This window comes from Thalia democratica, chromosome 2 (genome assembly GCF_965202585.1).
Source record: "Thalia democratica chromosome 2, ktThaDemo2.hap1.1, whole genome shotgun sequence".
NCBI lineage: Eukaryota > Metazoa > Chordata > Thaliacea > Salpida > Salpidae > Thalia > Thalia democratica.
In genome coordinates this window covers 43,781,212-43,853,300 of record NC_139166.1, presented here as the reverse complement: position 1 = coordinate 43,853,300, position 72,089 = coordinate 43,781,212, and the positions used below count along the sequence as shown (strand labels likewise).

At 24.9% G+C, this 72,089-nt stretch overlaps 4 protein-coding genes across 4 annotated transcripts in view; 1 reads left to right on the top strand and 3 right to left on the bottom strand.

Moving 5' to 3' along the window:
- LOC145849784 (activating signal cointegrator 1-like) overlaps window positions 1-12,043 on the bottom strand; it is a 14,144-nt gene extending 2,101 nt beyond the window's left edge. The window contains exons 1-6 of the mRNA XM_082954837.1: window positions 11,842-12,043; window positions 9,528-9,791; window positions 8,573-8,739; window positions 6,870-7,099; window positions 4,285-4,506; window positions 546-688 (exon numbers count right to left, since the gene is read on the bottom strand). Coding sequence (XP_082810963.1) covers window positions 546-688; window positions 4,285-4,506; window positions 6,870-7,099; window positions 8,573-8,739; window positions 9,528-9,791; window positions 11,842-12,035 — 1,220 coding nt within the window. The 5' untranslated portion in view covers window positions 12,036-12,043. The remainder of the gene's footprint in view (window positions 1-545; window positions 689-4,284; window positions 4,507-6,869; window positions 7,100-8,572; window positions 8,740-9,527; window positions 9,792-11,841) is intronic.
- A 17,525-nt stretch (window positions 12,044-29,568) lies between these two features.
- On the bottom strand, window positions 29,569-33,617 carry LOC145828600 (germ cell nuclear acidic protein-like). The gene is made up of 3 exons (XM_082936356.1): window positions 32,879-33,617; window positions 30,933-31,146; window positions 29,569-29,833 (listed from the first exon to the last, which is right to left on the bottom strand). The coding sequence occupies exons 1-3, from the start codon at window positions 33,615-33,617 to the stop codon at window positions 29,569-29,571; spliced, it is 1,218 nt and encodes a 405-aa protein (XP_082792482.1).
- Window positions 33,618-46,327: 12,710 nt separating this feature from the next.
- On the top strand, window positions 46,328-62,172 carry LOC145828599 (putative fatty acyl-CoA reductase CG5065). Its single transcript, XM_082936355.1, has 12 exons — window positions 46,328-46,455; window positions 47,154-47,312; window positions 47,667-47,761; window positions 49,257-49,395; window positions 49,767-49,890; window positions 51,438-51,651; window positions 51,734-51,853; window positions 53,790-53,868; window positions 55,259-55,348; window positions 57,043-57,172; window positions 59,897-60,024; window positions 62,058-62,172. Exons 1-12 carry the CDS (start codon window positions 46,328-46,330, stop codon window positions 62,170-62,172), a joined length of 1,521 nt encoding a protein of 506 aa, XP_082792481.1.
- Window positions 62,173-64,675: 2,503 nt separating this feature from the next.
- LOC145829590 (uncharacterized) lies at window positions 64,676-68,724 on the bottom strand. Its single transcript, XM_082937429.1, has 5 exons — window positions 68,575-68,724; window positions 67,196-67,285; window positions 65,687-65,773; window positions 65,331-65,426; window positions 64,676-65,187 (listed from the first exon to the last, which is right to left on the bottom strand). The coding sequence occupies exons 1-5, from the start codon at window positions 68,609-68,611 to the stop codon at window positions 65,057-65,059; spliced, it is 441 nt and encodes a 146-aa protein (XP_082793555.1). The 5' UTR covers window positions 68,612-68,724; the 3' UTR covers window positions 64,676-65,056.
- Window positions 68,725-72,089: the final 3,365 nt, after the last annotated feature.

The following is a 72,089-nucleotide window of genomic DNA, read 5'->3' as shown; positions in this document are numbered from 1 at the left end:
CTAATTTTAAAAAAGTGATACATTAAAAGTTAATCGTTATTACAACTAAAATTTAATAAATCTTTAATCTTTAATTTTTTTTTTCTTAAACTGACGTTAAATACTATTGGTCGCACAAAGTAAAAACTTTATTGAAAATACTTCATACACTTGGCAAAAAAAGTTTTTTAATATAGTAAATTTCAGTAGTCTTTCAAGTTATATTTAATAAAATAAATTTGCCAAATGTTTGTACTAGCATAATCTTATTGATTACACCTACTGTCGCTTTTATTTCATATTACCATCTAAAATATGGCCTCTTAAACATAAAAAAAAAATTAGTCTCTCAACATATTTAAAAAGTGTGTAAAAAAATATCGTAATCCTTTTTGGGACATTAGTTGATGTTCAAAGTAGGCAAAAAATGACAGAAGCTTTTAATTGAATTTTAATTGACACATTGTTACATAAAAGGTTCTTTTTAAAAAGACAAAATTACTTTAAATTAAGATGATTATTACACAAAATATTTTTCTAATTTAATTTAACAAAAGCTTTCAAACCAGCTCCTTCCTTCATGAATTTTTATTCCAGCAACAAGCAAGGTAGCCCATGGTTGATGCATGCTTAGACACAAACCGTGATCAGATAACAACATGAGATCATCGTCTTGAAGTCTATTGCTAGTCTGCTTCGATGATTTTATCTGAAATATTGAATTAATGCGTTTAAAATTTGAAAGGTAACTATAATTTTGAAATAAAACACTTTTTGATTTAAGTTTCAACGGTCAACATTTGTATAATAGGATTTATATTATAACTTTATTAAATAAATACATAAACACATTAAATGAATATTTAATTAATCCTATAATTTTTTTTTCTAGCAATTAACATATATTTTCTGCTACTCTTTCTCAAATACTGTAGATTTCAGTTACATACAAAACAATTTAATAAATAGCTTACAATTACTGTCTGTTTTTAAGCATAAAGTTTAGAATTGTAAACGATCTATTAAAAAAAAAATTTCTTTATCAGCTTAATAGTCTAGCAGAACAATAGCTTCAAAAAGTTTTAACAAGAAAGTTATAAAATAATTTTAGCTTTGAAACTAATTATTCTATTCGTATCACGTTAAAACTGAACAATTTAATTACATTTTGATGACTTTTTGTACAAGTATATAAAGTTTCAATATATTAATATTTCCAAATAAAGTAAATCAAAACTAGCGATCTACTAGATCCAAGACCCGGCCGGATCCAGCTGTTGTTAGCTTGGATCAGAATCCGGCTAGATCTTTTAAAGATCCGGATCCCGTCAGATCTTAGCTGAGAATTGGCCGGATCCGGATTCAGTTTATTTATCTTTCCGCGATCAGCTTCTGTCAGTTTTACACTTATTATTGTATTTTTGCTTAAAAACTTTTGGTTATGCTTAACTTTAGGTGGCACCAATATCAAGCTGATATTATAATACATTCGATGACTTATTTAACCATTATTTTCGGCTAAAATACCGATACTTTGTTTCAAACAAGTTAAATAAATACACAGTAAGAACTAAATTAATTTATTAAAAAATCAAATATCTAATCAATTATATTTTAAAATATCATAAACAATATTAATTATTGAATTGATAAAATCCCTTTATAATGTAAAATAAAAGGGATTAAATATTTAAGTTTTATTAGTTTATGATTAATTAGCTAAAATTTATTCATGTATTTATAGAAGATAAATTTTTAGCCTAAAACTATGGTTAAATAAAACATCATATGTATTATAATTTCAGCTTAATATTGGTGCTCACCTAAAGTTAAGCATAACCAAACTTTAATTCAATAGAAATCTTTACTGCTCTTTAGCGCCTTTTAAATTTCGAAGAAATCAATTAATATTGTTGTTGCACAGTTTCAGAATTATTTATTTATAAGCATTTATTTTGCAATTATTTTAAAGAAGAATAAATATATTTCAAAGATTTGTGTAAATAAAAAAAGGACTTATAACATTAAGAATACTTTTGAAATTAAGGACTGTGAAATTTGTACAAGTTTTTTAATTACTGATTTTATTAAGAAAACAAAAGAAAGATTTTTAACATTTAAATGTATAATTTCTAATTTTAACTTGACCTTAAAATTTTGGCTTTGAAAAGACTACAAAAATTAAAAAGAAGTTTCCAGTACTACGTGGTTTATAATAAATTTGATTTAATTATAATGCAATAGCTGTAAAATAGCAAATTTTTAGCCACATAATTGAACTACTTAAACCTTTTTACATTGTAAAGCAGCAGTGTACTAGAATTAACACATTGCTGTCAAGTGTATTTTCGCATGCAGAAGTACTATTCTTTTAGGTTTAAAGCGTATAATCCACCAGATCTAAGTGGTTCTACAACCTTAGCAATGTGGTAGAAAATATAAATTTTGAAAGAGGTTGTATTTAACAAAGAAAAGCTCAGACTGAAACCTTCATGGTAACAGCTTGTTGTTAGTCACAACAGCTGTTGATCCACGGTATCGACTTTACTTTTTCCAACAGGAGATTGAAAGGCTGTTGAAATTAGAAGTAAAACAGCATAATTGTTGTGAGACTGGTCAAAGTAGTCACATTCCTCTCGTACCGCCTAATAACCTTAAACTCAATTATCTACAAATGGTGTTCCCAATGATTTTTTATCGTTCTACTCCATGTTTGAAACATAAACAAGTACAGCAACTCACAAAAGCGAGCAACAAGATTCATTTGATCAACATATTATGACAGAAATTATGGTTTTTTTTGCTGAAGAGACTTACTTAGATAATTTAAGAAGCTGAAGTCTTATGTTTGTGGAAGAGAAACAAGAAAATATACACATCTTGCCAGGTTTGCAAGAAGGTATCTTTCGGCACCACTATATTCTGTTTATTTTGAAAGGTTATTTTCAGAAGCTGGTAATTTGTACGAAAAAAAGCGAAATCGATTGCCTCCGAAAACAGGCAAAAAAATTTATTTCTTCATCACAACTTGAAAATAAAAAGGATAGGTTTCTTTGTAGCTTAATGGCGTTGATATAAGTAAATGTTATTTACTAAATTACTTATTTTTATATATCTAAATAGTTATTAAAGAAGTTAATCTCCATCCTTTAATTCGAAATTTTGTATATAAATATTTAATTTAAGTTCATCACAAATAAAAAATTAGAGTTAAATTCAAGGTACAAAATTCAAGTTTAATTGTATAAGTAACTTGAAATCATGTCTTAAAATTTAAACCTTCGGATAGATAGAATATCTTTGTCTTGTTTGTACGATGTTTCTTTGTAAGTATTCAAAATAAAACTGTTTAATAGTAACAGTGTGTTTCTTCTTTAAAAATATATATGATTAAACATTTTTACTGAACTGGTGATATTATAAAAACTAATTTTTCTAAGTTTGTTCTCTATTATCTTAAAATAAAGCTTGAAATATTTAGGATCCAGATCCTAATTATTAAAAAAAGAGTCGGACCCAACTAGATCTTAAACTTAAAAATAGATCCGGACCAGGGAGATCACTAATTAAAGTTATACTCGTTTTATAACCATTATCAAGCATTATACAATTTCAAATTTATGTTTGAATTTTAAGTAGAGCTTATAAAAAAATTATAACGCTATAATCAAAACTTATATTTTTATACAGTTAAATTACAATACAGTTAAATATTTAGTTTAACAAATAAACTTCAAAAACATTTATAGTTTTTGTAACCTTACATATAAGTATAAATTATTTTTAAGTTTATAGTTTATCAGTATCTCCACTAATGAAAATAAAAATTAAGAGATAATTCAATTTGATAATATCTTGAAAATAATTTATTTTTACAATTTAACAATTAAGAAAATTGTTTATATCTTCTCTGTAACATTTTTTAAGGATTTAATTAAAATTCAGTGATAAGCTTTTAAGTTAAAGGTTTAAGTTTAAAAATAAACTATTTTAAGTAAGTGTTTACTTCAGAAAATAAACGGTGTAGAAGTTAGTGTTATTAAACATCTAAAAAATATTTCACTTTTTTAAAAGAGCTGAAGTAAACACTTGCCAAAAATTTTATTGCATTAATTTGAAACAGATAGTACATGAAAAGCTTTTTTTCATGACATGTAAATATCAGTTTTATCAGGAGTTTCAATAGAAAAAATCTTGAGACTAGTGCATATTTTATTAAAATATTACCATAAGGTTGGCTTTCTTTTAGTTTTACAATAGAGTACTTAACACTTCTATTAAAAAATTAATATTTAAAAAAACTACCGTTTTAATCTTCACTGTGGAAATTTCAGTCGGTTCAGTTTGAACATACTGAACGCTCATACCATCATATCGAGGTCTAACAAGATCCGGCAAGTCGCGCAATGCCGAGTCGTCTATTTTGATCGATCCAAAATTAGCCTCCATTATCTCTGTGTCTAACGTTGCATCTACTTCTTCTTCTTTTGTTTCAATGATTTGCCTTCCAGCAAAGTCCAGAGTGAACTGTAAACGCATGAAATGTTTAAAAAGTTTAATCTATAAGGCAGTAGGATTTATAGTTATTAAAAACAAATGGTTTTTTTTACATCAATAAAACAAACTTACAAAGTATTTTAATGCAAATAATCTCGAACAGGAAACATAAAGAAAATTATTTTTGTTTTGACTATTTATTCTTAAGTCCTTCAAAAGTTATCTAAAATTAAGTACTAAAAGATTAGTTTTTATATTTTTATGTATAACAAATTTAGTGAAATCAAGAACGAATTACTAAGGCTAGAATTTTTTTTAAATATACAGGTTTAAGTTGGTATTTATGTGTTTTAGAATTTTTAAAGTATATCATTGAAGGGTAAGTTTAAACATTTATCAAGTACTGTAATATTTAAAATTTTATCATCTCAATATTTGATTAACAGGGTTGGTGTGCAAATTTAAAAAAAATTTAGCCAGATATTTCACAATTTTGACCGATTTAGCCTGATGTTCACCTTCCTCTTATGTATTTGTTTTGAGTACGCACTTCTCATTAAATACGCATTTTGAGTGCACATTTCTAGTATGCATGTTTTGAAAAGTACGCATTCATGTTACGAACTTTCATTAAGTAAACATTTTAGTACGCATCTTTTATTATTTACAAATTTTTGACCCAAGATAAAAAATTTCTGTCAGTATTCTTTTTTATTAAGACTAAAAATTCTTAGTTACAAACTCTCTATTAAGTAGCTGCTGTGTTCAGAATGAGTTAGTCTTGTTAATAAGATCAATAACTTTCAATAAACAACAGTAAAACATATTATTAATTGGCTGCTATGAGTTTTAGTCTAAAATGTATTTGGTATTGAGTTTCTAATTTAGGAATATTACAGTTAAACTATCTAAGCTTTAAAAACACTACTTATGTAAACAAATTCAAACCTACAGCTAAGTTGTTTTAATTTAACTGTTAGGTTACATTTTTATGTAAATTAGGTCAATTCAAATTCCTACAATTCAAACTCTTAAATTTTGTTTAAATAAGCTATATCTCTAAATATAAACTAAAGTTGAGAAAGATAAAAATAAGTACCTAGATCTGACTAAAAAGAATATGATTATGAAAAAAAAAACATGAAACAATTTAAAATAAAAATTTTATTTGGAGAATACTAAAAATATTTTTTTGTTTTTAAGTTTTCAAATTTTATCTTAACAAATAGTTTGAATTTAAAAAACATAAAAAATTCACACATAGGTCTGATTATTATAATCATGATGGTAAAAAAAATCTAAAAATAATAATATTAGAATAAGTAAATGAGTTTTGCTTTAAAAACAGACTTTAAATAGTCGGAATTTGAATTGTCTGAATATGACGACGTGCACCCCAACTGTAATGTTTTTCTTAGTAATAATTCTTATAATTCTTAATAAACTTACAAAATTATGACGTATATAATCTACTCAAAACAAGATAAAAAAGATACCTTAATTTCTATTAGAAATTCATAAAGTTTCAAGCATTTGTTTTAACAAATACTGACTGACTTTGTCTTTAACAACTAAATTTATATTTAGAAATAAATTCACATCTCAATTTGATCTTAAAAAAAAAATTCTCAATTTTTCTTAATCAAGAATTTTCAAGCATTTGAACTAAGAAAAACTTCGATTCACACATTTTTAAATTAAAAAAAATGATTTAGCCTGATGTGTTTCAACTTTTTCCAAAAAAACTTATTTAGCTTGTTTTAGCCTGATGCGCACGAACCCTGAATTAACTTAATCTTTTAGTTTTATAAGAGCTTTTTATTTTTTGTTAGTTAATAAGTTACTTCAGAACTGATAGTTTAAGAAAAAACTCACATTAACACTCAACAGAGATAAAAATATACTAAACAAAACAAACTTGAAGATCAAGTAAGATCGTCATATGAAGTTAATTATTAATAGCAACTTTTTTTTTCAAGTTTTCCTTGTTTGGATTTTTAAGATTTACCGCTCAATTACGTTATCTCTGGTACGGCGTAATTAGTAGTAAATTTTGTAAACTAAAATTATGAAAAAATTCGAGGCAATGGTATAGAATACAAAAAAGTTTTCTCAAAAGTCGAAAACACTCAAGGACTTTTCAATTATTTCCTTCAAGTTTAAGTGATATTCCATGAATTTTGTTGAAGTTTCAAGGATACTCTATAAAATATCCAGTATGATCTTCCACGCTTTTTTGCAGCATTTATAAACATTAAAATCTTAAATATATTTTTTACAAATAAGGTAGACATTTACAAATGATTTCTTTTTTAGTTTTTTCTTAGATATATACAAGTTAACCACGAACGAATGATAAAAGCAATATTTTGAACAAAAGCAATATATCCTACTTTTTTGTTTCTTCTTGACCCATACTTGCTTTCAAATATATCTTTTTGCTTCTTAGTAAGCAGTTTTTTTTCTTTCTCAGATAACCACACGTTAGAATCAACATTGTAGTAGTCTGATTCGTCATCAATGACTTTCGTGTGTCTTTTGTGCATTCTGTCATAATCAAGCAGTCTTTGTTTATACTGCTGTGCTTTTTCAAGTGCCTGGGCTGGTTTGTGATCACTGATGTCTGCAAAATCAGTTTTTATAATTTTTAAATATTAACAAACTTTAGCAAATTAAAATGCTATAATAAATGTAACAAGTTATACGTTGGACAAACAGTGTATAGTTTTTCAAAAACTTGGAACACCCTTACCCATAGAAATATTTAAGAAAACTGTATAATTTAGACAAGTTATGAATTAAAGGACTAATATGCAATAATTGTTAAATATAAAAAGTTTCATAAATAAAACAAGCCAAAAATAATAGAAGATGCATTCAAAGTGCAGTTTTAAGAAACACCTGTATAAACTATTCAGATTATAATGCCTAATGGTGGTTTAAAAAATGAACCAAAAATAAGTTAAATCAAGGTAATCAAAAAAAATTACTAAAATACAATAGTTTAAACAAAAATTCAAAAATGACATACAAAATTTGTATCAAGTTCTAGTTAATGGAATTTTTACTGTGTTAATAACTGTTATTTATAGTTGCTCTTAGTTACATTTCACTACAAGAAAACTGTTGGTGTTTTTCTAAATTAAATTTTCAATATCAATAAGATTTGAATTACAGTCTTTTATTAAATTTATTTACAAATTAAAGTTAGAACTTTTTTAAGTCCTATTTAAATAAAGATGCGCAAATTAAATATTCTATTTACAACTAGGTTTCGGTGACAAAAAAATTGCGACCTTTTCAAGTAAAATAAAATAGTTAACTGTAAATTAAATCCTATTTAAAAATAATTTAATAAAAATATTTTTAAATAAACATTATATAAACATGTATTTTTTCAGTAGAATTGATTATGTTGTAATAGACTAAATATTTTTTAAATATTTAGTTTTTTAAATTGAGACAGTTTTTTAAATCGCTTTGTAATCAGAACTATTATCATATACATAAACTTAAAATAGAAGAAAATAGCTATTTGTAAATAACAAAAAAATGAAACTTTCTGCTTAATTGAAATACGTTTATTTATTTATTTTAATTAATTAATTAATAATTAATTAATTTTAATTATGTAGCTTTTAACTACAAGTTTTATGAACCATTTATGTAAAAAGAAACATACACTGATTATACAAACATTACAGTAACTTATATAAGCAGATATTCTTTTTTAATTAATAAAAACGAAATGTATTCGAACTTTCTTTTGTTATCTTACAACTTACACATATATTTGAAATTAACTTAAACTGAAACTATTAATGATTTGGAAAGGTCTAGTTTAGTTTTTTTTTTTATTAAAAGCTATTTTTTTAATTTTCTAGTTTTAAATAATAAGTATACTGCAGCAAATACATAGAAGGAGTATATGGAACATTTAAAAATATAAATTAAACTGTATTATTGGAGATTTTCGTAATAGATTTACAAAAGTTTATACAATGTTAAAAAATATATAAAACAGTAAAAACTTAAATACAGATTCATATACTAAATAATAACATAAAATAAGATTGATCTCTGATTGAAAACTTACTAGGAATACTCATCAGCTTTTGTTCTAGTTTTTCGCTTTTGCGAGAATTTCTAGAAAGTATTTCTTTTTCTTCTTTTGAGCAAACCAATTTACCACAAAACAGACATGGTCCAGACCCTTCCTGAGCACAAACAACTCTTCCACAACTTAAACAGTTGTTTACTAATCTGTAAAAGTAATTCAATTTTTTGTATCACTACATACACACGCAACACATTTTTAATGGACATTGTAAAAAATAATGACATTTTAATAACTTATTTGTATTTTACAATAAGAATTGTTACTAACTAAATGGGTATTTAAATTTAAATCAAAATTTAAGTAAAAACCATTAGTGCTTAAAACAAAACTTTATAAATATAAAAAATAAGGTTTTAAAGACAGTGTTGTATTAATTACCTAATATAAGGTTGCCATTCTCAATCATCAATATTAAAAATAAAAATTGGCGCAACTATCTTTAAGCCAGTATACGTTGTGCAAAGTAGTGTGCATATAATAGTTTTAAGTTTGTATATTAATATTTTTGAGGTAAAAAATATGTATAAACTTATGCATACTCAGTCTGTTTTATTTTTTAAACTATCTTTCAAAACTATTAAAAGCTTTAATATGTCATGCAACAAAAAAAATTTAAAAATAATATGTGGTAATAATAAAATTTCAATTATTTACTATGGAGTATGCCTATGAAACTTATCAGTTATTTACTCTGCTTAACATTTTAATTATTCACTGTGAAGTGTGCACAGCTTTTTTAAGATGTTATGAACTATCTTTTGGTTTTTGGATACTTGTAACTTTTTAAACACTAAGAGCAGGACTGTAAATATATACAGTATAAATATAAATATACAAATATAGAATATATAGTATTTAGCTATTTGTATTAGCACAAGCAATACAAGCTGTTCAATTGTATAACAATAAGTAGTAAAAATTAATTTCAAACTTGTGCTTTTGAGCTTGACATTCACACATATGTCTGCCAGGTAAAAGAACTGCTTTAGAATGAAGTTCTCCATCTTTTCCATATAATGAAACATAACTTTGCTTTTTCTTAGCTTTTTTTTGAGTAGTTGTTTGAGTTTTATTTTTATTTTCGAGGTTCTGTGACTGATTAGAACTTTTTGATTTAACTTGTGATAAAGAATTAGACTGATCTGCCAAGGTTCTTCCAAATCGTACAAACTGGTCTTTTAGCTCCTTAAAAAACCTAGAAAGTTTTATATTTAACTTTTTAATACCAACTATATAAAATGTTCTTAAGTTTCTAGTCAGCTTTATAAAAATTGTTTGACAAAAAACTAACAAAAAAAAGAAGCTCTGAAATATAATTTTAAAATAAAACTCAGATTTCTAAATTTAATCATCAATTAAATGAAATGTGTCATTTACGTTTATTGTTATTTAAAAACATCATTACAATTTAAAACTTTATTATCAATCAATGAGAAAAAAACAAGTTGTTATAGTTCAAGTTGCTTTTTCTATTTCGGATTTTCATATATCAACTAATTATTTCACTTGTTTTTTTATACAACTCATTTTTGCTCAAATTTTACATTTGTGCTATGTTTGGGTAATGATTTAAACAAATTTACAAATATTCTTTTTTTTAAATCTTTTTTTGCCAGAATTATCAAATTAGTTTTTTTTTAGAAAGATTCGTTTGAAAGGGTTGCATTGAAAAGTTAAAAACAATTTTTTAAAAGTAAAAAAAAAGTTAAATATAATTTTATTTCAAAACTGCTGGCCAGACTCAAATTTCCATTTATCAAACACCTAAACATTAAAAACTTGTTTTGAACTTTTCAATGAATCCTTTTTAAAATAACTTTTCCAAATGAAGACTTTATAAAGCTTTATACTAAATTCATGAAAAAAAAACTTTTATACAGTTTCAAAAGGGCAGATATATAAAAAGAGATCTTATTTTAAGACAATTAAAAATCTAAAAAATAATCAGTTAAAATTATTGAGTTCTGTTGTACTTGACACAAACTTAGTACAACAACATGTTATAATACAAAGTTAAAAAGTACTATAAATTTTTTCAACTCTAAAAAAAAAATTATTTACATGAAAATTATAAATTTTTAATCAAATTTGAATTTTTAAAACTGATAATCTATTTATTTTAGTAAAACTTAATACTGTATTAAACTCTGGTAAAATTAACCTTATACACTATCTTCTTAATTTTATTTAAGTTTGGAACTCTTGTTGTTTGATTTAGTTAAATGCAAAATCTTTAAGATTTATGTACAGTAACATGTCACTTAGGTACGCATTTCTTAGGTATGCACTTTTTAGCCAAAAAATGGTATTTCTAAAGTGCATCTTAGTTATTTACTTAGAAATTTATAAACTCTAAATATAGTTTTACAAAACTATTATATTTAAGAATAAATTAGACAGTATTAAATCTAAAATAATTAAATTAAAAGGAACAAGAAAAAATTATTAAGTTAGAAATTGTATATTGTACCCTATACTTGAAACAAACATACTACAGTTTAATTATTAGACAAAAATAACAAACAGTGCTATTTAAATTTACATACCTCATGATTACAACATAAATGAAAAAACTATATGAAAATCTAAATTAAAATTTATATAAATGAAAATAGTGAACAGTGCAATTGACATTTATTTACCCCATGACTTAAAGATAAATGTAGAAAGCATATAATAAAGTGATACTAATGAAAATGAACATGTAATAGGCTAAATGTATGTTGACTAACATTTTTTTGGCACACACTGCCAAATGGGTAAGCAGTTTTGCTTTGTGTTCAAAGTGTGTACCTAAATAAAAGATTACTGTACTTCATTATAAAATAAATAAATATTATCAAAGAAAACCTTGTGTTTTTTTTTGTAAATTGTAAAAATCAAGGGAACTCAATTAAAGTCAAAGCAAGTGGGATCTCTGATAATGCGTGATAACTCTGGTCAAAAATATGTTTTTAAAGAAAACTTAACAAAATTCTTCAAAGTTCTTTAAACATTTTCTCATCCCTAATGTGAACCTCAACCTCTTAACCAAGTTATTGAACTATGGGTGATGTTGTTTTTGAATATTATATGTTTAGTAAGTTTATATAGAGCAAGGGATACAAATTTCATAAACATGGTCTGTACTTGTAATAAAAAGTTAACTTTTTTAAGTTAGTTTTAAAAGTTATTGTGTATAATGTTAGAACTATTGTTTTTTTTTTACCAAGCACAAAATATACTTAACTTGAACAAATCTAAACCTTTCTTTAGTAGTTTTTAACTTTTTAAACTGAGAATCAGAACATCCATACAAAATATCTTCAACAAAGCTGCTAACTTCCTCTACATCTTCAAGTGATGCAATATATTCAACAATATTTGAAAGCTCTTCTTTATCAATTTGTAACAAAGTTTTTAACTTTTCATTAATCCAACGAGTGAATGCAGTTTCCATGTTTAATTAATTAAGTAATTCTTTAAGTAATAATTGTTATTAATTGAAACATAAATAGCTAAGTCTTAATCTTGCAAGAATATATATCTGATAAATATTTTCTTAATCATTAGCAGTTTTAGTTTTTTTAGATCGGTGTAACAAACAAGCCAAAAAGGTCAAATTAACTTTTAATTTAAATAATTATTAGCTCTTATATGGAATTTTTAATTATGAACTATAAGCTTTTTTTTTATAATTTTTAAAGTTAAAGTCAATTTCGTAAAAAGTTTTCGATACAGATGTTTTTTTGAAAAATAAAATTACAAATTTAGCTAACTTTTTATTGTGAAAGCTAGTTTTCAGAAATTTTCCTTACTAATTAAAAGTATTTCACTTATTGGAATTAAAAAAACTCTTTAAAATAAGATCTAGGTGAGCCTTTAATAGACAACTGCTTCAATTTGAGATCTTTAAACAGATCCCTATTAAACAGTTTTTAAAGAGCTTTGTAAACAAAAGATTTAATTTAAACTAACTCTTGAGAAAAAAAATTGTGTAGTTGTACTTTTTTTTTTATACTTAGCTGTAAGTTATGTTTTTAGAAGTTACTTAATATTTAATAAAACTAAACTTAATATGTTTGTGTTGTTTTAATGTTTAAATGACCTTTAAGACATTAGTCATAAAAAGATATCATAGTAAATCAAAAGGCCACACTATAGCTGATTCCCATTTTCAAGCTTCATATTTTGATTTTTAATTTGTTTTTAGGTCAATATTTTATTTCCATGGTTTAATTTTTTTTTTTAATTATGGAAATTTTTGATAGAAAGTTTATTAGTTGAAAGCCTTAATTTTTTCTCAGACAAACGTATATTTCTTATTTGCTTTATATAATCATATTTATATAATCCTCAATTTAATAAAAAGAATTCTCATAAAAGGTATAAAAAAATAGATTGAGTTTCAAAAAACTGTTTGCTCATTCATGGTTGCCAAATGTTTTTTGAATTTTTCTCAAGGTTTTCTGATATTATTCCAGGTTTTTTAAAGTGTAAGTTTTATTATCAATTTTTAGTATAAAATAAAATCTAAGGTTATAAATGGAAATATTCAGTTAACATTGAAAAGTTACTGTAATGTGTTTTTATAATGAAAATTATAATAAAACAAATATTTATGTACATCTTTGTTTAATTACCAGGTTTTGGAGAGTGTGAGCTGACCTTGTGAAATGAGAACAAAACAGTAAATAACATTTAGAAAATGGCAGTAAAGTATAGAGAAATTTATAAACTAAAAAAAAATTATAACTTAGATTTTTCATACCTAGTCTAACTTTTGTCATTTTACATGTAAAAAATGTTTAAAATCACAATTTTTTAGTAACTTTGTTCAAAATTCCCTGTTTTTCATTTTTATTTCAAAATTTTTCAAATTGCAGTTATACTTTTTTTGATAAAATTGTCAAACTCAAGATATTTCTAATATTTTTGACAACAAAATTCAATTTTTAACTTTTAAGTTCTATTTAAATCTAAATTTAACAACTGATGAGCTTCTCTTTAATGAAACTTAGATTTATACTAAACTGTTAAAATAAAAAACATTGAATTTCTTTTTTCAAGTTTAAAACTTCAACTGTTTAAGTTTCAAACTTAAAATTTTATGTTTTTACACTCTTTTAATTTTTATCATAAACAATTGTTAAGGTAATTAAATATTGGTTCAGCACTAGGTAACATAAGTTAAATCAAAGGAAATCCACATTTATAATGATTCTATAATTCTATCAAAAAATGCTGTTTTTCAAGTGCTAGCTAGTGGTTTTTTGAAGTTTTGTCCAAGTTGGTTTAATTTCTTTAAGATTATCTAAATTCCATTAAAGTTTTCTGATTTTATGGTAATATAACAATTTTTTGCTGGCTCTTTAAAAAATAAAACTTAACATAACTTTTTTTTATTCAAAATCGACACTCTTTGAGGCAAAAAATGGGTTGAGTGACTATCACATCAACTAACCTGAGGTTATTAAAAACCATAAAAAATAATTTGAGTGTTTATCTCTAAATCAGTGTGCATTATGCGTAAGAAAATATTTATGGCAACAATTCAACGAATGGCTGCATAACAAATACTGTATTTTTTTAAACTTATGTTTCATAGTTTTCACAGGGTTCGAATGTTCAAGGCTTGATCAGGGCACTATGAAAATATACATAATCTAATGTACTTGCATTATTTGCAGTAAAACTTAGCACAATCTGTTTTGTCATCTAGTAATCAAGATTGATAGTGTTGATTTTTAATCCTTATTTGACAGAATCTAAATCCTAATCATATGGAAATTTTACTGTTTAATTTAAAATAGTTTACTTGACTATACAGCTCTAAAAACATATACCTTCATGTATATTTTCATTGAGCCAATGACACACATGTTTTTATAGCATGACATTCCCTTTTCTGAAAACTTTTTTATCTAACATACAATTTTATTTATCGTTGCATGCAGCATTTAATGTAGCAGGGCAGGGACGTAGCTATCTCGAAAAAGTTACAAATCTTGAAAATACAAAAAAAAAAAGCAGGAGGACGCATGATGACGTAATAGAGGGTACAGGGCAATTTACGGTTGGAATTTTTATGGGTATTAAGTTAAGGGCAAAATTTTGTGAGTAGAATTGCTGCAATCAAATCTGCCCATAACTTTGTAACGAACCACTAATTACATTTTACGTTTCGTTTTATTTCAGAAGAGTTAAAGTTTATAGAATTTTAATGTTTTAAGTGACGTCACCATTGGTATAGAGAATGGAAAATGAGAAAAAGAAGCGTGAAGTAAATTTGAAAGAAAGAGTTTAAAACTTAGCTTGCAGACGCGAGTCGGGCGGATTATTGCCGTGGAGAGAGAACGCACACAACGACGTGAAACGGCACAACGACGGAGAGACGAGTGAGCCGGCAAGGCGAATGAAGCTTTTTTAAGACTTTTGGTAACTAAACGAGGATAGGAAACTTTATCGTCGAGTCTATTTTCTGTCCATATCAGGAAAATGTTTAGTAGTTAGTTTATGTGCCTACTGGGCTCTTTAGAAGTCATTGGTATTTTAATTAACTGTACTTTCATTTATTTCACAGTGTGTTTATTAATCTTGTATATTTACATAAATCACGTGCACTAATATTATTATTGTAAGTTTTTTGTCATACGAAGGACCCAGGCATCAAAACCTAGGCCACTTATACAGAAAGACATACAACAAAAAGACAAAAATAAACCAAAAGCGTACATTAAAAAAGAAAAAAAAAAGAGTTTAACTAATTAAAGTTTAAAACTTAACATAAAAACACAATAATTATAACACAAAATTTATAATTCCGGTGCTTCCGAAAAGAGAACAACAATATCCTACTTTAACTTCACCCGAACAAATAGTCTCACTCCAAAACTGGTTTCACTTTCATTCGAAAAACTGGCTTCACATTATTTGAACAACTGGTTCAGCCTTCATTTGAGTAACTGGTTTAACTTTTATCCATACAACTTGTTTCACTTTTATTCGTATAACTAGAACCGCTTTTATCTGAACAACGTTTTTCACTTTTGTTAGGAGAGCCTGCTTCATATTTACTTTTAAATCTTTAATACTCAGATAACTCAGCGTTTGTTGGACTTTCGTAGTAGCTGATAAATGTTGAGAACACTGACTATAAACAAAACTTAAGAACCCAAGGCCCCAAGCACTTTAATAGGCCAATAAACTATGTATTAAGGAACAGGTTTTGTTATACACAGAGGAAAGGCGCCGCTAATAAAATAAAGCTATAGGTTAAACCAAATTAGAAAAATACAACCAGTGGTTAATGAAAAAATAACAACAAAAATAAAATTACTTATGAATTTTGCTGACAAAATATTTATTTAAATCAACCTTTTTTAACCTTAACCGAAAATGCTAAACTTTTTTACAAGAAACTGATTTGTTTGGAAGCTTCTTCCATAATTCAACTGAACGATAAAAAAAAGAATTATGCCAAACATTATTATTGAAATAATGTCTGCATGTAAATTTTCTGTTGTTACCTCTCAGTATATAAGTACATTTATGAGGTTTAAAAATAGACTGTAAATTAATTGTAGTTTCACTATTAATCAGTTTGAAAAAAGTAATTAAGTCAAACTCAATCCTTCTATACTCTAAAGACTTAATACTAAGTTTTGAGAGTCTATCAAAATAAGATGTGTATGAGATGTTGCAACGGTTGAAGACTATTCTTGTATATTTTCTTTGAATGGATTCAAGATGGTTAATATCTTTCTTCAGGTATGGAGACCAAATTGGTGTGTTGTATTCTAACTTAGGACGAATGTAAACGAGATAAAAAAAATTTAGAATGTTTATATCTGTAGATTTAAAACTCTTTAAAACTTGAAAAGAAATAGTTGATGCAATTTGATTAACGTAATTGATATGGTGGTTCCATTTTAGGTTTTCAGCAATAAAAATTCCCAGATCTTTAAACACTTTAGTTGAAGGTAACCTTATGTTGTTTATTCTAAATTCAGAAGTGATACTAGATGTATTTTTTTGAATGTTTAGAACCTGACATTTACTAGGATTTAAAACTAGTTTTCTTTCTTTTAGCCAATGATAAATTTTATCCAAATATTTTTGTAGAATTGTGTTAGAATGGCTAAAAATTTTTGTATCGTCTGCAAAGAGATTTATGTTGCTATCGACATCTACTTCTAAAGCTATATCATTGATATAAATTATAAATAAAAGTGGGCCAATAACCCCTCCTTGAGGCACTCCACTGAAAACAGGTAAAGACTCTGAAAAAGTTTTACCAATTACTACTTTTTGGGTTCTGTTTTCAAGAAACTCTTTGAACCAGCTAACTAAACTTTTATGAATTTTGTATTGAGTTAAAGTCTTTATTAGTTTAAAATGGGATACAGAGTCAAAAGCCTTTTGAATGTCTGTGTAAATAACTTTAGTTGACTTATTGCTTAGAAATGAAACCAACCATGACTGTAAGCAATTCAACAGTTGATAACTAGATGATCGATTAGGTAGAAAACCAAACTGTTTATGTGTAATTAGCTAATTTAAAAAAAAGTGATCAAGTATTTTTAGAGAAATTATATGTTCGAAAATTCTACAAAAACTGCTTGTCAAAGAAATGGGTCTGTAGTTTAAAGGGTTGTACTTACTACCTTTTTTGTGCACTGGTATGTCATATGAGACTTTCCACTGGTTTGGTACAGAGGATGTAGCTAGTGAACAATTAAAAATTAGTGAAATTGGAAGAATTAGGAAATAAATAGTACGTTTAATAAAATATGAAGGAATGTTTTCAGGCGTTCTGATTATTTTATCTTTTAAATGATTAACAGACTTAATTATTTCATCATTACTTATGAAGAAGTTTTTCATTTCCAAACACTTTTTACTAACAAGTTTGAAATTTTTGTCATCACTATCTTTAATAAAAACCTTTTGAAAGGACCTGTTAAAAAAAAAGGCTTTATCAAGTTCTGATATTATTGGAAAATTATTTTCATTAATTTATACAGGTAAAGAAGGTGTTAACTTGAGCTTTGATTTTACATAGCTGTAGAGTTTTTTCGAGTTTGTGTTTTGGCAAAAACGTTTTTCATGTTCTATGTTGAACACTTTCACTGCTTTTTCATATTTTTTTTGATACAGCTTTGTATTTTTGTATCATCTGCTTATCTAACTTACATTGGTGTAGAGTTTTAGTTTTTCTCTTTACAGCTTTTTTATATCAGAAGGATATGTTTTCATTTTTCTGTCTTGTTTAATCAAAGGCACAAATTGTTTGATTGAAAAGTTTATTGTTTTGATAAATTTATCGTAAACATTTGTAGATTTTTTGAGTTGTTAAAAAGAACTTTCCAATTTATTTTTGATAAAAATTTATTAATATTCTCAAAATTTGCTCTACGAAAATCTGGATAGAGTGATTTAGGAGATGGTTTTTTACTTTTGTGAACACTTATCCCAAACAAAATAACATTGTGATCATTTATATTTGTTAAAGGTGAATCAACCAAATGAAACTTAACTCTATCTAATGCCATATAATTACAAAGCAGTAAATCGAGGATATTACCGTTCTTATGGGTAGGTGAGTCAATAAGTTATGTAAGGAGATTATCTGAACAAAGTTTAATAAAACATTTGTGACAGTCATTGTAGGCTGTGCTTGGGATATTCCAGTCTATATTTGGCAAATCAAAGTCACCTAAAATGTAAAAAGGAGACTGTTTTGGAATAAGTTTTTTGATTAAGTCGATCATGTTTGAAACAACAGCTAGAGATTTAGAGGAACTTGGAGGGATGTAGACACATAAAAATCTCAATTTGAGTCCTTTTAGAATCAAATCAAAACATAAAAATTCAAAACCATCAGATAAAACAAAATTAGTTTTTACTTCAATTAATTTTAAAAAGTTTTTAAATATAACAGCAACGCCTCCTCCCCTGCCCATTCTGTCATTACGGATTATAATATACCCTAGAGGACAAATATTTGAATGAATAACATTTGAATTTAACCATGTTTCAGTTAAAAAAAATAAATCTAAATTTTGTGTACACATATGACATTCAATGAAGCTTATCTTGTTTAAAATAGATCTTATATTAGTATATGAAACATTTAAAAACAAATCTCTACTAGAGGTTAAACTATTAGAAAAAACAGTGCCTGAGGCCTTAGTATTAGAACAATTAAAGATTAAACTAGATGATTAAAGGTGCATGTCAGTGTTAAAGCTAGACTTATTAGGCCAGAGGTCCTGGGCGTCAAACCGAAAGGGCAATTGAGTACTTTCAACTATTTTGTTTTGTTTTATAACGCATCTTATGTTCAAATTTTTACTTTCAGCTTCTGCTTGTTTTTGTTTTGATTCAAATCTCAATTTTCTAAAATGTTCCATCTCTGATTTTGTTCGATCAATATTAATGTAGATACTAATTTGTTTTCCCAGATGCTGTATTTTAAGGTTTCTTAGACTCAATAGTCGTTTTCTGCTAGATTGTGTCAGTAGCTTCAAAATTATTGGTCTCGTTTTATTGCAGTTGTATTTACCGACACGGTATAATGTATTTAATTCAGTTTCAGCTATCTTGTTGGAACCTAGAAAACTTTGTATTTTATTCGGGTCATTTTTTGCATTTTCTACCGTATAAACTGATGTATTGCTAATGTTTTCGGGAATATTAAATACTATGACATTTAAAGATTCTTTTTCTTTCAATTTCCTTTCAGTTTCAGCATTTATTTGATGTGTTACTAGTGACAATTTACTGTCAATGTTACTAATAAAGTCTGGTTGTTTTTGAAAGGAGTTTGTTGATGCTTCTACATACATTGAAAGTTTCTTTTCAAAATTATCAAACTTTTTGCAGAACTCTGTTTTAAATTTCATAAAACTTTCATTTAGTGAACTGATTTTGTGATCAAGAGACTTTTCAGTAGTTTGTTTCTTGTAGATTTCCTCATGAGTTTTTTGTGTATTCTGGATACTGATTTCAAGTTCCTTAATTTTAGTTTCATACTGACTTTTCAAGTTATGGATTTCTTTTTCCATTGACTGAAATTTTGCATCATTTTTTCTTCCTAGTTGTAGCAAACTTTCCTTTCTTGCTTTACTAACTTTGCAGTTTTCAATGATACTTTTTATTTCCAATTCAGACATATTAATTTACTTAAATATAACCTTTCTTATTCAATATATTTGAATATATATTGAATAATATAACCAGTTTTATAACATTATTTTTATAGTAAGTAACTAGTATATTAAATTAAGCCAGCGTTCCATCTGAACGTCTATAATACTTTAAATAACCGTTTTTTGTTATCTTATTTAAGAGCAGCTTATCCCTAACACAACCCACCAATCAACATCGTAATTGAGGACGGTTACAACTTAATGTGACGTCATTGAAATTATGGCTAATATTGAGGTGATGTTGCAATTAAATTACTTTTTTGAAATTTAGATTATGTAAACAAGCTAAAATAGTGGATAGGCCTATTGTAAATATTATGGAGATTATTTGTACTTGAGATTTAATTTTCAAAAAAGTAAAAACTTGAATACATATTAACCAATTGTTTGATTGATAAATAGATTTATGTAATTTATATTATATACTTACAGAAATAGTGGCTAGGTCTAATATATATATAATTATATAAAATATATATTAAAGGTTTTATAAAAAGTTCTGGTCGAACAACTACAGTGTATTATTTCAAATTCAGCTAACTGTACAATAAACTGTATCATTACTACGTCACAATTATTATAAAAATTTTCAAAATCTTAATTTCTGTTTATATTGTAATAAACTGTAGCTTACTGAGGAGGACATGAAACTTTATATTTCATATAAAATAAGGTTTTTATTCAAACTTGAACACCTTCTACAGAGCCCACCTGAGAACTTTTAAATAATTTATTAGAAAAGTACGATTTTTAAAATACTGGTACATATTTTTCATAAAGCTTTAATCATCAGCCAGTTTAATTTAAAATAAAAAGCACTTTACTAAACATAGATGCAAAAGTTATGCAAAAAAACAAAAAAAAAGTATGACGTAATATTGTGCATTACAAAAATTCAGTACAAAAATCGATCTTCCATCTAACTAATAAAAAAACTAAAATTTACAAAGACAACAGTTAAATGACTATAAAATACTTCAAAATTTATTGTATTTTAAGAGGAGCTTTTTCATATGTCGACAAGACGATATGAATTCACTTCTCTTATTTAAACAACCTTCCTTTTTTAACGCATACATAACGGCTGTTGATTCTTTTAAGCACAGCCTACAAACATTGATGAAAACCATGCAAACAATAAAATACTAAACCGCAACACAATTAAATCATCATACAGTAGTACAGATCGTTTTAGAAGCAAAATAATAGCATACAACAATAAAATATTAAATAAAAACAATATAAACGATAAAAGCAGCAAAAAAGATAAACTATGTAATTGCTGCAAGGAACCTTACCCTTTAAACAATCAATGTCTGGTCTCAAACACAATATATAGAGCAACAATAACATCAAATTAAACAACCAAACAGTACTTTGGATCTACAGGAAATACTTTCAAACAAATATATAGAAACCACAAGTCATCATTCAACAATACTAACAAAAGACATACAACAGAACTGGCAAACTACATTTGGAATTTAAAAGATAACAATACAGACTACAATATTAAATGGGAAATATTAAACAGTACAAAATCAAAATGTAATACTAAATTTGGCTTCAAACTTTGCAACTTAAAAAATAGAAATTAATAAACTAGACAAGAACATAACACTAAACTAGAAAAGCGAAAGACAAAATATATGCATTATTACCAAAAAAACTTTTTTAGCATAATTAAAACTAACTAAATATTTAATCAAAATAAAACTAAGCCGCGAACACGAATAATTTAAAACATTTTTTATAATACAGTTTAAAACTTTATTCTAATACAACCTTTCCAAACTTATCAAAATGCATAAATTCTTAAACTAACAAGATCAGCGTATATTTTAAAACTTAACTTACTTTACAATAAACTTCAACAATATTATGTCATAATAGTTATAAAACTTTCAAATTCTAAATTTCTGTTTAACATTGTAAATAATTTAGCTTACTGATGAGTATATGAGGTAATAAATCTCATATTCGAAACGCTCGTATAAACCTATTCATACAAACTCGTATAAACCTCGTCTTTATATAATCAAATAAATGTTTAGCTCCAATATATTTGTAAAGCACTATCGACCAGAACTTTTTATAAAATATTTTAGTATATATATTATGGAACCGGTCACATTTGCACGAAGGGTCAAATATGCACGAAAAAACGCTTTTGCACGACGAGACATTTTTGCACGAAGACATTTTTGAACGTAGGTTCACTTTTGCATTTGGGGTCACTTTTGCACAAAAAAACTTTTGTACGAGATTTAAATAAATAAATAAAATTAAAAAAAAACAATTTTAAAGAAAAATAAATAAAAAGCAAAGAGGTAGTTAAGAAAAAAAATAAAATTTATAAGTCACCGATCGAGAGTAAGAGTTAAGGTTAGGGACGTAGATAGCTCGAAAAATTTACGAATCTTCAAAATATAAAAAATAACAGGGACGACGCATGATGACGTTATACTGGGTATAGGGCAATTTATACTATCTCTAAAGTTATTGTGTTTTATATCAAATTGTGCAGTTATCTCAAACTTCAAATATGAATATAATTTTGATAAATAAGAAACAACTGTATACATGGCAGTTTATGTTGCGACGCACCAGTGGCATTGCGTGGTGTTTTTGTTAGGAGTTGAGGAGAATAAAAAATCCCCCAATTTATAAATTTTTTTATGAACTTATTTAAAACTTATATTACAGATACATCAATTTATAAAGGTAACAAAAAAAGATTTTTCTAAAAAAGTCCAAGTAACTATAAGAAAAATCTTAATGCAAAAAAATTACGTTTCCTTAATAGTTATAACTATTTTTTTAATTAAAACTACTCTGGTCCTGCTCAAGTCTTCCCTGCTCAAGTCTCCCTTGCTCGTGTTGCCCCTGCTCGAGTTTCCCCTGCTCGAGTTGCCCCTGCTCGAGTTGTCCCTGCTCGAGTTGTCATTGCTAGAGTTGCTCCTACTTAAGTTGCCTCTGCTCGAGTTGTCTCTGCTTGAGGTGTCTCTCCTAGAGTTGGTCCTGCTCGAGCTCAACATGTCGCTACATGTCTTATTGTTTTCGCGTTGTAATGAATTTTTAACAACACAAGATCATTATTTTTATATCACAGCATTTCACATCTTAAAAATCTATAGCTTTAAAAAAAAATTACAATGCATTGCTTTTTGATAAAGATAATCTGAACTGAGTTAAATGTATATAGTTTAAATGTATTTAATTTGTTCAATTTTTAAGACATTTCAAGTGCTAAAGAGTGTTTGAGTTTAAAATTATCTATCAATAGTGCAAAACTAAGTATATAAAATACTAAAAGCTAAGAAAGCAGGTTCTTTTTAGGCTTAAGAACTATACAAAAGCGTATAGTTCTTAAGCCTAAAAAGAGTTTTTTTTTCAAAGTTGTATACCTTTCTGCAAAAACGTACCAAGCTACGTGCCTATAGTGTAGTATTAGAAAAAAACTGGAAGCTTTTATTAAAAGATAATTTATCTTTTAAAAACAACTTAAATACAAAAAATAAACCTTATTGTGTTAGAACAGTGCTTCTGAAATGGGGTTCCGCGGAACCCTAGGGTTCCGCGACGCCTCCCAGGGGTTCCGCAAAGGCTTTCGAAATTAAAAAAATTATGTAAAAATTATTTACATTTTATGTAAAATTAAAATTAGGGGTTCCGCGGCAAAGTTGAACTTTTGAAAAGGGTTCCGCCACTAAAAAAAGGTTCAGAAGCACTGTGTTAGAATGTCTGTAATTTTTCAAAAAAAAAATTTTTCTGGTGCATAGTTTTTTTATCGTTTTAAATTACGTCACAAAAGTAGTCAATTTTTCCTAAATATGAAATAGAAGAACATTTTTATGGGTAAATTCTCCTATAAGAGTCAAAGTTGGTTTTGGCTAAAGTGTTTTATATACAAATTTTATTTATATACAAATTTTATTTCCTTAAAAGAAACTTCTGCTTATTTATGGTTATGTTTTGTTAGTATACTTAGTCAAATTTAAAAAAAAATTAAACAATAATTGTATAATGTTTTAAAATTGTCTTAGTGAATCGAAAAATTCTTCAAATTGTAAAAAAATAAGAAGAACTAATATAAACTTATATCTAAATACATCATTAAAAAAGTTAGAATATTTGACTACAAACAGAACTTTTAGTATTTCAATAACGCTATACAGCGGTCTTTTAAAATACTCTATATAATAAAAAATATTTTTTTAATGACAACTTTGAAAGTTTTATGCTTTAAAAAATTTCGGTTTACATTGAATTTCAACTAATACAAAACAGTTCTTTAGTTTCCTGTTAAGAAATAATTATCTTCTAAAGTCATAAAAACGATCCAAGATAATCAATATAAAGCTTTTCGGCAAAAAATATTATATAGTTTTTTTTTTTTTTAATATTTTTAAACCTAGTTTTATGAAACTTGTTGAAAATAATCTTTAAAGGTTCTAACATGCTCAAGATGAAATTAAAGAAAAAAACATATAAAAGAATTAATAATTCAGGAAAAGCAAACTGTTGCTCATTAAGCAAACACTTTGGCCGGAGAATTGTTTTGTAGCTAACAAAGCAAAAAGGACAGCAGTAAAAGCAAGTTAAAAGATTTTTTATTATAAATGTTTACAAATAAGCTCATTATTTTCTTTTGAGACTAACTGCTACTTATATTTCATATCTGATCACACATAAATTTCTTACTTATACTATGAGTATAGTTTTTCTAAATAAATGTGGGCTGCAACGGTACTTTTTTTAAATGTTACCCAAAACTTTTTTTTAGTGATCTACCGAATCCAAAAATTCTGAAAAAAAAAATTTAGTCGAATCCGAGTCTTAATTTTAAATTTGGATTTGGCCGAATCCGGATGCGAATCTCAGCTTTGAAATTCGGTACCGGCCGAATCCGAATCGGAATATTTTAATAGTTTGAATCCCAAAGATTTAATCAGCTCGTTATGTAAATATAATATAAGTTTATAAATACTAAATACGTGTTATATTACTATTTATTTCGTAAAAAAAAAATGAAGATTTTTTTAACGTAACAAAAAATAAATACATTTTTTTTAGAATAATTTATTTTGAAAGCGAAAAAAAAAACAAATTTCTTGCTGAAAAAAAATCTGCATACTTAAAACTTAGTTGCAATATTTTTATGTCCATGCAAGCAACATTAACAATTAAGATGTACTTTTGTTATGCAAATTAAATAAATTATAGACTTTAATAAATACTTCAAGCAGAAACCAAATCAGAAAAAAAATAAAACGTTTCACGTTTAACTTTAGCGTTATATCTTATTGTGACCATAAACGAATTAGAACATTAATTTTTGCAAGTGTTCATATTTATAAAACAAAGTGCAATTGAAAAAACATGGAGCCGTAATGTATTGAAATATATTACTAATTTTAGTTAAAGCCTAAAAAAGAATAGAAATTACAATTGTAATAAAAAGTTTATAAGTTCCATTTAGTATTACACCTTTACCATAACAAAAAAGAAATACAGACTATCTTAAGCAACTGTTTAAAATATAAAACGAACTACAATTGCAAAAGATGTCTCTGTTATACTACAAAAGACTTTGTTTTTCTAGTTTTGATGGAGAGATAAAAGTTTTTCGCCGGTCTTTCGAAGCAATCGATTGCGCTTTTCTTTGTACAAATTCCAAGCTTCAGAAAATAATCCTTCAGAATACACAGAAGATGATGGTGCAGCAAGGTATTTCATTGCAAAATTGGCAAGATGTAAGTATTTTGTCTTGTTAAAGTTCCACCAGTTTAAGCTTTCATCCTCTTCAGTCAAATTTTCTGTATAAAAAAACATTTATTTATACTTAAACTTTTTCAACAACAGAATCTTGTTGCTCGTCCTCCTGTTTGGTTCTATTTTAAAGATAAGAATAGTAAGTTGAAAATCTCTTAGGATCAAAATTTACAGAGTGTTATGATTTTGGTTTTTCTAGTGGCAACATAGGAGAATCACGACCTTGATTAGCCTCAAAACAGATATGCTTTTAAACAATTAATTTTAGCTGCTCTTATACATTATTTTTGAGGTAAGAAGGGAAAGCGGAAAGTCAATACCGTGGATCAACAGTTTTTGTGACTAGCAATAATTTGATGTCATTCAGGTTTAAGTTGTTATTATTGGTACAGAACCTTCTTTCGCAAGACTCTCCTACACTTTTGACTAAAGTTTTACAAACATTTGATATTTCTTTTGAATTTTATAAAAGTTAACAAATTTTGACAGTGATTTTGCATGCGGGATCAGGCCTGAGAGCAATGCATTGTTTTTACTACACTTCTTTGTTACAGAAAAAAGTTTCGAGCAGTAGAATAATGTTATTAACCAGTTTCCATTCTTCAGGTGTAATATTCGAATCTTGATCATTTTTATAGTTAGCTTCATAGTACCGGACACCTGATTTTAGAATTATTAGTCTCTCTAGCACAAAATATGTTTAGTTCCACCTTTTATCCACATCTTGAACAAGAAGCAAGACTTTTTGTTTTTTTTTTGTGCGTAGTCAAAATCTACCAGGATTTTTTTTAGCGTTTTGTTCATTTTAGAAGAATGGCTGAATTTGCAAAATAACTTTCGTACCTTTGCTAATAGCAATTTTATACAATCGTCCTCAAACAATGAATAACTAGCTGAAGCGTATGGTTAAAACAGGTTACTGACGGGGTTTCTAACAATGATATTACCTTTATAGCATTTCTTGAAAAAAAAAACATGAACACGATCGAAAGTAACATTCCATTCCAATTATTAAGCATATCCTGAATGTAATTACAAATGTTTTGGCCAGTTTGCTCACCCTTCATTTCCATTTAACTTTTGTTTACTTCCGTTTATGTTTCCATTAACCATTTAAATGTACATGAAATATTTCTAAATTTTACAAACAGATCTCCAACATGGAAAGATCAACTAGATAAACTTTATAAAATTGTGAAAACATAAATAAAATATTTCATAAATAAACCACCGACAACATTTACATTATTCAGAGTTGCCAATCTTTAAATTAAAAAAACCACCCTGAGTGACCTTAAACTGTCCTGTGTCACCCCGTGAATTTTTAAATCCTTGAAAAAAAATTAACATCTTTTCAACATCAATAAAAATCAAGTTCTTAAAAAATTGGTTATAAAAAAAAGTTTGAAATTAATCATATTTAAAATATATGAAAAATAACCTAAAATTTTAAAAGTCTTAAAACCCTAAGATATCTATTAAAAATATTAACTACCCTGACTTTCAAAGAGCTTTTTTTTCAAAACCCTGCGTTTCCCTGAGTGTTTGGCAAACCTTGATTACTATATTAATAAAAGCTAACAAAAAATTATTTTAAAATATTTGGTTTTTTTAAACTATACTTCCGAATTAAAAACAGTATATAATTAGCCAAATAATTTATTTAAAGCTGTTGTCTTTAAAAATATAACAAATAAAGGTCTCTACTTATTGCTAAAGACAGCCTTGCCAAATGTTTTTTAGCAAATTTTCCCCACGAATTTTTAAAAGTACATTTTTTAGTTTAAAGTTTAGTTTTAGGTTAAAAACTGTATTAAATGGTATAAGGAATTTAAAAAAATACTGTTAAGCTACTTAATAAGTGTTTTTCAATAAAAAATTGTGATGATGACAAAAAAAGTACCTATATGATAGTTTTTTGTGTCAAATCAAAGTTTTACTGCTTAACATGTAAATATTGTTTAAAATTCCAGGTTTTTTAGTGATTTTTGTTGAAAGTGTAAGGTTTTTAGTCTAAATTGTCAAGTTTCAGGTTTTTGGGCAGCCCTGTAAAGAGAATGAAACAACTTCAGTTATTTTAAGATTATTTTTTCATAACAATCTTTTACTCCAAAAAATAGAAGACCAAATAAAACTTTATTAAAAATTTGTGAGCTATGGATGTTGGTGGGCTAACATCCAAAGTCTCAGTTTGGTCTGGTTAACTGTCTGTTGGAAAATCGTCAACCTAAGTTTTTTGCCCATACTTTTCCTGCAGACGGGGTGACTTCCTAGCACGTTTGTGCATAGGATCCTATGCGGGCAGCTTGGTATTTTGTTACTTATATTGGACAAAAGTTTTTTGATGAACAGTTGCATCATTGATTTTAAGCCTTGTTTCTCATAACTGCAGCAAGCTCTAAATATTCTCTTAATACTCAGAGATCAACAATAAATAATGTAAGTAGTTGCAGCAGTTCATTACGAACTAAATAAGATTTTATCGTTGAATTTTGTTTTTAGAACATTGTTTTGAAATTAAATATTTAAATTTTGAAGTTATAACATACATGTCATAAATTAAATTTATTGGTTATACAAATAACAAAAAGTATGCAAGCATCTGATTTAAGGTTACATATTAAAGTTGAATTATTTTTCTTTGTATAAATAATTCAGCAGTTCATTGCAACGAGCATATACAATTAACTGAACATACGATGAATAAATAATGCGGTTATAAAAAGCTGAGATTAAACGCCTTAAGTATGTACTTAATTATATTTGAAATCTAAAAAAAAAATTAATATTTTTATACTGTGACATAAATCTAAATCATAATTGACAAGGCTTTTGTAAATGTGAAAAATTATTTCTTTATCCACTCAAGCCTGAAATCACTAACTATTTATACATTTCATGTAACTTTTGAAAAACAAGTTCAGAAGTTTAAAGTGGTCGACCAAATCCAAAATTTCGGATTTTGCCGAATCCAAATCTTGTTTTGAAACTATGATTCGGCCGAATTGGGTCTTATTTTGAAAATTAGGATTCGGTCGGATCCGAATCTCATTTTGAAATTAGAATTCGGCCAGATCCGAGTCCGAATCTTGGATTCGGAGACCATTACTTTTTTCATTAAAACTTTCCTATTCCTCATTAAAGACTGCCACTCCTGGTAAAAAGTAATCAAAAGCTTACCTTGTCTTTACTTTAGCCTTTTTCATTTATAAAAAACCTTAGGTTTTATACCATTTCCAAGTAATATTGTAAAAACTCGTCAAAATAATACAGTTATAACAATTTAAATACATTAGTGTTAAGTGTAAACATAGAAGGACCAATCCTAATATAACTATTATTGATTTCGATTTTATTTAAATCAAATGTAAATAAAATACACATGGTTAATAGTAAGACTTAAAATATGTATATGTAATTAGCTCATTTACAAAAAACAAAAAGCATTCTAAATAATAAAAACTTAAAATTACTAAAATATGTTTAGAACTTTACTTTTATAATAATACAGTTATAATAATACGAGAAGCTGTTATTGACATAGTACTAAATTCCTACAATAGATTTCGAAAACTATATAAACAAAAATATAAAATTAATATGGTTTTAAATATAAAATATAAAAAAATTTAAGTCATAAATACATTAAAAAAAAAACTTAAGTTAATACAAATACTAAAATCAAACAGTAACTGGAATAATAAGTAGTTTTCAAATTAAATTTATTTATCTAATATTCTTTATAAAATTATCTAATAAATGAACAATAATCTAATCTGAATTCATTACTTTTTTTGTACTTAAAAACGACACTTAAAAACTTGAGTGCATCAGAAATACGACGCCATAATTGTATTTCTATTAATAAGTAGTAATACCTTAACGTAAGACAATTTTATCTAACAAAAAGCAAAGTGTAAATTATGACAATAAACATTATCTATGTTAAATAGCATACTTTAAAACATAGCAAGATCTTATTTTAAGGAGGTTCATTATGTCGCATTATTTGTACAGCTTATCTAATTTAACTGCAGCAAACTGTTCACTTAAAGATTTCATTACGTCCTTGTGAGCAACCTTGTTTTCCTTGTTTTCAAACTCAACTTTCCGCTTAGTTGTACTGTAGTTTTCTTTTACGTATTTTGCGAAGGGAGTTAAAGGCCTTTTCACCTTACTTTCTTGCAACTGCAGCCTGCCTCTGCAATTTCCACACACTTTTTTTTCTGTGTTAATAGACTTTGAGTGTCGCCCGTACTTTCTGTTGCACCTAAAACAGCATTACAACAATTAAAAAATTTCAATAACTTTATAAAAGTTATTAAAAGTAACATTTCAAACTTTCAAGCATTTCTAATTAATGAACTTAAAATTTTTGGTTTTGTAAAACTTGAACAAATTAAAACTGTTAATATTTAAAAATATAGATTTTTGAAGTTCAAAGCTTTAGTCAAATTTTCTAGAAGGGGTACATTTAATTGCCAACAATACACAGGTCAACGAAAATATGTAGCTCTGACATTTAAAAAAAAATAAACAATGCATACAAAAATGGCATGGGGAGGATAAATCACTTTATTTTTGCAACTTGATCTTGTTTTCAGAATTGTAATTATGGTATTAGTTAATTTTACAGCTTTATAATATTTAAAGTAGCTTTTGAGATATGGCTGCTTAAAGTCAGAGAGTACAATAGGTTCCTTATAAAAGGAGTAAACTAAAACAGCAAATAAATTAAAATTGCTAAAAATCTTATACCTCTTACACTTTTTGAGATAACTAACTCAAGTTTTCAGTAAATGTTGCTTGCAATATTTAGAGAAATCTAAAAAAAAAGTGTGACCAAAACAAAAAATTAAAGAAAAATAATTAAAAAATTCCTTATCTAAGGTTTTTATAAACATTGTAAGTAATATATCTCTTGTAACTTGTGGTATTAAACTCAAAAAAGCGTAAAAGGTGATGCATTTATAGTAAAATAGTCTATTTTCGTCTTTTTAGATTGCGCTTTCTAAAAAGAACCTATTGAACTCTCTTACTTTGGTCAATTAAATCTCAAAATTTAAACATGTAAACAATGAAACAGTATAAAGTGATTAGTAGCTTCGTTATATACTTAAAAAGTAAAATTAAAAATGTTTCACCTCCTGCCACTATGCATTTAATAAGGTATTGGAATAAAATCTTTATTGAGAAGTATATTGTACATTACATATAATATTAAGTTTTTGTTGCAAAGAAAAAGTTAAAAAATCTTTTAAAATAAATATCAATATTTTATTTACTAATTGTTAATAAGAAGATCATGGTTCTATTGTTTCTAGAAAAATGATTCAGATATGTTCTATAATAAAAAGATAAAAACTAACTTTGTACACTCATATGTATACTTGCATTCTATATCGTAAGAATGACACCTTGTAATCAATGGTAGTTCTGGGTGAGCTTCAACAGACTTTCTACCCCAAGCATAAAATAAAGGGCCATGACCTTCATTAACATTATTTATAAGCCAAACTGCTGCATGACACATTTCATGAACAAGCGTATCTCGTAGCCTTTTTTGGGTAGTCAAAACTTTTTCTATAACAAAAATTTAGATATAAATAGGTTGAAAAGAATATATATTTATCAAATTTAAATTTTAATTTTAATATACGACCAGAGTTGCTACTCTTTTTAGCAAAACAAAAAGTAGCCCCAGTGACTAAAAAGCTAGCCTTCAAAATTTCATAAGTAAACTTAGTGAAAATTTGCATAGTTTCAAGAAAAAATGAAGGTACAAAATTAAGTTTTCATATCCAATATGCAAATTTGGAGGAGAACAATATCAACAATGTTTTAAATAAAGATTCTAAACAAAAACAAACTTTATAAAAGGAAAGATTTGTTTTTTCACTTAAAGTGGAAAGACTAGAAATAGAATTTTCTGATGTTAAAAATCACTCAACTCCAGATCAGAACTAATCAGTAAACGCAGTTATATTCATAATTTACTGCTTTATATTTATACCTTATATAACTTATTCCTTATATTCGGTTAGTTTAAAAACGACAAAATTTACATACTTGTAATCCTCATCCTGTCAGTACAAAAAGTTTTTTTATTACTTTTAGAGAGTTTATTACTTCTGGAGAATGCTTATTGCACAAAGCACTGTATATTTCAATAAAACTTAAAGTATAAATTGTACTTAGTTATATTTTGTAAAAACATATTGAAAAAGAGTATTTAGTTTATCTTTATACCAAAATATAACAATATACAGGGCTTCCAAATATTTGTAAGAAACTTCTTCTAGGTTTTCAAAAGTACAAGTTTTTGCATTTTTTTTTTAGTATAAAATTAAGTTATAGGTAAAAAACTGTCTTAAATAGTATAACAACATTGAAAAGGTACTGAAAAGCTACTTTAAATATGTTTCTTAATTAAAAAAAAATTATATGAAAATATTTTTTTTTTTTTATATGACAGAATTTTAGTGTCAAATTGAAATTTCACAACTTTACATGTAAAAATCCAGTTTTTTTTTAGCCTAAATTGTCAAGTTTCAGATTATTCCGGATTCCTGGTTTTTTGGCAACCCTGGATACAAGCATTAAATTAGCATTACAGTTTACTTTCAATATAATTTAAATCATACTTCTAAATTTGAAAATAATTTTTATTTACTACAAATTTTTATCATTAACAATTTAGTTGCAGGCTAGATTATACTTATAAACTGTATATGTCCACCCCAAAAACATATCTGATTGAACTGAAAACACTAAAAGTTATAAAAATTTCATATAATTTCAGATAACTTTTAGCTGTAACATTTATAAAAATTTCGAATGCACAACAGAGCGGTCTGAAAGCTGGACTAGGTCCGCAACGTATTTTTTAGCTTTAAAATATTTGTATAAACAATACAGTAATGGAATAAATAAAAGAACTTTTTAAAATAAAGAAGTTTTCTCTCTAAAAATAGCCATTTTATTTTTTCTTAGTTTTAAAATAAAAATATACTAAAAACGGTGTAAAAATAAAAAATAAAAACATATTATATTCAAAAATAACTATAGACAAATCTTATTCAATTGATATAAATACATCAATTTTTTAGGAAAAGTTTTTATTAGAACATACTAAACTTTAAAAACTATAATAATAGTTTTTTCTTTAACCTTTATCTATAAGTATTTAAATGTTTATTTTCTGAGTAAATTTAACAACTATTGACCTTTGTAAACCAGAATTAACTTGTACTTGGAAACAACTTTATTACATTTTATTTTATGTAAATGAAACTGTATAAATTTAAAAACTAACCAGATAGACTGATGCTTGCATCATATTCTTTACATTTTATTCCCTTTATTGTTTTTGTTCTACTCAGTTGTCTACAATAGCCAGCTGTTTTGGTCATCTTTTTAGACCATTCTAAGATCATATCACTAGGAAGCTTGTTGTCAAAAACAGATTCATTTAAAAATTTGTACATATCTTTTGTAAATTTATCTCTATTATTTTTATTTATACTAAATTTCTGATCTGATACATTCCTCAAAATACAATCCTTAAATTTACATTTCTTTTTTTCAGATCCTGCTATAGGAGTTCTATTATTGCCTTTAGGTGTTCTTAAACTATCAAGTATAGAAATAAACTCATCTTCACTTTCTACTTCTTTTGATTTTCTGGTTAATGAATCAACAAAAGGTTTTGGAGTTTCATATGATTTTTTTTGAGCTGAGAATTCATCATCAGTTGATGTTACAGAATCATAACTATCTTGATCATACACTGGCCTACCAAATAAAGGAGTGGAATACTTAGGATTTTTGAAAATACTTGGGGTTTTAAATTTTGATTTAGGTAGTCGAATAGGAACTTTTAACTTTGTTTTATTTAGTATATCACTTTCAGCTTCTTTTAACCACTCAGGATCACTGGAAGAACAAGAGGTGTTATGTTTTTCAGACATTTTTATTTCCTTTGCATCATTGAAAACTTCCACGCGCGACTTTTTAGTAGCAATTTTGATTTTTACATTGTTTTTAGTTGACATATTTTCATCATCACTTGAGATATAAACTTGTTGTGAAGACTTAGAATAATGTTTACTTGGTGAAATCACAACAGAATTACCCTTAGTCTTTAAACAGTTAATGGGGTTGGTAGAATTATAATTTTCATTTTTCTCGCCTAAAGCTAGACTATTATCTAGCAAAGCATTAAAACTTGAATTACTTTCTTTTATAGACAAAAAACTGCTTGGCTGGTTCGAGATTGGTTTAGTTTTTATAAAAGAATCATTTGATACCTGTTTTATATTATTTTTGTAGTTATCTGATTTTGACAAGCTACTGTTAGAAAATAAGATAGAATTTGAAGTATTTTTTAATCGGTTATTTTTTGATGTATACTCACTTTCAGTTTCATTTGTTAAAGAAGGTAAAGAACATGTATTAATATTTGTATATACATTATTAATTGTTGTCCTTGATTTCTTTAGCTTACCATTTGTTTGCAACATATTGATGAGGCTTGAATCAAGGTCATATTCTGAGTTATTTGTAGCAGTATTCAAATTGGATGTCTCAGTAATTCTTTTTGAACATTTTTTAGAAATTCTTCCAGATGCTTCAAGCATATTCATTAGACTGGAATCAAGATCATCATTATCACTAAAAGTTATGTCATCTGTTTCTAAACTTGAAATATTATTAGACTTTTCAAATCTACTTAAGTTTAAATCATGGACTAAAGTTGAAATATTTTTTGATACTTCACTTTCCTTATAGCTTTTAGCCTCAGATTTATTTATTTTTGGTGATGTAGTATTTTTAATTAAACTAGATTTAGTACAAGTCTCTGGTGATTTTGTTTTATCTAAGTATAGTTTACAGTTAAACTTTTTACTTTTTAATTTACCAGAATTTTTAAGTAAGTTCAATAAACTTGAATCAAAATCACTTTCAGAATCAGATTCTGACTTAGTCTCATTACAATTTACACTGGAGTCTGACTTATCGACTGATGCTTCAGCAGATTGACACCTTACACTTTTATTTGGCTTATCACATGTTGAATACATATTTGACTGCAAATAATTAGTACCTATAGGTGATAAAAAACTTCTATCCAAATGTTTGCTAGATTTGGTATTTGCTTTAATTTTTTCATTCACATAATTTCCACCCTCATCTGACGAACTTTCAAGGATTGTAACCTCATGACTATCATCTACCAAAAAATCTTGTAAGCTGTCATTTGAGAGACAATATTTTGACTGCTTTTTATCTTTTTTTAAAGAAGAAAAAAAGTTTTCTAGATCTTCATCATTTTCTGATGAACTTAAGTTTGAAGACATTGCTACTTTAAAACGTCTGAAACTAAAAGATGTTTTATAAAAGAAACATTATTTCATTAAAAAAATTAAGGTGTTTATTTAAAACTAATTGTGATCTAACTTTGTATGACTAAAGTATTTAATTCTTTCTATTAAACAAAACATCAGCAAAAACTTTACAAAGCTTAAGCCTAGACTTACATATGCCATGAGACAAGCTCAAATTAACACAAAGGTTTGATTATATAACTTTGATCATCAGGCTATAAGCTTTTAGTATACTCAAACCCAGGTTTTGTTTTTATTGAAAGTTGCATGCTACTGACAAGTTTCAATAAAACAAAACCTGGTTTTAAGTCTACTGAAAGCTTGTAGTCTGATGATCAAAATGATATGATCAAGCCTTTATGTTAGATTAATACTATCTAAAACAAATTATAGTATATTTAAAGATAGTTAAAATTTTACTTTGGCTTTAATTGTTATAAAAGTAAAAAAAAAATCACTTCCTCATTAGGTAGAAATTATAATAATATTTAAACAAAGGTAAATCTTTTAAATATAAACCTATCCAATTATTTGTGTTGAATGTAAACATTTTGCTGAATTTACTTACAAAAAAGCTTGTTTACATCATATACCTGTTAATTTACTCTGTTAATTTTGACCAGTTTTGGTGAAAAAAAATCTGACCTTGTCAAACAATACACAAAATAGTGAACTTGACTCAAAGTATATTTTTTATTTAAAATTTTTTTATATAATAACAGTTTAAAAAACAACTGACTCAAAAGAAAAGTTTTTCAAACAATTGTAATAAATATTTAACAGTCAAACAACAAAACAAAACAAGAAGTCAAATTCAAAAAAGGAATAATCTTTTTCAGAGTCTGGTAAAATTTTAACTCTACTAGTTTTAAAATTTCTTGCCCATTAATTCTTTAGCAAGAGTCACATAAGCATGGTAAATTTTTGTAACACCTGTGTGCATAAAAATAGTAAAAAGGTTTGACTAAATGTAAAACTAGTTTTGTTCTATTTTTATAATTATTAAAAGCACAGGGGGTAATGCACTTTTTTAAATATTGATCTTATTTTATAGATCTTTAATTTTGCTAACAGCTTCTTTTTACTTTTTCTCAAAATTAAAATTAGTTTTTGATTTTGAAGAGACAAAGTTAGAGAGTTCAATAGCATCCTTATGTTTGGGCAAATTAAAAAAGGCAAAAAAAAACTATTTCCAGAGTTTTCACTCAAGCCAGTATAAACTATCACAGAAAAAACTTGAGAGAGTGTTTTATTTATTTGTTTTGCATTAAAGTTTTTATTGCATTTTTTAGCAAAGTTGAAATATTTAAATTGTTCATTGTTGCCACCCACTCAAAGTATCCTGGATAACTCTAGGATATTTAAAGTTTTATTTTGAACTCAGGCTGACTCAGTATAGTTTTGTTTTATCTATGAAAAACTAAGGACATTTTTAGGTATGTTAATAATGTCATAACAGATGTTTTTCTAGATTTAAATGAGATTTTGCTGGCTAGTTTTAATAAATTTTTATATTATAACCAATTTTGTAAAAAAAAATTTTGATAAATTTATCACTTGACAATGAAACTCGTATAGTTCTGAAAAGCTTTGTGTAATAAAATATAAAAATAAAATGAATAATCTATTAATATTAGGTTGCAAATGGTATATAAATACGTTCAAAAACCTTCCTATAATAGTACTTATGTAAAATATAAAGTTTGTTTCAACTTGTTTTTAAATAATACTGTAAATTTTATTTTTCTACAAGCAATGTTGTTTACAATATGAAGATTTTTGTATTTTATACTTTCTTTCTTTGTGTTATCAATTCATAACAAGATTTTTAAAAAAAATTATATATTTTATGTTTAAAAATCTTTATGTTTGAATTTATTTATATGTTTAAAATTGTATCTGAAAAATATAATGTTTATTATTATATTTTTATTATATTTATTATTATTATTATTATTATTATATGATATTTATTAATCAAAGTTAGTGGTTATTTAACTAAGTTGTTTTATTTATCAGGTTTTTTTTGTAAAAAAAAAGTGTGATTCTTTTCTACAGCTTTTGTTTAACAATTTTTTTTTAGTAAGAAAATGTTTTATTCTTTTTTACAGCTTAAATCTTTATGCTACCAAAGCTAGTAATAGTATTTACAAAGATGTGTACTCTTTCTTTCTTTATGAATTACTTTTGACAAATTAAAGTAATTGTATATCTGAATTTTATCTAATGTTGTCAACTTTTTTATTTTATATCTCTTTTGTTTTTTATTCAACTCCTAAAATTTATGATTTTTATCTAATAAAAGCAACAACTTTTGCAAATGTTTTCTGAACTGGGGAAACTTTTTTCAAAGTTATATATTTTAGGCCTATCAGTAATACTACTAAAGTTAAATTCTTAATTAATATTTTTATTTTAAATGAAAAGTTTTATAGGTTCATAAAAGTTTCAACACATAAAGAATTATAGGGGGTCAAGAGCAGTACAAATTGCCTTGTATTCAGTTATTCATTATACTTCAACATTCAATTTATTATCAAACTTTTAACAAAACTGCACACTTTCATATAAAATTAAAGGTAGTTAAAACTACTCTATTCCCGTTATGACGCCATCACACGTTATTCTTGATTTTTTTTTTGCAGATTTGTAACTTTTTTGAGCTAGCTACGTCCCTGGTTTGCATGATAATTGTAAGTATTGTTTAGATATAATATTAATATTTAAACTGGTGTTTAATTGCTTAGTTATTCGAGCTATATTTACATGTTTAATAGTTTATCAAGCCTATTATAGTTTATTGTTCAATAATTTTTTTTATTTAATTTTTAGTTTATTGTTTCAAGTATTTTGAAATAGATTTAAATAGTTAACAGTTCTTTAATTGTTTTAAAGTTTACTGCACTAAGCTTGATTTATTATTAAGTTTGCACTTTTTCCAAGTGATTTATAAAAGTTTTAAAAGTAACTTTTATTTTTGAAACAGAGATTTTGTAACATTGTTTAGTGGTTCTTTTATATAATAGATACTTCACCAAAACTGTCTTGTCTGATTTAAATAAAGTAGCCTCAAACAGAATCTAGTATTTATTAGATCAGGAGTCGGCAGGTCAAAAAAGGAACATTTTTAATGGGCATAAAAAACATATTATTCAACAAAAAAAACTTAAGCCATAGATTATCCTTTAAAGATAACACTAAGATTTTGTTTTCTTTTTTTGAAAAGTAGTTTTCCAACCTCTGTAATAGATAGTAACCAAATAAGGTAAGATTTAATTATGATGAATAGTACCAATAAATTAAGTGATCCACAATCCAAACCTTATGAGTCATCTTGAGATTTTCAAAAACTTCAAAATATTCTGAGTATCCTTAGTGTGTTAAAAGCCAGTATTTAATTAAAATTTTATCTTCACCTACAGTTTTTAAGCAATATTTCTCAAACTTGATGAGTAGTAATTATCTATAAAGTATACAAATTTTCTGTAGGAATGCTAAAAACTTGATTTTTTTTCGTTTTGGTCAATCATTTTTTTATGTTTATCTTTAAAGTGTTAAAATAGATCAATTCAATTATATTAAAAATGTGCACAAACTAAACTATTGTTTACCTGATATTAGTATTTGATAAAATCATGGTTATACAAAAATTTAATTGCTATTGTGACAATAGTTATATTGGTTAATAATAAGACAACTTAGAAAAGGGTTAAGGAGCACTACTTGTGCGGATAAGTTTTTGAGGTCATCTGAGAGAACAAAAGAAAATTAATTAATAAAAATTTTTAAAAATAGGTGTAAAAATATTTTAACTAGCCAGATTTTGAAAAAATGTTTAATTTAGCTTGAGGTGGCCTGAGTTGTTAAACATTTCAAACTATCCCAAGTAGCCTAAGTGTCAAGCAACATTTTAATGAGCTGTTTTTTTTCAGTATAAATATAATTTTCACTAGCCTTCATACAAACCAATTAGCAAGGAGTAGTGATAGAAGACAGCCCTTTGCTCTGTTTGTTGAAATAATTTGTTTCTATGAAAAAAAATCGTTCTTAGCATAAAATCAATATGTTTTAGAAAATGTTTTTATTATGTTTGAGGTTTTGAAGACTGAATTGTTTTTTGAGGTATACACAGTATTTAGTATACCTTTTACAACTTAATTTAAAGGAATGTGTGTATAGAAGTTTTTTATGTCAGTTTTCTCTACTCTTATTGTTATTTCTGTATAAACTAGTTTTTTTTTAACGTCAAATTTAAAAATAAAAGTAATTTTAGTTACTTTTTTGGCTACTTGGCTAGGTCATTTTATAAACTGTTTAATGTGTTGAATGTACTAGACACAGGGTTGCCACTCGTTTTTTCAAAAAAATTTCCCAGTTTTCCAAATTTCTTCCAGGTTTTTAAAAATAAGAATTTTTGGGTCTATCTATAGTTTTAAGTTAATTTCTATAAAATAAAATATGTTAAATAGTACAAAAACATTTAAAAGATGCTGTAAAGTTACTTTAATGTGTTTTTTGATAAAAAAAAATTTTAATGATGACAAAAAAATCTTTTTTATATGATAGATTTTTTGTGTCAAATTGAAATTTTAGTACTGAAAATGTAAAAATTATTAAACATTCCAGGTTTTTCCAGGTTTTTTGATCAAAGTTCCAGGTTTTTCCAGGTTTTTTTCAAAATTTTTCAAATTCCAGGTTTTTCCAGGTAATTTTTGCCTAAATTGTTGAATTCTAGGTTTTTCAAGGTTTTTCCAGGTTTCCAGGTAAAGGGGCAACCCATGGATCTCTTATCAAAGGATAGTTGACCTTAAATCTCGTTTGACTAAGTTACTGCACTTCTGGAAATGAAAATTCGTATACTTGCTCATGATGACCTCAGTAGGTGCACAATATAATTTTAAGGCAATATGTTAAGTAATTATGACGTCACAGCAAACAAATTTATGTTGTTCAATAAACAAACAAATAAATGATCTTAGAAATCAAAATACAATGTAGAAAGTAGTGTAGTGTTATAGGGTAGACTATAGTATTTATGGTTAATATTCAAAGAAAGGAGTTTCAAAAAGAAATAACTATTTTTAAACAATTAGATTATTTGGTTTGTTTTAAGTAATTCCTTTTTTAAGCTTTTGATAAAGTTATTAAAAATTTTATTGAGCTAAAATATTTCTAAATAAACGGGTGGACAAAGTAGAGAGAAAAGCTTTTCACCAGACCAGGTAAATTGACCACAGTTGAGAAAGTTAAGATTTTTTCTTTATTGTAAACTAAATAACATTAGCATCAAGTGCAAAAAGTAATTTTGAATTTTTTTAAGTCCCTTAGTTGTAACTCAAACTTAAAACTGATTTCTAAGTGCTCTGTTTACAGTTTTGCTTTGCAGTTGACATAAACTATTTTGACAAAGAAAACTTTAAACTTTGCTATCAACTTTAAAAAACGCAACAAAACATCATTAGAATTTTTAAATAGTTATTTTCAAGTTATTTATAACAATTTTTTTCTATAAAATTAACATCGATTACAAAAGAGTAATGACATATAGCTTTATAGTAACAGCACTTTGCCATGTTTTTTTTAGCAAACTTTATGTTATGGACGGACAAATTTTGATAAACTGGATTTACTATAAAAAACTATCACACGCCAGAATTTCAAAAAAAAGTCTTGGAAGATTGCGTAGTTGCAATCGACTATATTATAAAACTAAACAAAAACTTAAAGGTAAAAATACAACAAAATATTTATTTATCTAATAAAATGTTTCTTTGAAACTGTGTATAAATCAATGCAAATTAAATGGAAATTTGACTTTGTAGTTAAAATACTTAATAATATTTAATTTGCGCAAGTTGTATTAAAGTTATCCGTGGTGGTGTATGGCTCGTCTCGAATACCAAACAAACTTTTTTAGGCAATTTTGTGACTCGATAAACAATATATTATACAAAGTTAAAAAATTGGTCGCGGACATAAATAATTATAACTTGGCCGGATCCGAATCGACTCTCATTTAATTTAAATATTTTAAAGTTTAATAAACTTAAAGTTTTTGTAAGCTAAGCTGTTTTAATTAAGTTATTATTAACTATATACCAATTTTTATAGTGATTTGATTGTAATTTAGGTTTTTGTACTTTTGCTTATTAAACACAATAAATACTTAACTTTTGTCTTACGTTTTTATAAACCATCATTATTCGTAATTGTCTACTTTTAGCACCACTATTTTTTTCCGATAAACTTGTTTTGTGGTAAAACGTCTTTACTTGAACGAATTTATGAAATCTTTTTGTCATCTATAAGTTTTAATAAATGTTTTAATATATTTATTTATGCATTAAAAACTTTGTTTTTTAGTTATTTCCATATTTAAGGATATCTTTCAAAAAATACGTTAATATGACTGTCAATTTTTTTTACAAAGAATTTAAATAAAAAAAAAAAAAAAAAAAATGTATTATGTTTAGTCTAAGAAAAAAGTAAAACTAAGTGAAAATTTTACATTATGATTATGTTTATGTTGACTATTTGATGGTAAATACCATTTACCATCAAATAGTCAACATTTTTGGTTACAAAAAGAGGGTGGCTTGGCGTTTAGCCAACAGATCCTTCGCTCTACTGAGCACAAAAGATAGCTTTTTCCAAGAAAGTGTTCAACGTTTAAAAAAGCCTACTGTTATCTAATATGAAAGTTCATTATCGTAAATATTTAAATAGCGATGAAACCAATGCAAGTTGGATAAATCAAATTCAAATATAAGTTTTAAACAGGCATATTTTCAAGTGGTTTTTACTTTATTCTTACACTATACTTTATCTATTTTATACTATTTGACAAATTAGTTATGTTGTTTTGAGGTTAAAATATCTAATAAAATATTATTTTATTTAAAAATTACATGTAAAAACCAACCTTACCTATCCAAAAACTATTTTATATATAATTTAAATATTAAGATAAAATGATTGTTGTTTAATAAAACTTATAATAGTGATCTAAAAGTTCTAAACTAATACTTTTATAATTTTTGTACATTTCACGTAAAATAAAATTACACGATTTTAAAATATCTTTAATAAAAGCATAAATTAAAATTTTTTTTTAATTAATTTCCTTACACAAAGGGATATTTTAACATATATCAACTTATTAATTGTTTCTATTTTATATATAAACTAATAAAAAGTAGCATTTACTTACTTATAGTATAATAATAAATTGTTTATTGAAAAGAATTTAGACTTTTAGATATAAAAATGATTAAAACTGGTAAACGAATATACTTTTCCTCTTAAAACAAAAAAAGAAACTGTTTAAACATAAAAAAACAAATTTATAAAAATTTAAACGTAATAACTAGAACTCATTTTTAGTAGTTATAAGTGATAGTTTTAAAAGTTTCAAATAAATGTTTTCAATAATTAGTCTTTCAGTTAAAATAAAAACGAAAAACCGTTTAAACGTCCTTAGTAGAACCCTTTTGTATATATTTAAGATCAGTAATTGGACCAGGCATGGCTTTATAGGCAATTTAAGTAGAGAATAAATGTACTTTTAACGTTTAATAGACACGAAAACAAAGTTATAGTATCCAAAATTCTAATATGTTGTTTTAGTACATAAATTAGACAGACAGTTTTAATACTAAGTTTACAGTTTTATAAAAAATTTTAATAAAAATACTTTTTAGTAACAAAAAACATAAAAACGCTTATAAAACTCTTATGTAGAAGTTTTTAGCACAAAAGTTACAAAAAATAATAAAAATGTAGTTTAAGCAGGTATAGTAAATAAACTTAAAATAAATAAACTTTTTAACAGAAACAAAAAGACAATTAAAGCGTCCTTAAAGTTATCTTAAACAAAGTTTAATGAAAAAAAAATCAATTATTGTACTTAACAAAGAAAATAAATTTTCATAAAAATTTCTACCTATAGGCTACACTCCTTTTTGACAAGATATTTTACAATTCAGATAGTTCAATAATCCGTTCGGCAATTAAACTTTATAACAGTTTGTATAGGTAATATAATTTTCTATTACAATAAATCACATAAATTAGAAAACTAGTTAAAAAATGTAAGTTGAGCATGTTTAATAAAAAAAATTACAATAAATGAACTTTTAGGCTTAAACAACCACAAAAGAACCTTTTAAAGTTGTTGTAAACAAATTATTTTAAAAATAAATAAGTTTGTATCTTATGTTTGTTTTATAAATTATTAATTTTTGTTGTATTTTTTTTGTTATATTAGCAAAATAGACATAAATTTAATAGGTTTAGCATATATTTCTTGAACTTACATCTAAGAATATAATTGCAGTGCAGAAATTTGTGAAAAATTTCCAAAGTTATAAAATTTATAGAAGCTAAATTTGATTATTTCCGTAAGCCCCGACGGCCGAGCGGTTAAGGCGCATGGCTGTGGAACAGTGCAATGTGAGTTGTGTGGGTCCAATACCCAGCAGGGCCATATTTCTCTAATTGGTGATCTGCCTGGCCCACCACTGCTGATACTCACCTTTTGACTCAAAAAATTTTGAGTCTAAAATTTTTGTTTCATTAAAAGTTGTTTTTTAAACAAGTCAGTAGAGGAATCAGATTAGCTCTGCTGATTTAAAACAGGGTTAATTGAAATTACCTTACTGAAATTTAAAATTAACTAAAAGTAGATATCCTCCATCTTTTTTAAAGCAATATACTTCAAATGATTTCATAAAAGCAAATTTAAATTGTATGAGCCAAGAAACAAACAAACTGTTACTAAGGCTATTATAGAGAGGGGTCAATCAATTTTGTAAAGAAAATTTAACAATAGGTGTTAAATGAAAACCTAAGTGTTACCTGTAAGTCTGTTGGAATAAATACAAAAATTTGAAACTTTGGCAGAACAGAGTTCATATTAAACTACATATTTAACTAATCACTATCAATAACTAAAGTTGTTTACAATAAAAAATTTTATGGTATATACCTTAAGCTTTTAAATGTTATGTATTAACTAAATTTATTAACTATATATAAATTGGGATATATACTAACTAAATATCTATTATAAATAATGAGAACTTCAACTAAACAAATGGACTTAAAATACTATAATATTCACACTATTATCACATTCTTAGATTAGGTTAACATCAATTTTTTTTATCTATGTGCTGTTAACTGTGTTACTATTACTACTGTTTATAAATTCAAATATTATATGATTTTATTATTTCACTCAAAAAAATTTATGTTGTGCTTTATTGTTTAGCTGTTAGCATCAATTTATACGGTTGAACGATTTTACCTCATTTAAAAAAGCTATCTTTCGTGCTTAGTAGAGCGAAGGATCTGTTGGCTAAACGCCAAGCCACCCCAAAAAGATAAGGAAACTTTTGTTTTCATTAAAAACACTTTTATAAGTTTTTTATTAATCATTTGTCGTTATTAACTCTACATTTAAGCAAAACAAGGAATGTGTTGCATATTGTTAGTTCTTGACAAGACATTAAACTGTTTCGGTACTCCGTAGTATATAACCCGACAACCGAGAGGTTTTAGACACACCAGGTCCTTAGACCAAATTATTTTAGGGATTTTTTTGTTGTTTAATAAAATATACTATCATATTTAACAAGAATGGCAGAATGATTTTGTTCTTAATAAACTAACTTTTTCAAATATGATTTGTTTAAATTTTAATCATACAACAACTTTTAATTATCTAATAAAAGCAGTATTTTTATCACTTTATAAAAGAATTACCTTCCGTAATTTGTTATTATTTTTAATTACTTTGTAAACACTATGTTTACTAACAATGTTTACATTTTTTTCTCTTTGTTCATTCATGTCATCAAAAGGTTCTTTAAGTAAAATGTAAAAACAAAAGTAAAAAATCTCAGTGATTGTTTACCAAATAGATAAAAATTAATTTAAATTTATGCTATACTAAACTGCCCTTCTTTACACTAAAGCTTTGCATTAACTAAATTAAATTTTTGATGAATAACTGATATTAATTTTTTAAGTATCAAGGTACATACTAAACTCATTTACTCCAACTACATTATATGTAAAAACATGAACAATAAAAACCTTTAAATAAAAATAAGATGTTTATAACAATAGGCTTAATATTAAAAAATAGTAAGATATTTTAACCTTTTGCTACATAAATTTTACAAAAAAAAAAAAAAGTCATAAAAATTTTATTTTAAAATTTTTCTATATATTACAAGGACTATTTCTTAAAAGTTTGAGGTAGTTATCTCAGAAAATGCTGGAGGAGATAGATTTTTAGTGATTTTCACTTATTTGCTATTTAAGTTTGCACCTCCCATAAGGAACTTATTGAAGTCTCCGACTTTGACTGTTATATCACAAAAATTATATTGAGTTTTAAAGTTATGTGAAAAGCAACTTGCAGATTAGTTAAAACTCAATAAAATAAGACTAAATTGTGAAAAAGGTGATTTAACCCCCTTATGCTCTTAGTACTTAAAAATAAAAACATATATGTTTACTATTTCACTCAGCATTTCCTTAAAATCTAGAATGGTCTGGAATTTGACAATTTGGATATATAGAATAACTCTAATTTAAAAAATTCTAAAAAAAAAACTAAACTTTTGAACAAAATTAACTAGAAAAGCTAAAAGACCTTAAATTTTTAACAGTTTTTACATGTAAAATTATAAATTTAGATTAGATATAAAAAATATTATTAACTATATTTGTTGTAGTTTTAATTAGAATTTTGACTATTATAAGATTAGTTTACTATATCTTTCCAATGTTTTTATATAATTAAAATAGTTTTTCACCTCAAGTTCAATTTTTTACTTAAAATGGACAAAAAGCTTTTACTTCTGAAAACCTGAAAGGTTTAAAATTATGGCAGTTTCTACTGAACTTAATTAGTATTGAATAATTAATTTCTATATAACTATGATTTTATTATTTAGTTTTAAATTGGTGTCAACTTTAATATAGATTATAAACCAAGTTTAATACTAGAACAATTTTAAAATTATCGAATACAAACTTTGACCTTGAGCATAAAAGTTTATTAAATTATAATGTTTTACTAGTATAATTTTTAACCATATGAAAAAGTTTTATAAATAGCTTACAATATTAAAAAAGAAGTTAAAAAATGAAATTTACTCATAAATATAAGAACATGATAAAATACTACTTATTATCTATTTGTTAAATTGTTAATTTAAATCTTTAAAAAATGTAAATATTTATTTTAGATTGTTTCTTTAGTATTTTAAAGTTTAATACATTATTCTATTGTATTTGAATAAAAAAACACTTCAGCTAGTTAATTAGCCTATTAAAATTTATTTTAGAAAATCACAAATTATAAAATGTATCCAGACATTGATGTTTTTTACAATGGAAAAGTTTTAGCAATTACTGGAGGTACAGGATTTTTAGGACAGGCAGTTGTGGAAAAAGTTTTAAGATGCTGTCCAAATGTTAAAGAAATAGCTTTGTTTATAAGAAATAAAAAAGGTTTAAATCCCCAAGAAAGGCTTCATAAATTGTGGAACCAACCAGTTAGTATGATGGTTTTTTAAATAAAGTAAATATATTATTTATGTTTTTTATATATTAGCTGATATTATTATTAGAAAAAAACATCAAAATCATTCTTTTTTTCAGTAAAAGTTTTGGTAATTTTTTTAAAAATGTGATGATTGTTTAAATAGTTCCAAAGGTTTAATTTAAAAAAAAGTCTGTGTAAAAACAAATGAATGAGTAGTTATCAGGGTTGCCACCTTACCTGGAAACCTGAAAAAACCTGGAATTTTAACATTTTTCACTCAGTAGTAATATTTCGATTTGAATCGAAAATCCATTGTATAAATAAAAAAATTTTGTCATCATCTTAAATTTTTTTATAAAATAAAATATTTAAAGTAGCTTTACAGTATCTTTTCAATGTTTTTATACTGTTCAGCACAGTTTCTTACCTTAGACTTATTTTTAAACTAAAAATAGACCCAAAAATGTGCACTTTTAAAAACCTGGAAGAATTTGGAAAACATGGAAAAATGTTTGAAAAAACAAGTGGCAACCCTGAGTTATATTAATGCTGTATACTTTCAAAAACTTATCAATTGTTATAATCATTTTGAAAATGAGTTTATAAAATATTTTTATTAAACTACATGCGTTTGATGCTGTAAGAGAAAGTCAATCAAACGTATTTGGCAAGCTTAAGTGTATACCTTGTGATCTTAGCAAGCAATGCTTAGGTTTGAGTGCAGAGGATAGACAATATATTGAAAAGGAAGTTAATGTTTTCATTCATTCCGCTGCTACACTTAAGTTTACTGAACACATCAGGTTTGTTTGTCCTTTGATTTATGTAACCAAACATTCAATTAATATAAATAGTCACATATTAGTTACGAATTTTTTTTACTAATTAGATTTTTACCTATCCATAAAGTTTAGTTTGTTAAATAAAAATTGACTTAATATATATTTTGTATTTTTTATATTTAATTAGCTTCTATAGAAAGTTTAATAAGATTAAATACATATACTTTTTTTTTGAGCTTGTATGAAAAGAAAATTTCAAGTAAAATTTCAGCTTTTATAGTACTTAGAGTAATTCATTTGTATATAAGTTTATGTTAAATCAAAGCTGTACTTATTTTTTAAAGCTAAATAAATGACCTTTGTTAACTTTTGTAGAATAGCTTTTGAAATCAATGTTCAAATTACTCGAAGAATTATTAGTATATGTAAAAGAATATCAAATCTTGATGCATTTGTCCATATATCAACAGGTATTAATTATGATCAGTTTAAATATAAAGTTTTATTTATGCTTTGTGGCCTGCGGGCGGCCAAATTCAGCCCTCAAAGCCAAAATCTGTGGCCTGCAGGTACTTTTCAGCTTAAAACATATCTGTTTAAAAACAGTATTAAGAAAAGTTTTTATTGTCAAAGCTTAAAATTAGGCTATTATTTTAATATTTGCTCATTATTTGTGCTCTAGTTTAGTTTATTATCATTATTATTTATTATTATTATTATTATTATTATTATTATTAAATAAACGATTTCAAATTGAGAGTTTTTATTCTACACAGTGTTTCATGCAAGCGCAATGATCACGGTCTAAAAACTCTATAAAGTAAGACAGACAAAGTTATATATACTACTATACTGTCTGTCTTACTTTCGAGATATCAAATCGAGATCAAAGCTCTTGAACTTTACGCCATTTATTTTACTGAATGTTGTCTTAATTCTTAAATATCAGTGAGCATTTTTAGTCCTTTAGGTTCTGATGTATTAATCTGAAGTATAATTATCAAAGATACTATTGTCTTCAAATAAATATCAAAGTAAACAAAAAACACTTTATGAATTTAGTAAATATATAATTAAAAGGATTAGTCACTGTATTTATTAAAAAACTAAGGTGAATACTCCAATGAAGTTAATGTAATATTGTGTTTAGATAAATATTTTTAGTTATGCCTTACCGTTTCAGTAAAAAATAAAATAAAAATGACTTATTCTTTATGTAATTTAATGCAAAAAAGAAGAAGAAATGTTACAAGTACAAATCTTTTTTATACATATTATTAAATTTTTTTTTAGCTAATCAATACAAATTATAAACAAGAACAATAATACCAAAAACACTCACTTAAAAATTTAAAATAAATAAACGTTCTAAAACTTTGTAAAACTAAATTAAACTCTAAAAGTTAAAAAAACTTAAATTCTACTGTATTATATAAAATTAAACTGTTTGAAGTTTTCTTATTATTGAAAAAAACTAATTAGCTAAAGTATAACTTAATCCAAATTTAAGAATAAAAAAGATGAAATTTATAAACTTACTAGTAGATGATTGTTACATTCAGGTTTCTTTCAAATTGCAGAACTCTATTAAGATTCTTAAAAAAATAATTTTTGTTGGTTATTAAAAGCTGTTTTACAGTATAACTTTAAGTTTTTTAAATAATTTTTATAAATAATAAAAATGATAATTTTTGCCATCTTATATAATGTAAATAGAATTAAGCAAACAAAGTAGTACAAGTAAAAAAAAAAACAAATAAAAGCGTAAAATAATTACAGTACTTAACTAATTTTAAAAAAATGGAACAAACTTTTTTAATATCAAAACATTTTAAAAGCTAATGTAATTTTTTAATGAGGTAAATATACATTAATACAAGTCTGAGCTTCTAAAATTATACTTGTTTCAAATTTATTTGCTGAACTATTTTTTTTTATAACTTTTATTCTGTACAATGTTTCTAGCGTTTTCAAACTGCCAACTTGCTGTAGTTGAAGAACAAGTTTACAAAACCGCAACAAATTACAAGGATTTAGAAAAGTCTTTAGAATGGATGAGTGATAGTACATTAAACATGGTACTGCCTGATTTACTTGAAAATCGGTTAGTTTGGTTTGTACAAACCGATACTTTTGCAATTTAGTTTTATCCAAAAAAAATTGATTTTGAATTAATTTAGCAAACTATTTATTTTTTCGAAAAAAAAATATATAAAAGTTCTTTATTAGAACAGTAAAAGCTTCTACAAAGGTGACGGTCGTGCATTTGTGACTCCAAGCATTTGTGACACGTTCTTATTTATGATATATTTGTTTTCATTTTATAATAGTTTGCTCTATTTTATTTATGAAGCATCAAGCCCAAGCGCTATAGTACTAAATTTAGATAATATACCACAAAAATTGCTTTGCCTAAGTAAACGTTTTATTATTACACAATCATATTTTTTTTCAACATACAAATTTAATGTCTAGGCCAAACACATATACGTTAACAAAGGCAATGGCCGAAAATGCAATAGCTGAAGAATGTGAAGACATTCCTTGTTGCATTGTTCGTCCTGCTATGGTGTTGGCTGCAGTGAAAGATCCAATACCTGTATGTTGAAAATTTTTTGAACTTATTTGTTATAAAGTCTACAAATAAAGTTTTTATTGAAACGAAGTGACATTTAGAAGTTTATATAACAGTAACTCATATATAATTTTTACATTCTATATTATATAAATAATTTAAAAAATTAACCTTTAAGTATTTATATTTATATTTTTCTATCTAAGATGAAAACCTGAAAGTTTCAAGTAAATTTTTTTAAGTGTTATAATTTAAAATTAAGCAAATTAGATTTGTATAATTAAGGCCATAGATGATTTATTTTTGTTTTTAAGAAATTAATTTTAACCCTCGTTTAAAAGCTTAAATATAAACTATTTGCTACATTTTATAAGAAAAAACAGATAATTTCTTAGATATAGTCACTTTTCAAAAACTTTCCAATACAACCGTATAGAGGAAAATTTTTACTTAGCTAATTTTATCAGAAAATAAGAAAAATAATAGTTTTACATCCTCCTTAGTTTTTTATGCTAAAGACTTCAATTTTTCAGTAAAAATTTCTTTGCATGGTTATAAAAAATCAACTTATAAAAAAAAAATAGAATTTTTTCACTTAAACATTGAAAAGTTATAAAGTTTGTAGTTTTATTTCATCAGAAAACATTTTTACTACAAAATAAATTGTACAGTACCATTATTTATAATGTATATAAGATTAGAATAAAAAAGTTTAAAAAGGAATGCTCAAAACCTTTAAGAGAATACATAATTTTAATGACCTATTTTTTTGCTTATTTATTTGTATCCTAAAATTTACTTTGAACTTTAAAAAGCAGTAAAAGTAACTAGTTAATGTTTAAAAATCTAGAAACTAACACCAAGTTGTAAGACAACTTTTATACCTTCTAATACATTTCTAGCCGTAATAAGTAACAATAGTTTCTTAAGAAGCATTATGGATTTTGAAAAACAATATTATTTTAATCTTATTTACATCGAAATATTTTTTAGTTTCAAGTGTAATTAAAAAAGACAAATAGTTATGAAAAATAATTAAAAAAAGATAAATAATTAATTTTTTTAGCTAGAAACGTGATGTAGAAAATGCAAGTTTAGTTGCTTTTTAAATTATGTGGAACGTTATTTTAAAGCTTTCTAAATTTTAGGTAACAAACTGCCTTTTAGTTCTGAAAACAAAATTACGTTTTAATTCATATTTTTGTACTAATATAAAAGCACTATTGTACTTTTAAAAATAAACTCAGTAGAGTTTTTACTAGGTCACCGTAGTTAACATAAGACTTTATAATCAGTACTGCTCAACTTAATTCATATTTATTTAGAATTTTAGATGAATAACAATTTGTATATAAAAGCAGATGAAACAGGTATCAATCCTTGAATGCAAGGAGATAAAGTTAACACTAGTTTTTAATGTTTGTTTGATATTTTGATCTAAACTTTGAGAACTTGATGTTTCGTCAACCACCTATACGAAATCATCAGAAACATCAAGTTCTTAAAGTTTATATCAAAATATCCAATAAACCAAAAAGCTTATGAATAAAATTGTCATAAATTTATTTCAGGGGTGGATTACAAACGTTTATGGACCAACTGCTTTTTGTGCAGCATATATGAAAGGACTTTGCCGTTTTATGGTTTTAAATAAACATGTAGATGCAACAATCATACCAGTTGATTTCGTCGCAAATCTTGTGATAGCCTCAACAATGAAAACGGCAATTGATTATAACAAGCAAAAACCATTTAGATCGCTTAACGGCATTGCTACAGAGGGAGGTAATTTTTATGAACTATCTTATTTTTATTACCAGTATAGATTAGTTATTTTTAGTCTAAAATTTTAATTGTTACTATCTAGAATTTTCGGTAAGAAAAGGGTATTCATCATTAGCAAACGGAAATACGTTTCGAAAACTGACGTCTATTCCAGTTTATCATTGTGTCCCAACTGAAAATCCAATAAGAGTGAAAAAGTTGTGTATGTTGTAGTTAGAACTAGCATTATTATAGTTTTTAGAAGCTAAAATTTTTAGTTTTTACTTAAATTTCTATATCGCTGTTTTAAAACTATTGTTGTTTATATCCTATGAATTAGTGATTACCGGGTTCGCACGCGTCAAGCTAAATCAGGCTATATCTTAAAAATTAATTAAAAAAAAAGCTAAAATAAATAGACAATGTCGTTTTATTTAGTTATAAGCCAAGCAATAATTATTAGCGCCATTCAACTATGGTTTTGAAAAGAGTTTAAGTATAAGTCGCTGTTATCAGGCTGAAATCGTAAAATTTTGTGTACGAACCTTGTTTATGTTTTAAGCTAATATTTGAGTCTTTTTTAGATTTCCTAAAAAACACCTCAAAGTTTATGAAGCGAAATTTATTTTAAATTAGCATCATAACATATATATACCAACCAATTCCATTTTAGTTAAGAAAATGGTTTTATTGTTTAAAAGCTTTTTCGTATTTAATCTCAGTCCGAATTTCTTGATTTTTAAATTTAATGGTCTGCAGAACGTTCATTTAAAATATGTTTACACTTCGTATAATTAATTTTTTTTTGTAAGTTTTATTTTTGATTAACTTAATTCAACGATTAGCTATCATTGTTGTTTTGAAATTGTATATGTTATCTTTGTATATCTTTTGATAAAACGTATTTTATTTAGAGTAGCATAAAAAACTCTAAAATTTTTATTTTAAATAGTATACCATGTTTAAAGATATTTAAACTAAATATAACAAAATGTAAATAAAAAGTGTTTTTTATGAGTTTTTATTTTTATAGTTGATAAGCTTTTTTTAAGTATATCAATTTTGCTATATATAACGATGTTTTTTAAAAGCTAGTTTAAAATAGTTTATTGTAAGTTACAACTACTTTACGTTCAACTTTTATTGTACGGAAATGTTATAGTTAAAAATTTAAAGATATACATTATACTTAAAAAAAAATTTGTAATATTTATTACTCTATAAAAATTTGAGACAAGAATTCATTTTGCAGTTTATTTTATTTTTTTGTGAACTTAAAATTTTTCAATTTACCCTTTTCAAAAGTTCTTGTATATAACTAAATAGATTTTTGTAAAACAGTAAACTTAATAAAATTGTAAAATTATGCGTCATAATAGGTAAATAAGTTTGTATGTACTATGCGATGCTATTATAAAACTGTTTTACAAAATTTAAAGTATAAAGCTTAAGTACTAGAAATTGAAAGCATTATTAGCAATTTTAATAAGAGGAAACAGACTTATTTAAATTTTCTTTAAAACAAAATTAAACAACAAAAACAAAACTTAATAACGAATTTACAATAATTTAAACAAATTAGAATTATAAACTAATTTTTGTTTGCATAAACTTGGCTTATTAGTTTTTATAAATATAGATTCTAAAACACTTAAATGATACATGTTACGTCTTTTACAAACAATTGAATATTACTATATGTTTATTCGTGTTTATTATTAAAGTTTACTGAATAAAGAGCTTATTAAAATACATTTTGACAAATACAAGTTTACAGATAGTTTATTTTAGTAACAATAAATAAAATAGTTTACCAACAAATTTATAAATACAAATTTGAATACACGGAAACCTGGTATTAAATAGAATAGTTAATTTGCTATTGTATTATTATTATGTAAAACTTATTGAAACTACATAATTATATAAAATAAACTTTTATTATTAAAAAAATATTATTTTTTTTGTTGAAACTTATGTTTTATAACATTTAATTTTACTTATTTGGCAACTTTTTTATTTATAGTTTTGTAATATTAAAATAAGCTTAATATTACATAGTCAGAATAAATATTTATACACTGTTTTCTAATAAAGAACATTTTACAGCTAAAAGTAGTTTATTTAAATTCTATTAAGATTACAAAAAATAATTTCAGATGATTATGTAATTGATTGGAACAAAAAATTTCCTGCAGTACCATTTCTTCCACTTTCTGACAATACAGTTCATACCTAGTAAGTTTTATAAAAAAAGCTGATATAGTGAATGAAGTCTTTCTTCGGTTGTAATAAATTTCGAGTGTTTCTTATTAATCACGCTGAGTTTAATTAAAACTTGTCTTGAGTAGTCTGTTATATTTATTAAGATTAAGTGTTGTAGAGATATCTATATAAGCATTAAAAAAACTATAAAAACAGAACTTTAGGACGTTTAAACTTTATAAAAAATATTTTACAACTGTAAAAAATTTTGAAAATATTTCAGAAGTTGCTTTTAAATATAGGTGAACACGAAAGTAATTACTTAAACACTCAAAGTCAAAACTCGATTAACTACCGTTTTCATTCTTATTTTAAACCATATTGACTCTTTTGTTTAACAAACTTTCATCGTAACAAGGGACGCTTTGTTTATTTAAAGCTTGCATAGTCTTTTTGTAATTAAATTATTTACTTTATGACACAATGACATCTTGTTTAGATAAGCTCATGTGTCTTTTTTTTTCATAAGATCTATGTTTACTTTTCAGCTTTATCATCGAAGTTCATCAGTCTGATTTTAATAATATTTTTGAAGTATCTTATTTATAACAATTCGGTTTCGTTTCAAACTTCGAAACATTATAAATAAAAATGACTAAAAATACAAAATAGATCATTTGTTATAAAAGTGAGATTTAAAAATCTTATATTGGTATATTTTGTACAGAAATCTAAGACAACATTCATTCAAAAACATCTTTATTAAAGCAAACAACAAATAAAATCGATTTTGGCTAACACTTATCAACTTTTTTTGTTAGCAACTAATTTTAAGATTACATTTTGAGTAAATAAATAGTTAGAGTCTACATCAGAAAAAAATCAATTAACACTAATTAACATAATTGAGCAAAAATTAATTAGACATTCACAATTTATAAATACATATATAAAACAGTAATGTACTATATGTATTTATGAATTGTGAATGTCTAATTAATTTTATCTTTTTAATATTAGGATTATAAAAGTAAAAATTGATTTTATTACTTGGTTATGTATTAAAAAAAACCTTTACCAAATATAACATCCCATATTGTATATAGAAATCGTAAAATAATCTATATGTATATATTAAGATTTATAAGTAAATATTTATAAATAAAAACAAATTGTACAGTAATCTTCCTTTATTGTACCAACATATGTTTCTGTGTGTTAACGAATCAACACACTTCAACTGGGTTAATCGAAAGAAAAACTCCATTAAGAACTTTAGTGAAGTTACTTCACTAGGATCTTTAATTTAAACCTATATTTTTGAACAGTTAAGTAAATATTTAAACATTTTTACTGTCTAAATTAAGTACTTATATGACACTGATTTAGAAGTTTTTATCTCACAATAAGTTTAAATTCTTAGCACAGCGTACGCAGTCAAAGCATTTTTCACACAAACAATACCTGCTTGTTTATTGGACTTTTTTCTGGTTTGTTTTCTGCAAAGACCAAGGTATTTCTTCTTAGTGTAATTAAAACTACCAATGTAAACAGTTTTTGTTCATTTATAGATTTTAAAGTCTTAGTTCAAATATTATATTTTAGTTTTTTAGACATAACAAGTTTGTTTGAAATTATGATCAAAACTAAAGTAAAACTTTAGTGTTGAAGTTCAAATTATGACTAGTAGAACTAATGTAGTCTACTAACAGTTATAAAAATAGTCTTTATACCTGATAAAAATAAAACAAAGTAAAAAAACGACTAAAAAATACATTTAATTTGCTAGGCACTATTTCGCATACGAGTTATTTTTGTGTTTTTTTCTAACGGTTAACATAGATAATAGTTTTAGATGTTGATGTAGTGTAAATGTGTTTAATAGTATATATAAATTTTGATATGTAATTATTTTATAGAAAAGTAATAGGTTCGTACGAGTAGCACATTTCTGTGTTAAAACAAAAGTAGAGTCTATAAAACAGGGTTGACACTTTACCTGTAAAAACCTTGAAAAACCTGGAATTTGATAATTTAGGCAAAAAAAAAAAACCAGGAATTTGAGAAATTTTGAAACAAACCTGAAAAAACCTGGAGTTTTAGCAATTTTTACTTGTTCAGTAGTAAAATTTTGATTTGACTCGAAAAATCTATCATGTAAATAAAAAGTTTTTGTCATCATCAATTTTTTTTTTAGTAAAAAACATATTTGAAGAAATCTATTAAATATATTAAAGTAGCTTTACAGTATCTTTGCAATGTTTTTATATTATTTAACACAATTTCTTACCTTAAACTCAACTTTAAACTAAAAATAGACCCAAAAGTGTGTACGTTTGAAAACCTGGAAGAAATTTGGAAAACCTGAAAATTAAAAAAAAAAACGAGTGGCAACCCTGATAAAACACTACACATTTTATATTTTATAGTAACAGAGCTTAATAAAGATATGCAGAATTTTTTTTTAGATATGTTCAATTGCTTAATATAAAATTATTTTAATGTTTAGATAAGGGGTTGGCAAACTTAAAGTTGAAAAACGACAAATTTTTGGCTTATGTTTTATTTTTGTATGTAAGTATTTTTGAAAGTTCCTTCACCAGATAAACAAAAAATAAATGTTTGTATGAGGAATATATAATTGAAAGTACTTACAAAAAAAGACTTCTCATATTTGAAAACAAAGTCATTAGAAACGAGATTTTCTTACTAAACTATTTAAAAAAAGAAAGGTAAAACTAGTAAGACCGTGAAATTAAAATAGTTGATCACTTTACGTGTTAAATCCTGAAGATATTTGAAAATAGAATTTAGTATTTTAGGAAGCACTAGAAAACTAATAGTTGGTCTAAAACTTTTGTACTTTAATATTATTATATTTAAGGTAGTTTTCTTTTTTATGCTTTATTCCACTGTACTATTTATGAAACTCTTGAAAAAAAAAAATTAATTAAAATTTTGAAAAATGTTTTGTCTAGTTTCAGTTTATTAAAATGAAGTATTTAATAACATTTGGTATTAAGAACTAAATAAAATGTAAATTACATCGATAGAACAATCCCATATTTAAGTAGCAATTCGTCAAATTTTGATTTTTTCTTTGTAAATAAGTATTGACTAATAAATATCTATATAAGTATATCTCATAATAGCAAGTCTTTAAATTCTAAACTTAATTATTGCTATTAGTTTTACAAACAAAAACAGGTTCAGAATCATTGATAAAAAACTAAATGCCGGTATGGAAGTGATGAAGTATTTTTTTCTTGAAATTTTTCATTTCAAGTTTGATAAAACTCACCAGCTATTTAAATCCTTATCAAAGAAAGACCAAAAGGTAAATAATTGAAACTCATATGTATCTTCATATTTATTTTACGAAAATATATAATTTTAAGTTTATGTTTAACTTATAGGTAGTGTTTTTGAGTAGTCTTTACTTTGTGGATTAGTAATTTTAAATAATTAAATAGTTTATCCAAAATTTGATGGACATTTTCGACTTAAGTATAAAAATTAGTTAATTAGACTGTTAATAAGTTCTTAACTTTAAGTTGCTTTATAGAATTTAATTAACAATTTTTAAATGAAGCAAGTTTATACTTTCTAAGTACAGTAACCTCTCGCTTATTTACGCACATTGTGTCCACAGAAAAAGTCCGTAAAGATATGAGAGATCGTAAAGATACGAGAGGTACCAAATATACTTACTATAATGACTGTTTTTTGATATTGCTTTTAGTTAAAAGCAGACTGGGAAGTTTCCTTCTTATAACAATTTCTTTACTTTATTTATAAATATGAAAACAAAATATAAAACTATACATATATTAATAAAAAAAAGGCTTAGATTTATTTTAAGAAATAATACTTGTAGAAAAGTTTTACTACTTTTTATTATAAGTAGATGTTATCTTTATCTTTATTTAAATGTGACTTATTTGATACTTAACATCTATATTCTAGCAACTTTAATTTATAATTAAGCATTTGTTCACAACTAAGAAATGGTGTGGTGTATATATTAAAATTTCTGTTGCTTTATTTATATATAGGGCAAGAGTGCTGTACTATTTATTTGTGTTTCAAACTCTCATTGTTTAAGTATAACTTCATTATTTAACACAGTCATACTTCTTTTAGATTTTTAATTTAGTTTCTTATTGTTGATATAGTTTTGATACACTGAGGTATAACTAAATGTTTATCAATTAGTCAAGGAACGTTTACAAAGTCTAAAGATATAGAGAGGTGAAATAGTGTTTGAAAACATTTAAAAAAAAAAAAAAATTAACCTAATTTGTGTAATATTAAAAAAACTTAAATTTTTATTTTTTGAACTTTTTAGAATTCTAAAATGCGTAACAAAACGAGAGTGCGTAAAGATGTGAGAGGTTACTGTATATACATTTAAAACTATTCAAAATATAAATTTAAGCATTTGCTAATAAAGATTCTAGCGAAACAAGTTCACTGGAAATATAAAATAATACTAAATTTAAACAGTACTCTTTCTTTATTACACTAACACATGTTTCTGTGTGTTAACGGGTTAACAGACTTCAACGGAGCTCTGTAAAAAATAAATACTGTAATGAAAAAGTAGAAGCTAAAGTAGGTATATATATATATGTCTTTTTAAAAATAAGAATAAATACTATAGATTATTGTAGATTAATGGTTAATAATAGAATCCATAATGTTAAATCCGACTGTTAAAAACTAAAAAATATTTGTAATTATTAAGTCTAAATTAGATAAAGTAAACTACAAAATAAAATAACTGATCATAATATCAAACAAATCATAATAAGCACGCAAATGAACTTTCACTTTATCTAACAAAACATTAAAAATAATTATATCATACTTTTTTGTTATCAGTTTTTACTACTTACACTTTCTACTAAATAACTTACGTTTACAAACCTGCTCTAATTTTTATTAAAAGAATACATATGTATGATAAAAATAGCAATAAGTATTTGATAACATAGTTTTCGTAGATGAAAATAAAAAGTTTTAAAAAAGTCCAATTTAATTTTTTAGACAAGAACTAATATTTTGAAAATTTTACTATTTTTTATGATATAAACAGTCGTTAAATTAATGTTCTAAAACTTTCAAGCATGTATTTATCATAATTTTAAAAATAAACATTTTGTATCCTTTATCTCTAATCTTGCACATTTGATATGTGAGATAGTTAAGGTTAGACTTATATTAAGGTTATATTTTATCAAATGGTAAGTTAGTAAAAATGGAATAGGTTGGTTAAAACAAGGCAATTATCAGTTGTGAGAGTGAGGAAGAAGTACTAAAATTGAAATTATTTTGTTTTAAACAACTTAAAACCAAAAAGTTTTCAAAATATAAATCAAAACAGACTAAAATGATATATTTTTCATTTCAATATTTATATAACACTATAACTTTGTACATATACAAAAGTATAACTTTTTTGTTTATTTGAGTATTGGAATAAATGCTATGTTGTATAAAGTGCAAGTTGAGCATAAAATGTAATTTCTAGGCTTTTTTGTGATATTTATTTTAATAATATAACAAAAAATTATATAAACTTTTAGTAATTAATGTCATAAAAATTTTATTATTAATAAGACGTTTAATAAGTTTGAAATTTTTAAGCTTGAAATTTAAATATTTATAAAACTGTTTCAAAAAAATTTATACAACGTTTTAAAGTTATTAAAAAAACTACTTATTAAATATTTTAAATATTTATTTTAAATTTTGTCTCATAGTTTTTATGTAGTTTTTTTATTTATATTTATTAACTTTTCTAGTGTTTTTTATCAAAAAATAATTATGCTCCCATGTAAAGATAAAACTTAAAAAGATATATTTTTAAGCTGAAACTTTTTTTTTAATTTAATATAAATTAATAGTTAAATCTTCGTTACTGAATAATTAATAAACTCTCAAAATGTAACAATTTTATTATTATTTTCTTTCATGCAGCCTAAGTTTGTTCAACATTTTAGCTATTTATTACATAAATGTGTATTATTGTTAGGTAAAATTAAAATTCTATAAAAAGGTTTTCAACTTCAACCCTGCAAACTTGAACTGGCAGAGCTATTGTGAAGGTTATGTGAAAGGAATTCAACGATTTATTCTGAAAGAGTCCCCGGATGGCTATCCTTATGCAAAAAGAAAAACTTTGTTGTATGTTTTATTCCATAATTGCTATTTATAAAACCTAGTTTAATTTTTTTTTACGAAACTCAGAACAAATTAGTATTTTTCTAAATCTTAGACAAATTAGTGATACAATTTCAAAATTTTCATCTATTTTCAACTAATAACTGTTTTAGTTTGTGTTGAAGCTTTAAGGTATATTTTTTTTTATCGGCTACTATCACTTACTTCATCAGTTTTTAAAGTTTGCTTCGAAATATTACCGCTAAGTTCAGGTTGGCTTAAGCTTTTTTTATTTTGAAATTTAAAAGTGGTAACCCCGTTTTTTAATTTATGTAAAATTGTAAAATGTACTATTATCTTTTAACTAATACTAATCCTTTTAATAATAGTTACTTTTTATTAACCTTAAAAAATAATTTACTCTTAAATCTAACTAATTTAGGTGATTTTAACTAATTAAATAGGTGATTTTAATTGTTATTACATATTTTTAATATATACAGGGTTGCCAAAAAACCTGGAATCCTTGAAAAACATGGAACTTGACGATTTAGGCAAAAAGAACACTAGGAAAATCTGGAATTTCGAACAAAAATCAATACAATACCTGGAATTTTAAACTTTTTTTACATATTAAGTAACGAAATAGATAAAAAAATCTATCATTAAGATATATTTTTATTTATCATTAAAAATTACATTTAAAGTAGCTTCACAGAATCCTTTTTTGATGTTGTTATACTGTTTAAGACAGTTTTTTTTAATTTAAGTTTAATTTAAACTACAAATGGACCAAAAAACTTGTTTTGTAGAAACCTGGGAGAAATTAGACAACCTGTAAGAAATTTACAAAAAACCTTTTGTAACCCTGTATATATTATATGTAGTTTAACATTTAGTATGGTTGAAATTGTATTATTTTAAAATTTAGAAACTTTTTGAGTTTCAAAATCGATTACCAATTATGGTTAAAAAAACAAAAATATTTTTATTTTTTACAATTTATATTAAATTAACTATTTTACCAAAATACTTATCACAATCTTTTAATTTCATTACTGATAAAGTGCAAAAATATTTTATTAGTTGTTGAAGTACTCTTAAGAGTTTCTTGTTATTTTTTTTGATATAAGCATACTATAAATTTATTAATGCTAACACTCAACAGTTTAATACATGGGATTTTAAATGGTTAACATTAAAAAAAAACTGTTGCACTAGATCATACGTAGTTTGCATTTTTTGATGTTTCACAAATTTTGTTTGTTTAATTTATTATAAATTAAAAATACAGTCACCTCGCACAAATCTACGCTTGTTGTGTCCACAGCAAAACTGCGTAACTAAACGAGAGAACGTAACTAAACGAGAGGTAGCAAATATATCTACTATAATAGCAGTTTTCTTATAAAGCATTTGATGAAATGCAGTTTTGGGAATTTTCTACTTTAATTTAATTACAAAAGTAGTTGCATTAAAGTTGTACATATATCTGAAACGTTTTTTTTTAGTAAAAGATCGTTATGTGAGTACAAAGTTTTTTTTTCTCTAGTACCATGTTAGGCAGGCTCAAATTAGCTAAAAATAAGAGATTTAATTAGTTGAGATGAAGCTTTATGCCATAGATGTTGTGAGAAATTGAACATTGTACCTTGTTTGATTTAAAGGTATATAGGGGGGTAAGACAGCTCAAATATAAAGTGCAAAGCCATAAAGTACAATAGGTTTCTTATGGAAGGCACAAGCTAAAAATGCAATGTTCTCAATTTAATTAAAAATCCTTCTCCTTCTATATATTGCAAGATATTTACATTTAGTTTTCTTTAAATGTTCCTTTCATTATTGTTGCCAAAAAAATATTTAGAAATTTAAACTATTATTTTTGTCACTTTTGAGAGTTCTAAAATCCATAACTGAAATGCGTAGATTCGCTAGAGGTGACTGTATATAATTAAATTACTTAGCTGTAGAATGTTTGTTTTTATTTCAGATAAAAAAAAAAGTTGATGAAATGTTTATTAAGTTTAGTAATATTTCAAAAAGTAAATGTATTATAGGTTACAAAGCTCGTTACAAGTCTTCATAAATAGTTTTCGAGTTGGCATTAGTTTTTTATTACCATCGATAGAAGTTGATAGATTGTTTTGGAGTTATCCTTGCTTATACGAATAAATGTATATGTTCAAAGATTAATTTAATTTTTAATAAATTTATTAATAAAATGTTTTTTTTTTATCGAAGTATTATTTAAATAAGACTAAGTCTTAAAGTATCTAACTAATTATATATTTTAGTTTTGTTTTTCAATAATCTTTGATTTTGATGGATAGAGCTTTTCTTTCTAATTTGTAAAGCTTTTTGACAAACATGATTAATATTTTTTATGTTGAACTGTTGATTAACAATTAAATGAAATTAAAAAAAAGCAAGTAGTAAAAAGTTATACATAAACTTATAATAAAGTTTATATATATATATATATATCAGGGTTGCCACACACTCAGGGAATTTTCAAATTATAGAAAATCTCAGGAAATTTTGATTCTTTTTTTTTTTTTTTAACTCAGGGAAACTCAGGGCAGTTTTAGTTTTTTCTAAAAATTTCAGAAAAGTTATAAGATTTTTTTCTAAATCTCAGGGAAAATTTTTTATAGATCTACAATGAGATTTAGTTAATCCAGTTTTAATATTTTGTTCAAAAATGATAATTTTATTTATTTTTAAGTGATTATTTAGAAATTAATATTGTAGCCTTGCGGCTAGTTCTTCAATATTCTTAGAATTAACATTTTAATTTTTAAATAAAATAATAAAAATTTTAAGAACTTGAAAAAAATTCAGGGAAGTTTAAGGTTATTCACGGAAGATTTTTTGACTCAAAGAGTGGCAACCCTGTATATTTAATGTGTACAAAAGGGTTTATAAATTAAACTTCAGTTCCACTTATTCATAATTCGAACAAACACGATTATATTTTTTTAGTTTCACTAGACTATAATTTAGTTGTATATTTTATTTCTTTTTTGTACAGTGCATCCTCGCTTATCCAGCCTTGTTGGGCAAACTTTTTTGTAATTATGGCCTGATAAGAATAAATCATAGTTTTTTAATAACCTGTCTCTTTCATACAATTTTCCGTATTTTTTTTCAACGAACCAAAAAATTAAAAAAGACATAACTTTAATATAGTTTAAAATGTGTAACTTAAGAATCGAAATCAGAAAAGATTGCAAATGAATTATAAAAAAAAACGTTTTTATTTACCGAGCGCAAAAACTATGAATTATATCATCAATTGAAATAAAACATTAGAATTATGGCGTAACTATAAACTTCTTGCTTAGTAATAAAATTTAAATTAGACAAGTATATATTAATTATTTTTTACAGGATGTTATGTATTAAAGGGGTGGGTGTCACTTTTACACGAGCGTCACTTTAGCACGAGGGGACGCTTTTGCACAAGTTGAATTTTTTTTCGTAAACTTAAATTAAATGTTTATTCTTTCACTACTACACCTAACCATTACCTTCGGTCGGTAAATTTTATTTATTATAGTTTACTGTTTTTTTGATAATTTTTATTTGGTATATATATATTTTTCTATCACTTTTACCCCTTACCCTCGGTCAGTATTTTTATTTTGTTTTTTAGTAGTTTATTTACTTTTTTTGTCTAGTTTTTATTTGTAATTTTTTCTAAATTTATTATCACTTACCCTCGGTCTGTAACTTTTAAAAAAATATTTTTGTTTGTTTTTTTAATTTTTTTTTTTACTCTCGTGCAAAAATAACTTTCGTGGAATAGTGACCCTCCGTGCCAAAGTGTCCCTTCGTGCTAAAGTGACGCTTGTGCTAAAAAAAGTGACCGTGCAAAATTGTCCCCTCGTGCAATAGTGATCCTCCGTGCAAAAGTGACCCGCTCCCGTTTTAAAGTGAACAGATTTAAGCTCAATTAATTAGTTCTACTTTTCGACCGGATGCACTGTATTGTTTTTCTCACATACTAAAGCATAACGTGTTTGGTATGGAAGACATAATATCAATACTTAAAATGGTAAAACTATACGAAATACATATTTTATTTGTCTATATTTTCACGTATTTTTAAATGTTTGTTGATGCATCTGATATTCATAAGGTATAATTTTAAACGATTAATTATGAAAATCAGTTATGTAACACTATTTAGACAAACACGTAATCTCCGTTTTTCTTAGTTGAAGTCACAAATAAATGTAAACTTGACTAAATTGTTGAATAAATCATCATTTTTTGAGTTTTAAGTATGTTTATTTTTCTATTTAAAAGTTTTCAATTACATAGTATTAAAATTAAAAAAAAAAATCATTTTTTATAATTTATTTTATAATATACCCACAATTAATAAGTGCCATCAAGTCTTTAATGATTTACTGTATTTTTTACTAATATTATTCATAACATAAAAACTAAAGATATAATCATCGATGAAGACGCCAGATCAACCATATAGTTGTGTTTAATTCAATTTAGTACTATTAAGTTTGCTATAGTAAAATCTTGCAAAAAAAAACAAAGTAAAATTACTATATGTTTAAGGTACTATTTTTTCAGTAAAAGACTATTTTAAATGAATCATTATTATTCCTTACTTTTTCATTCATGAGTAAGATAGAAACAATATTTGTAGTACTTATTTTTTACAACTTTTAATCTGTTAGCTATTGGCAAACTAATACACTTATTCTAGACATCAGAGCTAGAAATTAATTTAAAAAGTCAACACATATATGTAAATGAAAGTGATTTAAATGAGCTTATCTAAAAATTTTATATAGACTGTATAATTAATAACCTTAATTTTATCGTCAATTTTTTATTTTCAAAAAAAAAGATAATTTTTCCATGTGCCAGTAACTTGAGTTAAACAAAAAAAAAAAAAAGGAAAAACAGACTTATACTGATGGTGGTAAAATGATTTAAAAATATAGTACAGATAAATTTTCTTAAAAAATTTTTTACACTTCAGTAGAAACAACATCAGTCGTGATTATTCTAATATGAATTTTCTTATTTATTCTTCGTCTTGCAAAAGTGGCATTCCTGGTTTTTTGAAAAACTTAGTTCCCCATGCGCAAAGAGCAATAGATGATGTGAGGATTGCAAGTGCTGTTATTGATCCCATCAGTCCTCTAATTCTTATATCTTTAAAAAAGTATGAGGTCATTATTTTTTTCTTAAATCTATTTAGTCGAATAATTTTACTTTTTTAATAAAAAAAATATTAAAGCTTCTGATTATTAAAATAATTATACTATTAAAAAAAATCTCGTTTGTTAAGAAAAAACCTGAGCATGTCTTCCCAACTGTATTAACATTTTCTCCACAAAAACAGACATCAGGAGCAATACACTCGCCTTTTCCACAACCAAAATTGCATATTGCTGTTTTAATGTTTTGGAAATTTATTAAAGGGATTTGGTAATAAAATATTATACTAACTGAAAACATGGGTTTGAAGACGTTAGTTAACAGTAGGGTAAAAATTAATTGTATTTGTATAAACTTTTTTTTTAATAAACTATGGAAATTTAGAATAAAATAACTCTTAGATGATATGCTTCAACGTGAAAAATATTTTTCTATAGCTGATACTAGATTTTTGGTATTAAAAGTAAAGATTTATACAATTTCATGTACTAACGTTCTTTACATTTATCACCTTCCCATCCTAATGCACATTGTCCACTCTTACATAGTCCAGTTTTTTTGTTACAAGGTTCCGGGACTTCTACAAATGGAAGCATTTTTAAAATAAAAATATTAATACAAAAAATCTGTATAAGTGGTTAATGTAAATAGTGTTTTAGATAATTGAACTTTAAAAATTTTTATCAGTTACTTTTAACAAGATTTAAAACTATTTTTGGTCTTTTTCTTTTGTAAAATTTGGAACGATTTTGAATATCAAAAATTTTACAGAATATTTTTATCAAAATGATAAAAACAAAGTAGGGTAAATAAGCATATGGTCAAACATAAAGTCATAAAGCGTTTTATGCTTTATAATTTTTGTATTTAGGTTCTATTAAGCAAATTAAAAGATAATAAAAAGTTATTATTAAACCTAAAAAAGACTAACATAAAGCTTAACATGACTTAAACAAGTTTGTAGTTAAAAATTTGATTTATACGTAAAGCATAAATTTTGTTAATTAGTTTCTAGGTTGCTTACCTAAATGAGTGTTAGATTATAAACTAAACCTTGTGAAATATAATGAGCATTTCATGTCGATTATTTTTATGGATATTTTATGCATTTTATAATAAAAATTTTCAATATGTTTTCTTTTATTTATTTTTATCGTTTGTTTTACTTGTTTAACTTTAAAACTTGAAATTTTTAAAATTAACTTTTATTAAATCGTAAAAGCATGTGGTGTACGACTCGATAACCGAAAGGTTTTTTGTACACTAGGTCTTTAAACCGAATTTTTTGATCATTTTCTTTATTGTTTAATAAACAGTACTGAAAAAATTCTAAAGTTTGTTAACATAACAAGTTTATCAGTTGAAATTTTTCCGAATACTTTAATATATTAAACGTGGTCAGCTTGACAGTTATAAATACAATCTTTACTTTGAAAATATATTTATGTAACTTACCAATTTTGATTTTTAGAAACATCAAAATTTTGGAATTCAAAAAGTATTCATACAAATAAGAAATAAAACTAAAGATAAAAGTACCAAGTGTCACTGAAGTTTTTAAACATCTATTTGCTCATGATTTACAACTTAAAGTTTATTTGATGTTTTTTTATATGTCAATCATGTTAAGTTTTATGTATTTAATTATAGAAAATTTATATTTTTTACTATTTATAGTATGAAGCCTAACTTAGATATTTTATTTTTAAAATGAACTTTTTGTCTGACAAAAGCTGTGATAACTTACACCAAAAGAATTTAACTAGTTTAACGTTGAAGAGTAACTATTTGATAATATTATAAAACTTATAACGAGCTGTAATTGTATAAAAAAACGTACAATATGTATTTCTAAAATACGAGTAACCAAGTATTTTTTATTTATTTTAACTTTTGTAAAATCAATGAAAAATATTTTTAACTACTCATTGAGGATATTTTTGTAGCAGCTTATATAAAATAGTATTTAAGACTTTAAAATTTAAGAAATAATGTAACTAACCATTTGAGTTTTCTACACAATAACCGCAGATTTCCATACAACCTTTTCCGTACATATAGTCTTTGCATTTCTCGTCAGAGTAAGCTCCAACTGTTTGAAATAGTTATTAAATTAATATAATTTGTAAATAAAGCCATTCAATGTTCGAAACTAACAAAAAATTTGACATATACTTAACATTTTTAAGTATTAAACTGCATAAATAGTGTTTCGTAATATTTTTTAAATTGAAATAGATTTTTAAATTATCGATAATACAATAAAGCCGAATAATTACTTATTAAAGTAATCTTAAGTTAATTGATCTTTAAAAAATTATGCAAAATAAAATGATAAATATTTTAACTAAAACAGCCTTTTATAAGTAACGGTCCCATTTCTCTATAAAATATTACTTGCTGTATATAAAAAAAGTCTTCCACAGGCCGCAGTTATTTAAAATATTTGTTGTAAACAATAAAAACAAATTTTAAGCCAAAATTTGTTAATGTATGGAGTAAAAAAGGATTAGTGCTTAGTTAACAACAGCCTAATTATAAGTTTTACATTAATTTTTTTCCCTTTTGTTCTAAAAATTAATTTTTAGCTGAAAAATACATCGCAGGGGCAGATTTTTTGCTTTACGGGCAACACTTTGCAACCCCTCAAGTAAATTAGTTATTTTTATAAGCTATCTGGTATCTCAATGATAACTAAATTGAAAAAATTCTTAAAGTGTTTTAGATACTTGTTTTAATGGTAGCGCTATTTTAAATATTATGCAGACCTAAACTTATATTTGAAAAATTGTTAGATTAACTAGATTCTATATATATTCATACTACTTATTTTGTAAAACTTGAAAAACAAAATCGGTTTTACTTAAAATAAAACTTTACTTAAACACTGAAAACAAAACTTCAAGGTCAACAAGGTATATTTAAATGCACGAAACACAACTTGTAATTCATAATTTTAGTTATTTAAAAAAAATCATAACTTATATGCGGATTTTAAAATAAAGTTGTGTAATTTGCTTAAAAATATTATTGAGTACGTTGACAAAAACTAAAAATGGTAACAAACAAATATCTTTATATAAATTTAACTTAATACCTATTAATACTAAACTAACTGTAAAAAAATGTTATTTACTTTTAATAAGCTAATTAATATAATCAATAAAATTTTATAAAGTATAAAAAGTTTAAAAATAATGTATAGACATTTATAAAACTTTTAAACAAAAATATGCATACACTCTAATTAGAGTTAACTTAAAAAAATCTTATTAATTGTCATTTTATTAAGTTTTGCATGAAATTTTTTTAAAACCTTTTTTTAAATTATAAAAAAAAACTAATAAAACCAAATATATATAACATCAAAAAAACTTATACCAATGAGAAGTGCAATAACAACTACAACGTGTTTCATCTTTATATGACTAGTTGTAATATAGCAAACTTTGTTCTGAAAAGGTTTGCATTATTACCTAAATAACAAGATCAGTAAAACTTTTTTTGTATATATAAAAGAAAAGTTTAAACACTTAAATACCTACTACATATTTTTACAAAAGTATAACTTCAATAAAACTCTCTTAACATTTTAAAATATTTATTAGGTGTGATACTAAGTTTTACAAGTACAAGTACTAAGGTCAAAGTGTATAACTTATGTACCCTTAAGGCATATAACTTTCTAACAAACAGCAAAACAAAGTCTCTCATTTTGACCACAACCAGTTAATAATATTTTATATAGGCATTTATAATCTGATTATTTTTTAAAAACGATTCAATTATATTGTAAAATATTTTTCAAACTGTTATTTACGTACAAAAATTTAGTTCTGGATTTTTAAAATTTAGTAAAAATGTTCAAATAATTAACAGCAACGTTTTTATACACAAATTTATTTAAAAAATAATAATTTAACTCTTACTAAATTCTATAAATTTTTTAAATAACAAAAAAATTATTTCATAAAATAATTTATAAAAGCAAAACAGTTTTTTTTTTAACTATTTGTTGTTTGGTGTGTTGTTTTTATAACAAGAATTTTTCACAAAATTAAAAACTTCTTTTAGGTAAATTTAATTCTTTTTTCTAAATGAAAAAGAAATCGGCTCAAAATAATGTCAACGTATTTAAAATCAAGCTAACATAATAGTGCAAATTCAAACTAAAAGTACAATGCTTTTAAAACATAAGATGGTAAATTTTTTTATATGGCTTTAAAAAAATATAGTAAGGGACTTAATAAAAAATTTTAAAGATAATACATCAATTAATCCTAGTAATTCTTTTGTAATGAAATTTGTTTTATCAGTGTACATATCTAAATAACTTTATAAAGTTTTAATATTTCAAAAGTTTTATTAGAATGTATTACTTTAAAAATAACTTTGGGTATATTGGATTTTTTTTTAAAGTACAGCTAAAAACGTCTTTTAAAATGTTATTAAAAAATTTTTATGTTAAACGATAATTTGTTGTTATGACTGGATGTTTTGTTTAAATTTCCTTGTTTTTAGAGGCAAATATCTACTTGAAACACCGTACTTAATAAATAGTCATATTTTAAAACAACTGTTTATTGATCCATAGTAAAAAAAAAATCTAAACAATTGCAAACATATTTTGTTTAGGTGTAGTAGTTTAAGAATTAAACATTTGTTTAGATTAGTTAAAAAATAATTTTGAAACGGTAATGATAATTTTTAAATAAATATAGTTAAATTTTAGATGTTTTATCCTAAAAGTATACATAGTTTTTCTTTTATCAATAGTAAACATTGTTTTTGAAGTATTTGAAAACTTTATCAACACTTTAAACTTTTTGATTACTAAAGGTTTGTATTTAGTGAACTTTAGTCGCTGTTCACAGAAAATTAATCAATTGCTAGGAAATACTTAGATCTTAATAAAATTAATTAAGTCTGTCATTCAAAGCTTCATATACTATTGTTTTCTTTTTAGTCAGTGCTTATTTTTGGTTTTGCAATATATTTTAATATGTTTTGAAAAATTATTATTATTAAGAAACAATAAAAATAGAATAAGTTTTTTCTATATGTACAAGCTGTCAAACCTTGTTAAAACTGCTCTAAAATAAAAGTATAACGTTTTTTATATACAAAATTACAACATAGTGCACAACAAAACTTTTTATTCGAATTTAATTTAACTGAAAAGTTTACTAAACTGCAACACTTAACATCATTTCTCATTTAAAACAAGATTCTTAGCTAGTTTTAATCATACAGAAATGTAAATAAAAATATGTTAATCTTTTGTTTCTTTATTTTTGTTCATTGCAAGATATGGAAGCGAAATTATTGGGCGAATTAAAGTTTTAGAAAACAATGTGTGTGAAATCGATTCTCCATGTATTTTGACTTTTACTTCCTGGAAAATAAATAAAAACAGATTAAAAATTATCTAAATTCTAATTTTACATAAAGCATTTAAGTTGTATAATCAGTAGTTTTTTTAAGCTATATTTGACATGAAACATTTTTAAATAAAATAGTTCTATCTAGAAAAACTTTAGTTTATTAGAGGCACTAGATTATATTTATGTAGTTTAGTTTTTAGCTAGTCTGATTTTAAAATCTGATTTATCAGAGTAATATTTAACATACATTTAACAAAAAAAAAACTCAGTAGCATTTGAACAAAAGTGTATTGTAATAGTTTACTTATACTAAAGTTTAACTTCTACATATGAGGTAACCCTAAAGTTACAAAATTTTAATGAAAAAACTAACTGTTAAATTTTTATTTTAAAACAGTTTAAAGTTACGAACACCTAAAAATTTTCACTAAAATAACAGTAAGTATACAGTTTATAATTTTAATTTCTATTAGGTTTCGATATTTAAAATTTAACTTTTTGTTATGTGTAAGAATTTTTTGATTTACCCATAAGGTTAACAATATTTTATTTAAATATAAACAAATACGAACCAAAAGTATACACAGACATATATGTGAAGAGTGGTAGTATTAGTTTCAAATGTTTATTTAAAAAAATTACGTTCTTAAGACAACTATAGTTTCTAAAGTTCAAATTTTTTTATCACATTTAATTTTAAGTTCAAAAATAAAACATGTACAAACTATATGGTCATGTCGAAGTATGTTTCAAAAATGTAAAGAGAGTAGAAGAGATTTCTTAAATTATATGCATAAGCTTTTTTCTAAACAAGAAAAAAGACATATATTGTTAGTTTTACAGTTCATTATATATTTTTTAACTTGAAACCTTCATTATTTTATTCAACCTATTTTTAAACGTACATCATGTTTCAATTTAGAGTTGAAATACTTAATGACAGAATTAAGATAACCGAAAGTAAATTACTATTTTGCCTAGTTATTTTTGAATTTGATCGGTACACTTAAGTAATGCTATGCAACATCAAAACTATTTCATCTTTCGTTCTGCAATGATTGTAAATAAATAATAAGTTCTGCTAAATAACTCAGAATTTTCAAAATATAACACAAAAATTGTAATCATTTTTAGTTTAGCACTTAAAACTAAAAAAAAGTAACTGAAGAAAATAAAATATTTTTTTGTTATTGAATTAGTAGATAAAGATACTCAATACAAAAATTTAGGATTGCAAATCTACCAAGTTTATAAAAAACAAACAATTAAAATTATAAAATGAATAAAATCTTAAAACTAATTAAAGGTGATGTGTTGATATGGCATGTGAATTTTTTCTTGACAATTAAAAAAAAAAAATTCTCTAGATAGGATTTTGAAAATAGATAAACAAAAGTATTTTAAACTAGAAAAAAAACTAATTTTGTTTTGTGTGTCGACAAAAAATATCTTTTTTAAACGTATAATTTATTCTCAAATGAGTCTTTTAAAGTATTCAAAACTTTACCGGAA

What these genes read in the sequence shown, in the direction of transcription:
- LOC145828600 (XM_082936356.1), bottom strand. Translation starts at nt 33,617, where the DNA reads ATGTCAACTAAAAACAATGTAAAAATCAAAATTGCTACTAAAAAGTCG. An exon ending in TGCAAGCATCAGTCTATCTG is followed by an intron (nt 31,147 to 32,878) that starts GTTAGTTTTTAA and finishes TTTTTGTTATAG; the next exon opens with AAAAAGTTTTGACTACCCAA. An exon ending in TATACATATGAGTGTACAAA is followed by an intron (nt 29,834 to 30,932) that starts GTTAGTTTTTAT and finishes ATGCTGTTTTAG; the next exon opens with GTGCAACAGAAAGTACGGGC.
- LOC145828599 (XM_082936355.1), top strand. Translation starts at nt 46,328, where the DNA reads ATGTATCCAGACATTGATGTTTTTTACAATGGAAAAGTTTTAGCAATT. An exon ending in AAGTTTACTGAACACATCAG is followed by an intron (nt 47,313 to 47,666) that starts GTTTGTTTGTCC and finishes TAACTTTTGTAG; the next exon opens with AATAGCTTTTGAAATCAATG. An exon ending in CGGCATTGCTACAGAGGGAG is followed by an intron (nt 51,652 to 51,733) that starts GTAATTTTTATG and finishes GTTACTATCTAG; the next exon opens with AATTTTCGGTAAGAAAAGGG.
- LOC145829590 (XM_082937429.1), bottom strand. Translation starts at nt 68,611, where the DNA reads ATGAAACACGTTGTAGTTGTTATTGCACTTCTCATTG. An exon ending in TGTTATTGCACTTCTCATTG is followed by an intron (nt 67,286 to 68,574) that starts GTATAAGTTTTT and finishes TATTTCAAACAG; the next exon opens with TTGGAGCTTACTCTGACGAG. An exon ending in TTGTGTAGAAAACTCAAATG is followed by an intron (nt 65,774 to 67,195) that starts GTTAGTTACATT and finishes TTCCATTTGTAG; the next exon opens with AAGTCCCGGAACCTTGTAAC.